General features: G+C 48.2%; 1 protein-coding gene across 4 annotated transcripts; it reads left to right on the forward strand.

Annotated features, from left to right (window-relative positions):
- The first annotated feature begins 7790 nt into the window (after window positions 1-7790).
- Window positions 7791-43247, forward strand: CSNK1A1 (casein kinase 1 alpha 1). 4 transcript variants are annotated; one of them, XM_074916363.1, is made up of 11 exons: window positions 7792-8398; window positions 9280-9386; window positions 21771-21897; window positions 23667-23765; window positions 26182-26265; window positions 29574-29713; window positions 32960-33038; window positions 34039-34113; window positions 35364-35470; window positions 36336-36484; window positions 41733-43247. In XM_074916363.1, exons 1-11 carry the CDS (start codon window positions 8276-8278, stop codon window positions 41738-41740), a joined length of 1098 nt encoding a protein of 365 aa, XP_074772464.1. In that variant the 5' UTR covers window positions 7792-8275; the 3' UTR covers window positions 41741-43247. The 4 variants fall into 4 exon arrangements, with proteins under 4 accessions (XP_074772465.1, XP_074772464.1, XP_074772466.1 ...); XM_074916365.1 differs by having other exon boundaries at window positions 36336-36448; XM_074916364.1 differs by lacking the exon at window positions 41733-43247 and having other exon boundaries at window positions 7791-8398; window positions 36336-36489.
- The last annotated feature ends 27448 nt before the right edge of the window (window positions 43248-70695 follow it).

Genomic DNA, 70695 nt, shown 5'->3' on the forward strand with positions numbered 1-70695 from the left:
TGATGGGGACCCCTCAGGGACAGACTGTGCTTAGCTGGCTCCTGCCACTGGCAAGCAGCAGTGTCCACCCAGCACAGCCAAAAGCCTGCACTGAGCAGACAGGACTGAGCTGGCCACATCCTGCACTTCAGGCTCTTGCTCCGCTGCTGCAACAGACACTCTGCACCACCTGCTTTTGTTCCTTTTATTCTTGCTGGCATCCAAAACCACAGCACATGCCATGTATAAAACCCATGTTCCCTAAAATGGTTCAAGAAATTATACTTAAGGGGGGGCATATTTACTCCCAGGTGTATAAGCTGTCATCCACAAGCTGAGTTATTTTGCATTAGGGGAGACTCACCTCAGTGATCTGAACCCGACTGATTTAAGCAGTCTCACAGCGGAAATGTGCCTTAGGTGCCAAATACCAGCACTCTGCACTAGCAAGGTAATTAATTCAAAAGCACGGGAGAAACTGCTGCTGAAGACTTATCCATAGCACTTGACATGCAGTGAATCAGCTGTGCTGCCATTTGCATATTTTTTTTGCCCAAGACTTCTTCAGAGTCTCTCACCTCACCTCCCAGTGCATCTGCTTAAGTACCTGAAGCAATTTCAAGTCTGACATCACTGGAAAATTTAGACCTCAGGTTCACCCCGTTCAGCGAATTGTCCCTAATGGTTGTGCCAAAGGAAAAGCGATGCAGTTTCTATATCCACCTTACAAACACTTCTGGAGCTGCACAGTTCCTGCACTGGGTTAGGGAAGGAACCTGCTTTTGGAAATCTCATGGCCTTTCAGAGAATGAAGGCAAGGTAAAACAAGGTATCCCAAAGGAAATCAGATGAGCTCCATCGAGAAAGAAACTTTTAGGGATCTCATATCTCTGAACCTTTTTGCCTGGGTGGATAGTCTGAGCTCTGCAGCAGAGCTGGGGCAATCCAAGCAGCCTGTGACGCTGCTGCTTGGCACTTATACGTTCACTAGAGAAACTCTTCAGGAAAGATTCCCAGGGAACAAGTTCACTGGTAGAGCTTCAGCTGTGCACTAACGGCATTTCCTATGAATCATCTAAATTACTTGAAAATCCCCCTTTTCCTGCAGTACCTAAAAAACCCCTCTCTCCAAACAGCCAAGAACGTCACTGACTGCACAATTCCCCTCCAGCTTCTTGTAAGGTGCTGTTAGCTCATGGGCACCTTCTCCCCAGACCCAGATTCAAGCACTGCAAGAATGAGATTTGTCCCAGCCCTGTCCCAGGCTCTGCCTGGCCGGCCAGAGCCATGCACCAGCTCCACAGCCCTCCGTGTCCTTTCCCTGCTGGAGAGTGAGCAAGGCACAATGCTACATCCACGCTGTCATGGCTGTGGTTGATGGGGTCTGTCTGGAGACCCTTGTCCCACAGCAGTGCTGGAGACGAAATCGCAGGCTCAGTGTCAGACATGGCACGGCTGCTTTTATCTTTTCTGATACAATAAGGCATTGCTTGTGCTGGCTGTAACCCTGGATTACAAGGGATGACAACTTTCTGAGGGTTATGTGTGAACACTTAAAGCAGACACCCTTGCCAAAAATAATGGTGCTTCTTGCCTTGTGCCAGCACTGGCATTGAAGCTTTGCACTGAGAGCCAGCCTGGCAAATACATCTGGTGTCAGACTGCTCCAGAAAAATAGAGTTATTTTCAACCTGGACTAATTCCCTGGGCTGGCTCCCCACAGCCCTGTGCCTGGACCTGCCAGCGCAGAGGAGGGCGAGGCAGGAGGGCAGGGACAAGTGGCCCTGGCAGGGGTGGCTAGCAGCACCTCTTTGGTGCCTGTGGATGCCCTTGGCATGGGTGGGTGTCAGACAGGACATTGCCCAAAGAATGCGGAGGGACTGGATCCCTCCTGCCCCACTGCAATGCCCTGGTGAGCTCTGCCAGAGGCACCTGTGGGGGGAGCAGGATTTGGCCAGATGAGTGTCAAAGCCACTCTGTGAGGTATCCTTGGCACGCAGACAGGACTGTCCAGAGGTGAGCTACCTCACGTGGGGTCCCAGCACAAGCCTGGTTTGGTTCCTACTGGCATAAGCTGCTCCTCTCCAGCCATTTTCCCAACTGCTGTAAGCTCTGTTAAAACAGCTGAATGGAGAATCAGCTAAAGTCAGCACAAAGCCAAAGCCCGGATGCTCAGGAGGGTGGGCAAAGGCCCCTGTGCAAAGGGCACACTGCTGGTGTAATGGTGTGAGCAGGGGGAGTGTGAGGAGATGCTAGAGCAGAATGGGTGTCCCCAGACAAGCAACCTGCTGTGTCTACAAACTTGCAACCCAGATCTAATTTAAAACACAAATCCTTTAACTATGCCAGAAGCTCACTTGCCCCTCCTGCCAAAGAGTGAAGAAATACTGAGATGACTTTGGCTGCCCAGGACTCAGTGAAATGCATTCATTGGTGGTGTCTCAGTTTGTTCATCTGCAACTGAGTTTTTCCCACTTACAGAGAAAATTGGAGGCAAAACTGCCTTGGCTTCTCTGTCTCTCTGAGACAATAAACACTTCAGAGAGTAGATTGAACCTCAGGCTGAAGATATGGACCTTGTTTTTTCTTGGCTACACAGGGTACTCAGGGTGAATATGCCCTTCTGGAGAGGGACCAATGCTAGGTGGCTGGAGGGACAAGTCAAAAGAAAGAACAACACAGTTTTATTTCTAAAGATCTTGGTCTTCTGCTGATCCCACTCTTCTTTTTCCTTTGCATCAGCTCCAGCTTTGTTGGACATTGCCATGAGACAATTTGATTCCTGAAACCATCAGAAAACTAGCCTGGCAAAACAAGGGAATTGTCTCCTGCCAGACTGGGAAGTACATCAGCTTGTCTCGGGACTGGGCTGCTGGAGCGGCTGGCCAGGAGTGAGCAGGACTCTGCTGCTGGGCTGGGGATGGGATCTGTCAGCTCAGCTCATCTGTGGCACATAACTTTGCGCTTTGCAGTCTGTATTGCAGAAGCACTCAAGGATGTCCATCCCTGGTGCTCCTACGTCCTATCCACAGCAGCAGGAGGAAAGTCCTGGAAGATGGCAGCTCCACGCTGGAGAGGCTCTGAAATTATAACCTGACCTGAACGTGAGCTGACTGCCCTGGAGCAGAGACTCTGAATGCCCTTTGACTTTTTCAGTCATGACTTTGTTTAGCTTGTCATTTCACTGTTCCTCCCTCCCCAGCAGCCTTTAGACAGGAGCCTGGGATATCCCTGCTGCCCAGGAGGATGATCCATTTTCTCCTGCTCCAACTTCATTGCTGCTCATATTTGCTGACATGGTTACAAGTATGCAAAGAGGATGCTGCTCCATCAGTTTTGCATCAAGCAGTTGCTTTATTACACTGAAAACACTCCTCTCCTTTGCTGGGATCAAATTAAGAGGTTTGGGGATGTTCAGTTGCAAAGCAGGCACAAAGGATAAGCAATGCTGGGATCAAGTAGGGCCAGCCACACTGGAGGCTTGGTCATGCAGCAAGCCTTCTGGCCTGTCTTCTAAAAAGAGAAGAGAGGGGATTTATTCCTTTCACTTTATCAAGTAATGCAGCTATAGACATACTTTCATCATCTCAGTGTCCCTAAAATATGTGAAAAATAATAATAAACAGGAGCTAAAGAACAGATTGCAGATGCTCTAGCTGTTCAGTTCACCCCATTCTCTTTGGTGGTGGTGCTGAGGCTGGTGTTCTTCCTTTTAGCGATGAGTTCAGTGATTCTCATGTTCTCCCCTGGGTGTCTGCAGAGCACCTTTCCCTGGTTTTTCCCTGCTCTGATTTCCCATCTGACTGCTTCCAACTGATGTTTTGGCTGATGGCATGGCACTGCCAACAGAGAACAAGCCTTGCCCTGTCCCCTGGAGCTCCTCAAGCCATTTGAGTCACTAGTCTGGCAGAACATTAATCTAGAGAAAACACCAAGAGGAACCATTCAGACAATTTTCTGTGGGCTTGGAGAGCTGAACTGACCACAGAAGGTCTGACGAGCCACCAGAACTGGGCACTGGGAGCAGAGTGAGTAGGAAGGGAGAAGGATGCAGAAATGAGACCACCCTGTATAAGCAGCAGTGAGTCCTTAGATCAGGCCAGCTGCTGTGAAACCACAGCCTAAAATTCCCTCCCAAGTTACATTTTCAGTGCTTTTATTTGATACAATTTTAAACTTAATCAGTATCTCCGTGGGTTTTATGTTTGTACAGATCTTGGTATTGTTCATGTTTGTCTTCACTGACTTCTGTGTTTTCCTAAAGACTCAGGACACAAATCCCAAGGTAGAGGCTAAAGCCAGGGCTGCTTTCAGACTGTTGGCATCTTCACTGCTCAGCAAGGCAAACCCCAAACACGTGCCATAGGATGGGGTTTTCTACAAGGGGCTAGGAGGGGAATTTTCTTGCACTGTGGCAGGAAGACAGAACAGATCCATGGGCCAAAATAAAAAACAGCAAAAGCTCTTGCAGAGGCGGGCTTCATCCTGACACAGGAGGGAACAACACACCAAGTAAGACCCTTGTCCAGATCTTCTGGACATCTAGGATCCATCAGGTTATGAGTCCTCTCCAACCCCATGCTCTGAATAGTGCTGTTTGTTCACTGGGTTAAATTCTGAGTACCCAGAAATACACATGCACCTTCCTTCTTCTTCTCTGAAACTGAACAAAGCTCCCCTTGCTACTGCGGAGATGTAAACAGAGCCCCGGAGTGGCAGAGATGTAAATCTGAAAGGCATGTTCCAACATGGTGTCCCAAGCCCAAAACCAGATGTAGTCTGCAACCACAGGAGTGAGGAAATGGGAAACAGGTTGAGGTCATTCATCTTGACATGGCACACGGTGGGATGCTGGCACATGAGGCTCTCGAGCTCTTCCTTCATGGAGCAGCCAGAGTTGGAGATACGGTGGAGGTTTTCCCCACACTCCTGGTCCCAGCACAGGAGGGTGTTCACAGGTATCCTCACTGTTCCTGGCCAGGGGTGACGGAGCTGCAGCTGTGCTGGTGGGTCTTTCTTCTCTTCTGTGTCCCGGTTTTAGCCTGGTTTATACTGGCTGACTTCTGCCATCTCTCTGCTATCCTCCAGCCTGTCCTGCATCGTGTAGGCTGATCCTCCTTTGAATCTCCCCATTCCCACCCCTCCTGCAGGACCATTAGTGAATGCGTATTAAAAATAACTAAGACAAAAAATACCAAAACCTAATTGATGGTTATCTTTTTGCACAACACCCAACCAGACCGCTGACATTTTGGGGAAGATGCGTGCCTGGGTGCGTTTGCACTGGGCTCGGCTCGGCCAGTTCCTGTCCCGTGTGATACTCCCCTGGTCCAAGGCACCGGCAGTGTCCCCCGGACACAGAGATGTCCCCCGGCAGGCAGGAGGTGGCAGCATTGCATAGCCCAGGAGATCCTGCTCTCCTGCATACCCATGCATGGTCTATTTACTGGCCAGGAGCTGCAGACCTGTTTTTCCAGCTCTTCCAAGGATACGTGACTCAAGCCAAACGCCTCCAAACTGCTCAAATCCCATCCAGAGCAACCATTAAAAACAACTAAACCCCAAAGGCCGCTAAGTGCACATCAGTCCTAAGATGTCTGCAAATCACCATTAACAGCAATGTGAGGGCAACTGAGGACGCAGGGGCTCTGCATTTAGAAATGAGCATGATGTTTAAAGATACCTCATTTGCCCTTGAAACTCCAGCCCCCTTAACTAGTGAGCGATGTATCTGAGCTCCTCCGCACAAGATCCACATTCCCTTTGAGTGACAAGAGTGCAGATATTCTTGCTTGCGCAAATGCTCCTTGACAGAACCGAGGTGGGAATGAGTTGGAGGCTAGCTTGCTCTCAGAGCATCATATTCATTCTGGTGCATCTGGCACAGTCCAAGCTGATTTTGGATCTTTCACATTTTATTTTTATTAGAGACATGGAGAGACCTGTAGTAAAACCTTGGATCTAAAACTCCCTGAAACACAAGAGGAACTTGGAGCTCATCTGTGCAGTTCAGGGCATTGATGGCTGCCAGTCTTCCCTCTCCATTCCTCCTGGTCTCTCACTATGGAATCATCCTGGAGCGGACTGAGTCCACCACAGGAAGAAACACAGGCAAATCAGACTTCCCTTGCTGCCCAACAGCCAGATGGACACAAGCCAGGACTTTTTTGCACTTGTGGAGACAGAAAGTGTTTGTAACACACTGCCTTTACCAAGCTAGAAAGCAACATGGTGAATGCAATAAAAGCCTCTATCACCGTGTGGATGCTGTTCTGTTAAGAGGACTCCTCCACTTTTGTATGAAAAACTTCCTACCAATATAGCAGTGTCCTAACCTGGACCTCTAAATCTCACTTTTCTCTAAATAGTTAGCTATTCAAAAAGATCTGTACATAGACCAGTCTTAAAATCAAACTTTTTTATTGTTCTCATAGTTTTGGGTGCACCAGGCAAACTGGAAAGCAGTTTTTCCTGATTGCCCCTCTTAAAAGCAGACACCATAGTAGGCTTTCCTTCTACATACATGAGCTACATTACTGTAAGAGCTTGCTTTCTCCTGCAGACTGAATCATTTCCCAAATGTAGGCTTGCACAGCAGAAGACGCCACTCTGACAGGGAGCGATGATGAGTCACTGGGAATTCACAGTTTTGTGTTCCTGCAAAGGAAAAACTCACAGCGCTGAGCGAGGGGGCAACAGAGGAGATCTCGGGTTTGACAGACAGCAAGAAACAGCTCCTGGAGCACGAGCTGCTGGGTCAAAGCAATCTGGGGAAAGAGAGGAGCCGAATGTAATGGCAATGTGAAGGCTGAGATGTGGCCATGACAGGTGGCTCTGCCCATGGTGTTGTCCTTGTGAGGGGGCCACAGCCTCCTCCCGAATCCTCACCTGGATTGAAAAACTCCTGGCAGAAATGCCTGCGGCCCATCCAGGGTATGTAGTGCTGTGCACTGCAATCCCAGGAGGCCAAGGCTCAAGGTTGGAGGATTAAATCAGATGTGTCAGGCCGAGCAGGGAAGGGTAATGAAGCAGATGTTGTGTGTGCACAGGAGCGGGGAAGGCACCACTGGTCTCTCAGCTCAGCCCTACAACCCACTGGGCTGCAGATACCACAGGGCCTTGGCGCCGCAGGAGGACAGGAGACAGGTTGTTGTGGATTCATTTGTTTACAAACCCAGACCATTAACATACATGCAGATTGGGCTTTGGGATTTGATAAGAACCTTGAAACAGTGCCAGCAGCCCTGTCACAACCCCACATAAAAGAGGCGTGAAGCGTGCATCATGGTGGTGACTCTGACCCCACCTGACCTCCAGTTCCCCAGCCCCACAGCCACCTCGCAGCCAGCGAGGGCAAACGTCAGGCTGCATCCCCACTGCCTGAGGGACACGAGGGCAGTGGGGTAGAGCAGACACTCAGGAGACTCAGCAGGAGCCTTGCGGTTTCGACGCCCCCTGCTCTCAGCCCCAAGTAGAGCAGCGCCCGCAGCAGGCCCAGGCAAGGCCCGCGAGGCAGGGGGGCTGGGACGCCTGTCCCTTTAAGAGCGGGTGAGGGCACGTATGCTTCTCTCCTTCCACTTCCGCCCGGGCACGGGTTCGAGGGATGCGCATGCACGTATATACCACGTGACAAGCCGCTGGGACTAAGCCCGGTGAAGAGCGACGCCGGTCATTGGCTTTGAGGGCGGGCGGTGTGTGCGCATGCGCAGAGGACACGACACCGCCTTCGCCCCTCCCTCCTCCCCGCCCGCGCGGCTCCGCGCGCAGGCGCGCTGCGGGAAGGGGAGCGGCCTTTCCCCGGCGCACGCGCGCTTGCCGCCCCGCCCCGCTCCCAGCGTGCCCCGCGCGGTGAAGAAGCGGCGGCTGCAGGCTGGGGGCATTTTGTGTCCGCGATAGCAGCGATTGAGAGACAAGATGGCGGCGGCGGCCGAGTGAGGGGCCGGCGGCGGCCGGGACCCGGCGGAGCCAGCAGGCTTCGCGTTTCCCTTCCCCTCCCCCCCTCTCCCCTACCCTACCCTCACAGCACCTCGGCGGCCGCCTCTTGTCTTTCTGGAGAGCGCCGAGAGCCGGGCGCCGCCTGGCCGGGGAGCGGGACAGAGCCGCGGAGGGGAACCCCCGCCGGAGGGGCCTGGCTGGAGCTGAGCAGCGGGGATCAGCCTTCCTTGTTCTGCGTCCCCCCCCCTCCCTTCCCCTCTTCCCTCCCCTGCCCCTTTCCCCTCCTCTGGGGCGGCGGTAGAGGCCTCTTTCTTCCCCCGAGTCTCTCAGCGCCGGGAGGGCCCCGCAGCCGCCCCTCGCCATGGCGAGTAGCAGCGGCTCCAAGGCCGAGTTCATTGTCGGAGGCAAATACAAGCTGGTGCGGAAGATCGGGTCGGGCTCCTTTGGGGACATCTATTTGGCGATCAACATCACCAACGGGGAGGTAAGGGCGGCTCGCACTCCCTCACTTCCTTGGGCCCATCGGCGCGGTCCCTTCCGCACCTCGAGGGGAACGGGAGACCGACGATAACCTTTCCGAGGCCGGCTTGAAGCCTGGTTTTGCCCCCCCTTGTCCCCGCTATCGCTGCCTCAGAGGCACCGGCCGGCCCCGTCTCGCCAGGGTGGCTGAGCCGCCCTCCGCGAGGTGGGGGAGTTGGAGGTGTGTACCCCGGGGTTGAGGGGCTTCCCCTGTTTGACGGCCTTCTTCGCTAGTGGGGTGGCACTGCCTTTTCCGACGGCAGAGCCGTGCGGTCGTGGTTTCTCCCACCCAGCAGTTGCATAGCTCGCTTGTGAGTGTTAGAGAGAGGAGACCACCATTGTGGGAAAACATATTTTGTCTTTTATGAGCAGCCGAAGTCGTCCCTCTACTGCCAGTTATCTATCTCCTCTCTCTCAGCTGGGGAATACTTTCTCTCATTTTCATCAACAGTTATAGAAACAAAGAAGATCCCCTGTTTCTTAAGCTGCTTTTTTTCCTTGTTTTTTTCTTTTTTCTTCCTCCCCCTCACGGCTCTGAGCTGTAAAGAAGAAACACCCACATATGTTCTTCCTCACTTATATGGATCTGAAGACTTTACATCTCCAGTTCAATTTCATGACCTGGGATGGATATTTATTGTACAGATCATCACGATATGGATTTTATTTGAAGATGCAACAAAATGCAGGACGCTGAGCACCGAGAGCTTAAAAAAAAAGTATACTTCAAAGCATTTACAGCAGGGGTGTGTGGGGCATATTGAAGTACTGTGCTCCTTAAACCTCAGTGACAAGTCTGTGCTTGGTGGACACTCTGCTCTGACTCCTTGTTCCCTCTCACTGTAGGAAGTTGCTGTAAAGTTGGAGTCTCAGAAGGCTAGACATCCCCAGCTGCTGTATGAAAGCAAACTATACAAGATTCTGCAGGGAGGAGTTGGCATCCCACATATACGGTAGGAATCACTTATGTATGGCAGTACAGTGACTTTTCTTTAATGTTAGCCTGAGGCAGGACACCACCATTTAAGAGATTTATCTGGGAGGATTTGGGCTGTTGCAGGGAAAATGCTCCGTTCCAAGCTTCACAACTAGTTGGGTATCCTCACCACCGTCCCGCAGTCTTTTCTTATCCGTACATACAGTGCTTTGAAAGTGAGATCTAGAGCAGTTCCTGAGCTGTCAGAAATTCTTGCGATTAGAACAAAGTGTGAGACTGTTTTGGTGAGAGCCAGTGTTCTTGATGAGGTTAAGAGTTTGAAGCCGGTACTGGAAATGGCTGCTTTCTTTTGTTGCTTTCTTTTTTTTTTTTTTTTTTTTTTTTTTTTTTTGTTCCAACATGTCTTCCTCCTCCGCTCAGAAAATGGCGGATGGACGTGATTAACCCTCCCCCTTCTCGTGTTGGGACAAGGGACGTGCTTAGGCATGTATTTTTTCCTTTCATAGTTATGTGCTGCAAGGCTTGAGACTGCAGAAAACCTCAACCAGGAATGAAATGGCAGCCCCTTTCTGTTGCCCGTAACAGATGCGTCACTAGGATTTCCATACAGTTAAAGTGCCAAGATTAATCCCTCACAGTTGCTTGTTATGCAGCTTCCTTGTTCCATATTCTGTTTGAAACTTTCAATAGTGTTTAATAATTTACTGATCTGGAAGAAAATCACTGGTGCAGCAGACTCTAGGAGGAGTTATTTCTCTTCGGATTATTGAGGTATTGTACTGGGTTAGTTCCCAACTACTGAATTTATGCTTCAGAATAGATTACATGAAACTTCAGTTTTCTCCAGAAAGACTTTGTTCAAGAAGTTGTTCTTTTTTAAAACTTTGTTAATAGTTGTTTTTAAAGTTAGTATTTTTTATGTTTGCACGATGACATAAAGGACTTGTGTTCCTTGAGCTGCAGAAATTATTTCAATTTAGATATTGGGTCAAACTGTGGATGACATTTAATCTGTTAACTCTTTCCTGACTTTGTATGTGCACTTGTATCGATAGTGGCCTGTAGGGTCTATTGTAAGATCATAATGATGCTGTATTCTAAATCATGTATTAATTTTAGCAAAACCTAAACCAAATCTGCATTTCTGAGGTTCTCCCCTCCTCCCTCTTCCCCCGCCCCCCCCCCCCCCCCCCCCCGCAACACAACTGGCTGTAGTCCTGAATGTAAGCTGGAGCTATATAGCAGAGTTGTCTTGACCATCTGTCCTCATTCACTACAGCCTTTTGCAGGGATAGAAGGATAGAATAAACATACCCTGAATTCAACAGAAACTTGCAGCTTAAATGGAGTTGCTTATGTGAAAACAGATTTAGTCTTTATTTTAGACTACAGTTTCCTTCTTTTCTTCAAATGGGTGCATTTATTTCACAACTGAAAGAATAGAAATGGCATTTGGGAAAGCTATCACAGTGAAGTTATATGCTAAAACAGGGATAACTGGGAAAACAGCCAAAGTAAGTGGATAGTATCAGGTGTTTCATTGCAAAACTGGAAAAGCAGGCGTTCTTAAACTATTTTTTAAAAAAGTAAACGAATGTTTGGTGCTGTAGTGAGGCCTAAATTGCAAATTTTTCAACTTTTCCATGTAACAGGAGCAAACTAATGTTCAAATTCTTGGATTTGGGTAAACTGTCCCTGTGAGAGTGTTTTATTTATGGCTGAGCTACTGGGAGTAGTCTTGCATGTTGAGAAACTTGCTTCTATCTTCAATTACAGCAGTCATTACGTTTTATTTCCTTTATTTTTGATGTTCTTGTATCTGTACAATTACTTGTTTTCTGTAAAACCAGTGACTGTGGTTTAGAAGTCTCACCACCACAGGGGAACTACAGCCTCTCTTTAACACACAACTCCTCCCTCACCCTTCCCCCCACCCATAGTTACAAGAGCCTGAATAAGAACGGACAACTGAGGCAATACTCAAAACAACTTAAATTTATTTATAGACTTACTGTGCTGAAGGTGTGTGATCTATTTGATGTCAGTGAGTCTTGAAATTTTCACTTTCAGGTTCTCACAGCATTAATATTTGTAATATTTTTCTAGGAAATGGTCTTTCAGCATTTTTGGAAATAATTTTCTTCAGAAGCAGCATTAATTTTAAATCTGTTTGTATGTACCAGATGCTGCTTGACTTGTTCTTTGCCTAGGATTCTGTTACTAGTTGTTTTCTTGTTGTATGACATCTGGTGATGCTTGAAGAAATCCAAAATAGTATTTTTATGTTTATCTTCTTTAAGAGGAAGTTGAGCAGGGTACCCACCACAGTTCTTGTGACAAATGTTAAAATGTGATGTCTTTAGTAGAAGTAGAATCCATGGTACTCCGAATCTAAGGGGGAGGACTTGGCCTACCAAATGAGATGTATGGCTGAGGTGCTTAACAAGGATATGCCTTTGAATGGGTGATTACAAAGAGTAAGACCAAAGTGAAATAACTGTATATTGTTTCAGACAAGTCAGGCTTTTCTGACATGCTTTTTTGGCAGCAGCTAAGCTGAGAGAATGTATGACTTTGTACTTAGGTCACTTTGCATGTGTAATTGATAATACACGTTCTGCCATTGTTTTATAATGGTATGCTGTCAAGTTGAAATAAGCTGTTCTTGGCTCGGTATATTTAGAAGGATGAATCAAGTTGAAGGAAAATCTTTCAATACATTTGTTAAAATTTCTGTAATGTGACACCTTTAAACAACAGCACAAACAGAGCATTTGATAGAAAATTAAGGAATTGTTCTAAGCTTTTCCCATTTTCATGCTGTATAAGCTGGGCTCAGCAGCTTTTTTATCTCAGTGCTACACATCTGGGAAACAGGCACATAATCTTGTATTCCTTATTTAAGAATGAAGGACTTGTTCTCTTATTTTTCATCTACTTAAGTAATGCAGTGGCCAAGATCAACTTAGTAGAAGTTGCATTATGTGGCTTTGCCTTACTAAAGTGGTCTGCTGTGGTTCTTTGACTCACTAGGCTGAAATGATAGGTCAAGTATGGATTGGTCATTCATTTTGGACATCTGTTCTTAAAACTGAATTCTGCCCTTTAGATGTGGTTGCAGACTTTGTAATAAGAGCATATCTGGAGTGTTACTTAAATTGCTTGGTTCTAGGTAATTGTAGCCTTTAAGGTTGATTTGATGACCTTTTTAGATAATTGCAAGAAAGCTAATGAGTAAAATTTCAGTTTTGGAGTTAAAAGTTTTTTGATACTGCTTCTGTGGGATCGACTGTGAGCCTTCACTTGTCATGGGGGGTGAACAAGGAGCCTTGGTACTCCCACTGCAACAAAACGTGTTGTTTGCACGTAAAATAGCAAAAATTGAGATTGGAATGTCTTTATTCTCTGAATATTCTAAACCCTTTTAGACTAGCAAATCTTTGACTTTGCTGCTTATTGTTTCCTGGAAGAGCAGCAAAGTTTTTGAACTTGTCTCTGGAGTTTCACAAAACCTTATATAAATGTCCTACAAATTTTTAAGCTGTGGATTTTTCATGATATACAAATTTTGCTTAATTATTACCTTAATTTTTCACAAAAAGCACTTGAACTGAGCTTAACGTTTTAACTGCTAATTAATGATCTGCCTTTAGGACACAATGCAAAGTCGGCAGTATTCTGCTGGGTTTATTCTCATTGTTCTCAGCCATCAGCTGTCTTGTTCTTTTTTCCTCGCTTTTTCAGTGGCAAAGCATTTTTAGCTGTAATCTTGTTAACTGGGCACTGATCCTATTAGTTTGGACTATACCTTTATTCCCAAATTCTTGGTTCTGGCTTGGAGGAATGCAGCAGAGTTGTGATTTTTGCATTTTTTTGCTCAGTGTAACTCTGTTAATCAAAGTGCTCTTGACAGAAGTGATTGAATTATCAGTGACAGCCACTCTTGATTTTTCACCATTTATGTTGTTTATCAACTATTGTTCGTATCCTTTATGAAGACTACCTTTAGGTACTCTTTCAGATGTACTTTTGAAGGAAGAGTGGGCTTCAGATTTTTCTCCTGATAATATAATGGGATAACTTGGTTTTTTATCAGTTTCAAATGGAAAGCAGCTATGCTGGAACCAGCTGTGACTATTGGTGATTTATTAGAAGTGTTGGACTTAAGAGCAGGAAGAGAGCCTAGTGAATGTGAAACATATTGCGTGTATTGTTGTGTGGGCAAGGCCGAAGAGATACTGTACAGCATGTGAAGCTAATCAAGGTGATATTTAAATTCAGTCATTTGTAAGTTTAAAAACCAAAAGCTATTGACTTGGTGATTTTTTTCATCATTCTTTTGAAAATTGACCAAGTAAATCCTTACATTTACTCAATGCAGTAAGTTCTTGCAAAATTTTTGATGTAGAGAAATTCAATATTGACACCCATGTGTCACTATGCAATCTTATAAATAGTGAAGCATATTGTAAAGTATCTGGGGAAAAGAAGATCTATAAAAGTATCTACAGTTTTTGTTCTGCTTGCTTACTGCCATGTTGTTGGATCATCAATTAATAACAGACTGCCTGTATTCATCTTCACTAAGTAATGTAATGGAAAAATGTGGTCAAGTTTGGTAATCTTTGGGTTGTTCTCACAATGGATTTTTCCTTGAGCACTTCAAATTGATCTCTTTTAAGCAGTGCTTTAAAAATCTGTAAATACACCTCTGAAACACCTTCTCTAATGGTTTTCCTAATAACTTCCTGCAGCAGAACACCCCACCCCCACCAACCCAATAACAGCACTGGGAAAATACTTATCAAACCCACAAACAAAAAAACACACACCCCCATCCCCTAAAAGAAAACCCAAACCAAAACTAGTAGTCAGATAACATCTGAAAAGTTTTCTATCTTCTTTTCATCGGTAAGACGGATACTTTCATCTAGGTCTGCAAGTGAGAAGGAGGAAGGTTCTAGCAGTAGACCCTCCAATTAATTAACCTTCTGTTATTGTTAAGGCTGCATACTGGAGGGCAGAACCACTCGAGTAGATAAGAGGAAGCCTCTTGTTCTGGTAGCTCAAAGTAAAATTGAAAGCTAGTACATTAATACCTAAAATTTTCCTACTGAATGTCTTTAAACAAAGTCTATTTCATGTTGTGTAACAATCTAAACTTCTGTCTTAATTGGTCTTTGCGGACTCCTTAGAAGCATCCAAGAGAGACCACAGTTTGAAAACAAACGAAGCTGTCCTTTTCTGACTTTTTTTCTCCTTTCCTTAGCTCAGTCTTTACAGAAACAGCTGCAGAAATACACGGTTTCAGTGTTACTCTTGTTTGGAACAGGTGATTAGCAGAGGTACTAATGAAACCCTTTTCCTCAGCAATGTTTCCTTTATCTGCAAATTGAGAAGGTTAAGCCATCAACTGAACTACTGAACATTCTGACTTTTATGTAAGAAACTTGACTTAGGTTCTCCTCGCTTCCTACCAGGTGTTAACGTACCTCATTAAACAGCTAGCAAAACAGCAAGTCAACTTAGCTTAAAGTATGTATGCATCATAACACCAGGCGGATGAAATGACCTTACTGCTCAGGAGATGAGTTGCACCGACATACTTCACATTCATATTTCTCTCCTAACTGTACAAAAACTGATACAGAATTTTATTTATAGTCTATCTAACTTCACAGTGTAGGGTGTTCATTGCTGTTTCTTTATTTAGTACTTGGGTGGCCTAATTCATACTCACCATGGCAACTAATGTTAGATGACATCTGCTAAATATTCCACTTTAGTATTTCAGTCATGCCATATTATGTTAAGTTCATTTATATTACTCCTAGCTGGCTAACAGTTAAGAAGTGCTTTTCCAGATTCAGGGGAGATAAACTAGAAATATAAATGTGTCAATTTAGACATGAATCTTAGAATCTTGACTCTTATGTCTGTTGCTTCAGTATCTGTTAATACTCAAAGTAGTATATTTTTCCAGGCAGAACATACTTCCCAGTGTGTCTGAAACATCATTATTTGTCAGGAGATGTCTGTCCTGAGAGGTCTAGAACATGGGACCAGAAGGGACCACTTTGGTTCAAATCCAGCACCTGTTTTGGACAACATGCTGTTCTTTCTGTGAATCAGTCAGGTGCAATGTTAAAACTTTCTAGGCTGGCACGGCAGTGCTCATGATTCTGTTGTTAGAGAGAATGCTTCTGTGCCTAAAGATAAATGCTTGTACCCATAGGCAGTCAGCACCTATTTATTTCTTACTTGATTTTTTTTTTGTTAATAACCTTTTCCCTATTACAGTCCTCCTGTCTCTGTAAAGTTGCATATCTGTAATAACTCCATAGCTGCCTTTCTGAGCTGTTTGAATACATGATTAGAGAGGTCACCACCTGCCCATCTTTCTTGAAGTCTCTTTTCTGTCCCTGTTCTTATTCGGATTTCTTTTCCTGAATGTTGGTGACAGGGCTTGCACATCAGTGCCTTAGGCATTGATACTGATTGCTTCACAGTTTCTGTGTAGAATACCTGTACTTCTACTGATTAGGATTACTTACTATTTTTCAGTGATGCCTGATATTAGAGCTATATGATTACAGAAGGTCTGTTTTCTCTTTAGTCACATTATCTGACTAATGCCTAGTTTAGAAACTTTTGTATAAATGACTTAGTGCTTGCAGAAATGGAATACAGTTCCAGAGTGTTCATCAGTTCAGTGTCATTTGGTTTTCTGTAGGATGTCTGAACTCTTTGTGTTCATGAGACCTTCCAGACTTGCATATTCACCCTCATGTCCCTGCTGACTTGTCAAACTTAGTAATAATAAGGTGATCTCAGGTAATTCTAGTAGTAAGTTCTTTCCAGCTTGCTTGTTCATGGTACATTTTTTGTTTTAATAGGTTTTTTATCCACCTTAGTTCTTCTGACAATCTCCATTTTTGTCATGTGAACTCTTCCACTTGGTGTTTGAGAGCCCAAGTGATGGGGGACTAATTGCATAGGATTACACAGAGTAATCATAGGGTCACACGCTATGAATTATGAAAGTGACAGAATTTTATATAACATCAAAGAAGCCCAAATCAGCCTCTTTTTAATGTGACTATAAAGGTTTCTGGAAGTCTAAAGGTTTGAGTTTAGCTATTCAGGTTTTGTCACAGAAGCATTGTATTTCCTTGCAGTGAGGCACCAGGAGATATTTTTTTTGTCTGAAAAGCATGACCTTCTGCAGTTCTGTTTGTAATTCCAGGTTGCTGCAACCTCCACTGGAATAGTCAGCGATTGAATTGACAGAAGCCTTTAGCGGAGTATAAGTTACCTGGGAAAGCAGGTCTTGATTGAGGAGAGCTTTTATTAAGCTGGAACAAAATAGTCTTGTTATAGTTGCTCTGATACTGGGAACACTTTCTTGTGACGCTGAGCTGGTGTTCTGGTTTTGTAAGCTGTAGACAAAATGATGTGCCGTTTTGCTAATGGTAACACTGCCTTTATTGGCTTCATGGTTTCAGAATGGATGGGAGTTGGGGTTTCTTTACCACTGATTAACAGCTGTACAGTTTATTCAGTAATTTAATTCATTTGGATCTGAATTTGAGAATTTTTTTAATGTGAATCTTCTGAATCCTTTTCACTTACTCATCGTGTGACCAGCTAACACAGCTTTGGTAATCATGTTGGTTTTGTTAGCTTGTTGTTTTAATTACAAGTGCAGATGTAATGGATAAAACTGCTGGTTATCTACTAAAATTGTCTAAGTGGTACAATAGTCTGAAACTGGGCCTGTAATTTCATGGCCTGTGTCTGAATTCTGTTAGCCCTTCACCCCACCTCTTTGCTAGCTGACCTACCTCAATTTGACCCTTTCAAAGGAAGATACACTCGATGTAAAGAGAATATTATAATAACCAGATGAAATGTTTTGGTTGGGATTTTTTAAACAGAAAGCAAGCTATTGACAAACATTTGCTCAAACACTTCTTATGTCATTGACATTATTTACACAATATGCAGTTGATGAAGTAGACATACAATTTTTAAAAGATGCAGCTCTGAAAACAGGAAAGGATTTTAAGTTTAAATAGACATGACTACAGTATTTGCTTCTAAGTGTTAGATGTGCATCAATACTTCATTTGTCTCAAGGTTAGTCAAGGAAATGAAAAAGCCACCCCACATGAGTTCAAGTAAACATTCACTTTTGTGATCTGGCATCATACCAGTTTTACTGGTATGGGATTTGGAAACTGAGTTTGTTCAGCATAGAGCTACAAATATTGAAATTCAAGATGTTACAAAATTTTAGCTGTGTGAATGCACTGGGGCAATATATTGGGCTGCTAAACCACATGATTTTGAAACTTGTTGACGTGGTGAATCTTAGTCCTTCAAACTGGACAAGTCACTGAAGTCAAATTAAGGTCACTCTTGAATCTTCAACTGTGCTTTGATGGAAAGCTTCGTAAAGGATATTTACAGTACTCTAACTGATCTGTAGTAATTTCATCTGTAGCTTTAAACAGTTGAGGCAATGGAGAATGACTAAGCATTTTCATATATGTGTGAGCTTGGACACACCTTACAGCTTGCATATGGACTAGGGTTCTAACAGCTGTATCAGTTGTTACAGTGGTATGTTGCCAGTTCAGGGATAAATCTTAATATTGTCCTGTTAATGTTTTGTGCAGACTTCAATAAGATCCTCTACTACTGTTCTTCAGGAAAGCTGGTGATAATCCATATAATTCTCTCCTTAGGAATTATGTCCTAATGGGTCATACAAGACTGTGGGAATGAATTAGAGAAATAACGAGTTTTCCTAGTCTAGTAATTTAACTTTTATTTTTGAAATGATACATTATATATAACTATGGGTGGGTAACAGCTGCATAAAGTGTACAGTCAAGTACTTAAATCTCTTGCTCCTGTTTTCCACTTCTCTCCAAAACTCTTCCTGCTTAAAATCTATTGCTGCTGTTGCCTCCTCAGCTTTAGTAGGAGAGGGAGTACTTCAAGTGTGCTTAAAAAAAAGGTCTATGGAGCTCTAACAGATGTGGGACACTTGTGTTCCAAGACAGTGTAATCTAGTAGTTGCCCAGGGCTTTCTATGGATCATTCCTTCATATTAGTAGTTAACTCCAAGTTTCATTGGTGATGCAGTATTAGAACTTCTGAAGATTTCTCTTTGAGACACTAGCTTTTTTTTTTAAGAATTGTGCTGCGTTTGTTGCCGTATTGTTTTGCACTTCAGCCCAGTAGTGTTAAAACTTGCATGCCAAAGCGCTCCAAATTTGTGCTCATCCAAGATGTGTGCTTATGTGCCATTTTACACTGATTATGTGAATAGGGGAGTAAGGAGTACTTGCCAAGAACTTATGTATCATAATATCCAAGGTTTCCTAAGAAGAGCCAAGACTTCTAATGGTTTTTTACTCGGAGCTGCCAGTAGTAGCAGCTACTAGACTTTGAATGGACATAATGTAGCCTTACTTCTTAATCCCATTTTCCCTGGAAATGTTCCAAGGGAAATGGAAATTTACTTGCAGTGTTAGCAAAGTAAATAAAGCACAAGTTACTCCAAGACCCTAGCAGAGTTTTCAGTTGCTGGTAGTGAAATGAATAGATGTGGTAGTCTTCTGTGAGGAATAACAGGCAGGTAAACATGAAAATGAAATGCTAGGTGCTCCCATCTTATTTCTTTGTCTTGCAAAGTTGATTCTGCTTTCCACCAGTGCAAAATGGTCAGGAGACTTAAAATTTTCTTGTGCGTATGTAGAAGTAGGCCAAATGGAGGTTGTGCAGTCAACCTGAACTACTTCATTTACTAAGAAGCAAAGAGATCCCTATAGAGGAACCAAATGCTTTTTAAAATGTAGCTCCCAGGGTAGGCTTCCTTTTCATAAGCTTCATTTTTTCTGTGATGCTGTAACTAAATTTTCTTAGCTCAGCTGAAGACTGATCTTTGATCCTTTTCCCTTATACTGCAGTCTCTTGGGCACTGAACCATTACTGTACTGAACGGTTACACTCAGCATCTGAATTGGACTTCCATTTCTTGAATAAAAACACATTTTATCTAGATCTTGATTTACTCCTTATAATGCTTCAATTCAGCTCATTATTCCTTAGACTTTTTTTACAACAAACCTAAATTTTATATGACCTTAATTAGTTGGGTCGTTTGGTCCAGTTTTCATTACTGTAGATGTTTCACTTTCAGCTGTGACCTATGGAGCTGTTTATAGAGCCTTGTCAAAATTACTCAGCTGTTTGCATAGGTGACTTCGGTAGGAACCAGGAAGTGGATGTACAGATACTAGTCAGTAATTCTTGAACTGAAGCTGGTTCGTAGTTCATTAAGAAGGTTTCTCAACAGCATCTCATTTTGTCTCTTTCTTGGTCTCTGCATAGCATAGCATTTTTTTTAAATACTCTTCTTAGTTGCTCTTGCAGTTGAAACTGATCGCTCCTTAAAAGGGCCTAGCTAGGCAGGTCTCTTTAAAATGTCTGCCTTTCATGGCTTGGTGTCAGATTGCAGTGTGAATATTAACCTTTTCATAAATTACAGATTTTTATCAAATAATACCATCATCATGCTTTCCTAGTTGAGTCACTTGCAAGCTTTTTTTGTACATCATAGTACGTTCAATGACTTTTCAGAAGGCAAAACCTGATATTATGACCCTTAATATGTTGGGGGAAAACTGTTTTGTTGATAGTTCATTTAAATGACTACTTTCAAAATGCATATTTTCTGCATCCCCTCTTGATGTAGGGAATGAATAAAGGTCCTAAACAGACCTGTAAAACAATGAGTCTGATCATACATATTGTCTATATATAACTTTTATCAAATTTATAACAATACATTACAAAGTACATAGTTTCTGCTAGATTCCTGACAGGGGAATATGCAGGCCAGAAGTTCCTGAAACAAATCCAAATACAGAATCTTTTCTCTGGGGTTTTGTAAACATTTTACTTTACTACCCTGGCTAAGCTTGGAATCCTGTCAGTACCAAGGAATTTGTCGGCTTTATCAGTGGTAACTATTTTCCAGACAACTGTGCTTTAGTCTCCTGGAGTCATTGCCTAAAGTGGAAATAAAATGTCTATGCAGATCTTTTAAGCCCTAGTTACTACTGTGTTCGTGCTGAATCTTCATTTTTTTCTTGTTGGTTTTTTTTTTAAATCTGAATGCTTTTATTATGGGTATCTTGTCTGCACCACTGTTGTTGGAAACTTCAAGACTCCTCCAGGATAGAATTGGTCAGTGCCTTATGCATTGACTGCTGATAGTAGGTCCTTCTTGTAAGGACTAGGTGCCTGGGAAAGGCAAAACACAGCCTTCTGATCAATAAGGTGTTGAATCTTTACAGTGGTGCACTAGTACTCGGTGTAGCCTCATGAACAATTTTTTACACACACCTCTCACTTCACTGTAGGTATCTTGAGTGTGCAAAAGGACTGTAGAGAAGAATATTCAGGTTCTGTCTTTCAGTGTCCATTGAAAGTATGGAAATTCACAGCTGAGATTTGCAGAAGTGAAGGGTGTGACTCCAGGTCTTCTCAGGCAGCTTAGGTGGTGAAATGCTATCCCCCACTTGCAGATAATGTTAAAAAGCAGCAGTGTGGTGGAAATGCTAGACATGGATTGGAAGGAAAAATATACATGGGAGGCTGCCTGCTTGTCCTCACAGCATTGGTAACGTATTTTGTGCCCCAAATTGATATATTGGACACTTAAGGGTGGATATCACAGTCTGCTTGGCTACAATTGATAATTTGCTACAACTGTATTTTTGCTTTTATGACGAGTGTTTTTTCCCTTTATGATGAAAACCTGATAAAGAGCTGTTATCTTCTACTTAATAGGACAGTAGAATTTGATTGTTATTTGTTAATTTCAGGTGAATGAATGAAGAGGTAGTATATGAGTTAACTGCATGAGCTGCTTTGGTCTATTGCAGAGAAGTCATACCAAACAAAGCCTTAAAGCATGTAAAGATGTTTCTGTGAAGTTAAATATCGCAGGAAATAATGATGGGAGTGTAAGGTGTCCTGCAGATGAGTTTCAGTTCAGACTTTTTACACACACCTCAGCACATGTAATGGCTTCTGCTTTGATCGCATTTTGATTTTGGTGCTTGGTATTTAAATGCTGCTAAAGTGTAGTAGTGTTTCCTCTTAAGGGAAAATAAAATGTGTGTACACACTTTCCAACTTGTGTGTTGTTTTGTCCTCAGACTTTGTTTCCAGGAAAAGTAATACACTACTAGCCTCAGTTTTTAGTTAGCTTTCAAGACTGAACATTAGTCATCAGTGTGCCCCCGCAGCCAAGAGGACAAATGGTACCTTGAGCTGCACTAGGATTTCTGCTAATGCTGAATAATTTTCTTTGTTGCAGGTGGTATGGTCAAGAAAAGGACTACAACGTTCTAGTTATGGATCTTCTTGGTCCCAGCCTTGAAGACCTATTCAACTTCTGTTCTCGCAGGTTTACGATGAAAACAGTACTTATGTTAGCAGACCAGGTATGTACAAATCTCTGGGGAAGTTAAAACTCCTAAAATACTTTGTGCAACGTGGTTCTCTTGAAGTGAGTTAAATACTGTTATGCAGTCTCATATATAGCTAAGTGAGCACTTGACCTATACAGGAACAAAGTAATGGTGGCTTCTGTGTGCTGTGGCCTGCAAAATGACTGTAAGCCTGTAGCACAAGGGCAGCACAGATCCAGCTCCTTGACGCTGCAGATCTAAGAAGTGCAACTTCAATAAAGTATTGAGATTAATATGGGTGGATTAACTCCTGATAGCAGCCATGGAAGTGGTGTTAGAAAGTCTGAATCAGTCTCCAGTTACGGTTGATATGAATCAGTGGGAACCTGTTACGTGTTGGCCAGCTGCAGTGACAGGTGAGCAACATGCAGGTCTATGGGTCTGATCTTACTGAATGTCACTATGCCCTCCCAATGTCCTGTAACTTCTAGTACGAGACCATGGGCTAATAAATACCGTTTTGCTTGTTGTGGTGCTTAAAGACAGTTCTTAAAGCTGTTAGTGGAGATGCCACTCTACCTCAGGCTTAATCAAGGACACTAAAACTGAGGTCTGTTAAATCTTTTTCTAGCAATTGGTATTTTTCAACATGGTCATGGAAATGGCCATCATTTGCAATGGCCAGCCATATTTTTTTCTTGCTATTTAACAAATAACTTGATTGTGCTGTCTTCAGCTACTTGAAAGGCAGTAATGGCTTCTCGAATTGAATTTTCAGTGGTAGTTTAAATTTCATCTAATATTACGTAATTGATGTTTGTTAGTACCAAGTTGTCACTTAGCCAGATGCTCGTAGAATCCCAGGCTCTTGGCCAAGGAAGCTCACTGCATTTGTATGGAGACAAGGTCAGCTGTCCCTCTTTTCAGCTGCTTTGAGTGGTATGCTTGCTTTTAGAGAGCCATTTGCCTGCTCAGTTAGCTAGAGTCTGGGTGTTACAGCGTCTCCAGGGAATCCGCATGGGTTTTCTGCAGTATCGCTTTGGATGATAAACATTAATTAGTTGTCATCTGGGAAGCATAGACAGGATGTATGATATCAGTGCACGGAACTGGCTTTTAGGGCATAGTCCAGTAGAACAGCTGTCAAGGGTATGATACTGTAACAATTCAACTTGCTACAGACAGTGTGAAGACTGTTTTAGTAGCTGGAAAGCTGAACCACATAAATGCATGTGCCGTGATCTCGCGCACAGGAAACGCATGACTGTATATGATGATACAGATGTGCCATAGTTTCTCTGAGTCTTTAGTGATGACTCTTATTCCTTGATCACCGTAGCCTAGATATGACAGTATGGGCCACAGTCAGGTTATTACTTGCTCTATGAAAACTGTTACCCCGAAAAGTGACATTTGATGATGAATGAATAACTGGGACAGAGGGAGGGAATGAGCTTTAAAATTGTCTTGTGGTACATAAATAAAACCTTTATTTGAAGTAAGAAAAAAATTACTCCTTAATGGGACACTGTAGTTAGAACATGAACTTGAATGTATGGGAAATAGTTTCAGGTATTTAATTTACCATTGCCTGATCAAGATTGTGGAATTTTAACATACAAGAAAGATAAATTTATTTGAACAGCATAAAAAAAAAGAGACTTGGTTTTCATTAAGCAGATATATAAACTTAAGTTGCAGAAGAAGGCAACAGTAAAAATTAAATGTTCAGCGAAAGCATGAAGTGAATTGTATTGTGCTCATTGAAATCTTACCTGTTTTGTTGTTGCTGTTTTTTGCAGATGATCAGTAGAATTGAATATGTGCACACAAAGAATTTTATACACAGAGACATTAAACCAGATAACTTCCTAATGGGTATTGGGCGTCACTGTAATAAGGTTAGTCTAATACTCTTTGCTTAAAAGATCCGAAGGGAATGGCTGTGTTACTTGATTCAAGCTGCACAACCTTTTTAAAACTCACTGCGAAAACTGATGTTTTGGATGCTAAACCATGGTTCTTTGATGTGAGAGCTTGGATTTCTCAGTGTCTGCTTCTAAATGCAGTGGCATACACATGTGGGTCTGACTCACCCTGTGAGATGTGCTTGATTGCAAGATGATTTCTGGGCTTGCAACAAGACTATAAGCTAACCCTAGAGAATACTTAGTTACTTTTCTCAATGATGGAGTTTCATTATAGAGATGACTGTTTTAACAGCGTTTTTTTCCTCAATGATAAAGTCAAGTCTTATCTTTGGCTTTGGGGCTGACTTCCTGGGATGAAGAGAATTTGTGCCAACATGGGAACTGCTGACCTACCAGTCATCAGGGCATTAAGTCTTGAAATGACAGACTGGTAAAGAGAACTCTTCAGCCATCAGAACTGTGGATATGACTAATAGCCAACATGTAGATCAATTGCCTTTATAAATAAATTAAAAACTATGCAAATGTATTGATGGAAAATTTAAGTTGTAGAGTACCTGAATGTTGTACAACAAAAAACTGCTCTCAATTTACGTGGGGGGTGGGGGTGGGGGGGAAGCGCGGCGGGGGGTGGGTGGGCTGAGGTTGTTGCATTTGTTTGGATGGGTAATATAGTCAGAAGTGCATGTTTCCTGTTGAAAAGCTTACATAGAAGAAAACTTTTTTATTTTTAGTTCTCTTGAGTGAAATATACTTAATCCTGCAATTTGTATGTCGAGCTCGGGCAGACAGGCAGCATTGGCAATGCATTAAGCATGCTATTTAATAGAAATTAATTTCAGGACAAATGCACGTGATCAAGCTGTTTATTGGAAGCAAGATTCCCACTTATCTTCTCTATATGCCATCCAAGAATGTCTCCTCTCTTTAGGCACTACTAGTATTTAAAATGTTTACCTTTGTTTGCCTGTATGAATGCCAACTTCAGGGCCATGAACATTAGAAGGGGAAAGCTTGATTAACATGAGATAACAGCTCTTGTCTGAAGAGGTGCAGTGCACTGAATGTTCAGATACAACAATTGTTGGAAAAGCTTATAAGTCCAGCTGAAAGGCAGTCTTTATGTAATCCTGTTGCTGTTAAACTTTGCTTGTTCCCAAGTTTCATACTTTCACTCTGTAGAGCTCTATTTTTCTCTGCTGTGTCGAGCAGTTAGGCTCCTTAAATTTCTGGCATGACTTAGAGTATTACTTAAACTTTGTAATTTTTTTCCTAGTTTTAGTTTCTGATTTCCAGTTGTTCTTTTTGGGCCATTTTTCTGTACTTTTGCACAGTCATGCTAGGTTGGCATTGCTGCACTCTGTTTCATCTTGATGTGGATTAACGGCCTAGAAATTGCTGCTGTGCTTACTTTAGTGGAGGAACACATTAGATTTGCATCAGCTGAAATGAAAAACAAAATTGCCTTTACACCATTTTTATTTTTTTTTTCCCCATTAATAGACTAGTTAGGGCGCCACGCGATGAATGGTGGTAAACACTGTCTGTGGGCATGGGTTTCATTACTGTTGCAGGGTTTTAGACATTAGGGAGGTAGTTCTTGCTGGAAGTGCAAATCAGTAGGTTTACATGAGAAAAGTGAGGAATGGGTTGCTTCAGTTTGGAACCAGATGTTTTATCTAGGGAACGTTTGCCACCATACAGTATTTACTCTGTTTCTTTTTGTAACTAAGTGTAGCTCTGGGTGTTTTAGAGATGACTATACACCGTTTAAAGAAAATCAGCCACAAAGACTAGAATAACATGGTAATCTTGTTCCAGTAGCTTCCTGTCAGTTATATTTAAAAAAAAGAAAAGATTTTTTCAAATTTGAATTTGGTGATTGGGAGAAATTTTGCTCCCACCTTAAAAGATGAATTTTCAGCTCTGCTAGAAATAAGCCCTGCATGCTTATGAAAGTAAACTTTAAGGTGACTAAATGCCTTCTACCTCTTCCTTACTGAAGATTTATTTTTTCTAAATGTCTTTTGGGGGAAGGGCAGTTTGTGGAACCAAAGGATGCTTTTGTAAGCAAAACATCAATTTCCTTTTTTAATAGAGCCAAATGTCACCATTGCTATCCCTGGTCAAGGCAGTGCCATTTTGGAGTGGCTCACAGTTGAAATTTACCTTGTCACATCTTACAAATTTTCACCTTAAAATAAAAATTAAAAAAGTATACAAACATACATAGTTTTTTGAAAAACTACAGTGCTTGATGGAAGAAGGATGGCATTTGGCTACCCTGTTCTTTCTTGAACGCCTCGGTGTTGCCTGTCTGCGCCGGCCATTGTTGCAATGTAAGCAATACTGTTTGATGCACTGCCACCCTCTATTGTTTGTTCAGTGTTTAGAATCTCCAGTGGGGAAGAGGAAAAGAAGCATGACTGTTAGTACTTCTCAGGACCCATCTTTCTCAGGATTAAACCAGGTCTGAACTGTCTCCTATTCCAACCTCAACCCCAAATTCATGTGCTTTATTTTTGTTTTGTTTTTGGTTTTGTTTTTCTGGAGAATGTAGACCTTGCAAAAGCACCTCTTATGTTGGCATTATTCAGACATACTTGGCAAACATGTAACATTACTAAGATGTTTCCCTGTGGCGCTTGTTTAAATTGTGGAATTATTTCTAAACTTCATATTAAAAGGGGCTAAATGTACGTGCTTCATTTCCAATGCAGAAGCAGGTTTTATTTTTGTCCTTTAAAACTCAAAAGCAATAGATTTATTGAATGTTTTGAAGGATAGACAACCACTCTAGTGAAATAGCAGGGCTTCTGCATAGGGCTGTTTGCTTGCTTTCCTGTAGGGTTCCTGCAGTGTCTTTGACTGCACATGGAGAGGTTCTGTTATCGCTTCAGCCAGACTCCTTCCCTTGCAGTTTTTGTTCAAAATCTCTCCAAATGTGTAATGAGGACTCCTGTATCTTCATTCATTGTGCTTATAAAACAAATTACTCCAGGAAGCTGTGTCTTGGAGAAGCATGAGTTTATCTTGTAGTGTTAAATGTAGTATTCCTGACTCTTTAAGAGAAGATGAATTTGAGAGAAATGAAGACATACACCAGTTTGTAGCAGGACAGCTGGAAATTGCTGAATATGAATCATAGTGCAGGAGTTTGGCCATAGAATCAGTCCGTAGCTTTCCACAATGATAGTCTTCATGTATTAAATCTGAGGCAGCTAGCTGCTGTACGCAAGCTGGCAGGCTTCTGCTGTCTGCTGAAACTTCCTTATCAGTTGAGGCAGAGACTTTGATCTACTTCTCTAGTTGCTCTTGGCAAAAATCTTGCCCTATTTCTCCAGTTTCCTGCTGATTGTGCAACAAACAGAATTAAGGTGGTATGAGGTTATCTGTGGGAATACATCTGTGTTCCTGCTGGCTGGCATCGGTACATTCTGTGCTCATCCAAATCAGGCTGTATCTTCCAACTTAACTCTTTGCAAGATGGACTTCCTCCTTTGCCTTACACCTATCTGGAATGGGAAATACAGAATGAGTGGAAGCTAGGGAACAGAGTAAACTTCCCCAGAGAAATCAGTGCTGTAAAATAATATCCAGTTAATCAACTAGTGTAAAACAGGTCTGTGTTGCTGAATTTTTTTTTTTTAAGAGGTTCTGCTCATACCTCTTGAGAGAAGGCAGAATTACTTTGTTCAGGTCTAATATTGAGAGCTTACAGCAGCTGTGGAAGAGGCAGAGCCATGATTTACTTTTAGAATTCTTTTGAAGAATGCAGTCTTACCATGTCTGTGCTAAACAGGACTAGACACCAGCTATTTATGTACTAGAGGGACACTTCCAGTGTTAACTATTTTGATTCATGAACTGTGACTTTGTCCCTTCATACCATTAATTAAGGGCAAGATCCCCAGGATTACAGAAAGAACGTGAAGATTTTGAATTGTTTAAAGTGTTTGTAACTAAATGTGCAGTGAAAATATTCTGACTGCATGTAGTATTTGGTTTTCCTTCCTTCTCAAGGCATAATATTTTGCTTAAATTAATGGGCAAAGGCCCTGCAAAAGTAGCTATTGCAAACTATGCATTAGAGGCTGTTGTCAGATCAGAAAGCTTTAATCAGAAAATAAGGGATTGCATTTGAGCTCAGGCTTTGCTTCCAGGATAGTTGCATTTGCAGTATAGTAATCACATAAAAGCTTTGCACTATCTGCTTTAGGAGTTTAGTATCAAAATCACTGATTTCCTGGTAGCTGGAGACCATGTCCGTGCTCACTAAGTGAATAACTACCTCTAGTGGTGGCTGTGGCGGGTGCAACAAACACAAAGACCCCCACTTTTCTGAACTGTCTGACCTGTGGAGTTGATTTTAAAACTTGGTTTTGTCCTCTTCCTCAAAGCATTCTGGGCTTTCAGGGTGATTTTTCACTAGAACAGCAAATGTAGAACTGCTATGCTTTGTGGTTGTGTATAAATCATTGCAAGACTTAAGGTTTTTTGCTCTGACACCTGTAGTTTAAGAGGTTTTAAGCATTGTTTTTTTCCTCTCTAGACTACTATAGTTAGAAAATCTTCTTCAACCAGAATTCTAAAACATACCTACCATGCAATTCAGAAACTTTGTCGTTCAGTATCTTTGATACTTCTTGAGTGTCACTTCGTAATTCACAGCACTTCCAGTGTGCCAGAGTGATATGCAAGTATACCTGCATCCAAGACTGAAACAAAGGGTCAGTCTCCCATACTTGTCTGCATTTAAAGCTGCATCTTCTGTGCTGGAGTCACCTTTAAGGTGATACTGTCTTCTTTCCATCATCTCCTTCCTTCACCCAAGTTAGTTTTGCAGTATTCATTAATCTGTAGGGGTTGTAGTCCCTGATACTGCAGTATTAATCCAGTGTTGGAATCGGGAGCTCAGCCTGATGTTTTGTAGCTTGAAGACTGATTGCTAGAATTTGAAATGTTCCTTCCATACTTCTGCCTCAGCTTTTTTTTTGCCTAGTCCCAAAATCTTGTCACAAGGTACAGTCTGTATTAACCTTTGTAGATAGGTTGGCTGTTAGCACACTAATTAGCACGCACTCAGTTGTTGCTAAATATCAAATCACTGGGCAAGCTTGGTTATTAGAAACCTAAATTGGATTCCATGTACTAGGCTCTAGCTTCCTGGCTGTATTAATATCATCAGCAAGTGTGTCATGCTGCTGTGATAGTAGTCTGGTAGTCTTGAAATGAGCATACGATTGAAAGCAAGATGCCTTGTTCGCTGTTGAAGGTTTTGGCCTTATGCTCTGCAGAATGGTCAGTGTTCTTTGAGGGTTAGAGAACACTACAGGATATACCATCATTTGCATTAAGCTGCTGAGCTGCCATTAACTATCTGTATGTGTAAACTGCTCTAGTGTGAGTGGGTTTGTAAGTGTACTTTAGCACATGCTAGTTTCCTTCCTAAATAGTGCAATGCAGTTATGGAGCTAATGTGATACAAACTACAATAGTAACATAAAATAGTCGTAGAACTAAACTAGAGATACTGAGCAGCACAATCTAATCTATTCTGCTGGATTGAGAAAAGGCTTGAACTAATTCACTATTAAGTATTTGAATTGACTAGTTAACGCTAGTTGCAACTCTGCACTGTTACTTTGCTTCCTCTTAACTGTAGACTATTACATTTTTGTGGATGGATATCTTTAAAATGTAGCTAATGCCTAGTGAAAGAGATGGGGGATTCTTTGCCTCATGTAGGAATATAATCTATTTTCATTTTTCTTTAAGTTATTCCTTATTGACTTTGGTTTGGCCAAAAAGTACCGGGACAACAGGACAAGGCAACACATACCATACAGAGAAGACAAAAATCTCACTGGCACAGCTCGATATGCCAGTATCAATGCACATCTTGGCATTGAGCAGAGGTGAGTTCAAGGAGATTACTGCTGTGCTTTTGGAGGCTGGAAGATGATCTTATTTGTAAGCTTCCAAAGTGTCTGATCTAATTTTATGTGAATAAGTGCGTATATATTCCTTTGCAGGTACTTTTCTTTTTGGCTGCCTATGCAAGGGTAGGGGGGGGAAAAATCCAGGCACCTCATTTGCTTCTTGAAGAGAGTCTAAGTCTTGCAGCATGGGGTGGATGGTTCTGCATACTCTTCTGGTTTTGTTTTTTTTTTTTTAAAGGATAAGCTATACTTCCATGTTGGATCTATCAGAGCCCCTTCACAAATAAAATGGTGCACTTTCTTGTTTGTGTTTGGTACCTGTTAACGCCACTGCTGACTGGCTTAAGATGTGGTTGCGTAACCAGAAAGAGTATTCTAAAGCTAGTGTCTGTGTCCTGTTTTCTCACTCTCCCTTCAAGTTAGTAAACTGTTGTTTATCCTTTTGCCTGCAAGAAAGACCTAAGATTGTCAACTTCACTCATGCTATATTTTGGTTTCTGGTATACACAACCATAGTTGTGGCTGTGTATGTGTGTACACATGTATGTGTGTGTATACATATTTATATGTTGAAGCTTTGCTTAATCAACAAACATATGTTTATCATCTGGATCAAAAGCATATTGCCACTAGATATCCTAGCAGTGGTCCAGTGGAGATAGCACTTCAGGCTGTTTGGAAGTGTACGTTACGTACTCAAGAGATATGGAGTGATGACTCTCTTCTCTTCCTTACCTATATGCTTAGATATTGTAATGTATAAGTGCAGAGTGTAGCTTTACCATGAGATGCTGAGGTTGATCAGACATAGTTAAAACTTTAATGAATGTCTGTGCCTCAGACCTTCAATTTAATCAAGATGGGAATGACAGGATTTCTATTGCTCAACTTCAACGGAGTGTGTAAGTTACAAATATTTTGCTTTAAAATGCTCCATGTTTCTTTTCTTGTAATTTCCTTAAGTGCATTTTATTGTCTGTCAAGTGTCATTACTTAAGCCTACTTGGCAGTGTGGGTCGAGTAAGGTAAATGACAGGTGTCATTTCTGAAATACATTTTATAGAAACCAAGCCGTTCTTGTAAGGGACTAGCTGTGCTAACACCTTACAGTGAGGGGAGGGAACTGCAAAAAAACTTGCTTTTGAATTTATTTGGAGGTCTTGTACCATCTGCTGGTAATGAAAATTCTAATATAATTAGAAATGTAGTTTGGTGCATGCTAAAAGCTATTAAACTGTCTAGTTCAAGTCAACAGTGGGGCAAACAAGTAATATATTCCTGCGATCAAGAGAAACCAGTCCTGAAGTTTGTAGCAGAATTTTTCAACTGTTACTGCTGTACTTTAACTGTTACAGTGCATGTTTTCCTATATGTAATGATAGCTGTTTGCAAGGAGCTGTCTGCAATGTAATCCACTGTTTGTTTTAGTAATAGAGAGTATTGTCCTGTTTTTCAAAGCCTGCAAATCACTTTTATCAGTATGTGCTCACATGTAATATATCTATTACAGATTTACAGAACTAAATGTTTCCTACAAAATCATGACATTAAACATTAAAACAATGAACTGGATGGGGGATGGAAACTATTAATCCCTTTATTGCTTCTGAATTTACCACTGCCTTCTCAGAAAATGTAATTTTGTCTGGTGGTTCTCTGGATTGTATTGATGATTAAAATCTGCAATTCTAATAGAATTAGCAAGTTTTGTAGGCTGGAGTTTGTGGTCTTAGTATCATTTTATCTGTCTTTGACTGTGGTTTCATGTTACAGCTGAGATGATTTCAGAGCTAGTTGCTGTCAAGAGGAGTGAACCAGTCTTCTCTTCCCTGAACCTTGGGTACAGCTAGTGTATTTTTGGCCTTGTGGTGAAATGGTTTAGAGAGCCAAACTGTCTTTGTTCTGGGATAGCTCCCAGAGGGTTAGAGAGATGGAACATCAGTTGAGGGGGTGACAGGAGGCCATTCTGGGGATTATTAGTGGTTATATTGAGTTGGCTGTAACATAAAGCTTCACATACATCTTCTTCCCTCTCATACCAAGATCTGAAGGTAGATCTGTCCAGGTTCTTAGAGATTGTTCTCACTTTAAAGGGAGCTGTTTTACCCTCACCCATATGTATAACTCTGCAATACCACTCTCAGCCTTTTGCTCCCTTCTAGGGGTAGTAGGTGTGTAGTCATTCCTGTCACCATTTAAATGCTTTTCTTGCAGATGTCTTGCTGCTGCTTTGCCACCCAGGCACCTGTCAGGCTCTTTTGGTGAAGGAGCTGGGAGGAGGAAAAATCAGTGTTTTTTTCTGTCTCATGTAAAATAAATGTCAGCTGCAGAGGGGCAGTCAGAGGAAAAATCTGATTCTACCACAACTGGGAAGAGGCAACTTTGCCAAGAGAAGAAAAATCATGGAATGTTTTTTTCCAGTTCAGTGAACTGTACTAGCTTTAGTAATCATGAAAGCTGTGTAGCAAAGTATGATGGTGTTCATATGGCTGAAGAGTGGATCTGGAGCATATGCAGTACAGAAAACTTATGAAGCGTCTTAGATGAGAGTTTGCGTGCAAATTCTCAGTCAAGTCTATGGGTGGATAACTTTGGAGTTCTCTAGCTGCCTTGAAACAGACTTCTTGTGGGAAGAAAGCAGAGGGATATCTCATGCATTCACCTTTCTTAATACTGCTTGTCTTTTTAAAAGTCACAGAGACAATTTAGGGTGTTCTAACAGAATTGAAGAAAGAAAATATGCCCTTTTGGGGTTAGATGTTCAGATTGGTCCCAGACAGAGGTAATGTTCAGGGAAAAATGTTCTTAATGAAGTTAAGACTCATGTCCTGTATCTCCCCTACAATGCATTCCATGGTTCCTACAGGTAAAACTTTAGTTTCTATCCAAGCTACTTAACTAAATGGGAAAGATATTTAATGTATCATTTTTTATTTTCCAAAGATGTAACTGCAGATGGAAATATACCACACACAATACCTGACTAAAGAAATGAATAGGATCTCCTTCCTGCTTGTGAAGACTTGTTACATCTGTAATCTTCTGAATCCTGAACATCTAGATATCTTAGCTGTATTAGAAAGAGACCTTCCTTTGCATCAAAGCTTAGGTTTTATTCCTTAATTATTTAAAAAAAAAAAAAATTTGGAATGCTTGCACTTTTTGGAATAAAGTATGAAATGCCAAAGTTTGTAATTCATTGTGTTCTTTCTCTTTCTCCAGTCGTCGGGATGACATGGAGTCTCTAGGCTATGTATTGATGTACTTTAACAGAACCAGTCTGCCTTGGCAAGGATTAAAGGTACGTTATGTTGCCTTGTTTTTTTCACCCCTCACCCTTCCTTTTATTTATCACATTTGGGTATTGTGCTTCTGCCTGCTGGTCTGGATAAGTGGTTGTATATAATGTTAGCTTCAGTTATGCAAAGTGGATTCTCCTAAGACATGATACTTAAAGAATGTAGAAGAAAGGTTCTTTCTGCTTCTTGTGCAGCAGCAAAATGTGTATTGTTTGGCTGTAGTAAAATTTATGCTAAAGAATAGCTTACGTCATCTCTGCAAATTATTATTGTCCTGTTGTGGGCTGAGGCCCTTTTTGGGAAGTAGAAAATAACACTGTTAGTGGCTTTTTGAACTGCTGTAGAGAGCATGAAAATAATCTCTTGCCTAACAAGTTCAGTTTTAGTGGTATCTTCAGTCCAGTTTATGGCACAACTGAATAATTCTTAGCTGCAACAGTTTCAAGTATTTTAATGTATGGTAGCCAGGTATAAGCATGGCAAATATTTCTTATTTTTGTTATCTAGACTTCAGTGATTTGTTTTCGTGTTTTAATTTTCTTCCTCCATATGAGTTGTGTAACTCAAATGGTGTTGCAGCTGCAAGTCTTCTAAAAAGGCAAGCAGCTTGTGAAACACTAGAACTCTTCAGCTGCAAATGAATGTAATGGCTGCTTACTGAAACACGCAGCAGCCCTTGAATGGGGTACTGAGTGGGAATTAATAGAACTTTGGCAAATGTAAATGCAAGTCTGGTCTGTTTAATGGACAAAAGCAGCAGCTAGAACTACACGAGCTGTGCCATGTGATGGAAGCATTAGACTGCGACAAATGGTATTAAACTGTGTCCAAATCTTAATACCAGATTGACCTTCATTCTCTTTGCAGTAAGTGTGTGGGACTTGAAGATTTCACATAAAATACTTATGGTTGACCAAAGGATTTTTGTCATTTTTTCGCTACTGTCCTTATTAATCCAGTGTTGCACAGTATCTCTTATATTGTGACCTACATGTTCCACAGGCTGCAACAAAGAAGCAAAAGTATGAAAAGATTAGTGAAAAGAAAATGTCCACTCCTGTTGAGGTTTTGTGTAAGGTAAGAGTTTCCAAATGATGTCATACTGTGAAATGAAAGTTCTTTTCTTCCTTGTTTTTTAAAAACTAGAGCCGACATATTAGGTAGCAGCAAATGCCATGTGAGACTGAATAATACTCCTCTGGCAGTCATGGGTGCTGTGTGTTTGGCCACCCAGCAAGATTATGAATGTATATAACAGGGCAGGCATTTGCTGCTATTTTTTGGTGTAGTTCATGCCACCATCATTCTAGTTCTTGGTGATTATCGGCTGTGCAAGCTCTCCAGCTCTTATGTGAGGCCTGTTCATTTCCTCAGCTTCTACAGTGAAGGTTCTATATGTGCCCTTTTGGATAAATAAAACCAAGGGAGAGCTGTATAGCTTACCCATATATGCTTGGTTTTGTCTCTTTCAGGTTGTTCATACTGTCTTTCTCTCAGATAGGGACTGTAGTAGAGTTGAATGTCAAGTGATCTTTAAAACCATGTTGCAGAATGATATTCTTCCAGTGCTGTACTTTGGGTCTTAAGACTTCTCTTGAACCTCTTGAACTGCGGCAGCCACATGCTTAGTAACAAAGCTCACTGAGAACACACAGTAGTTTTTGCACATCAAACAGCAGCACCAAGGATTGCACTTTCTAGTCAGGCACATTTACACACCCTTACAGTCTGACAGCATCTTCCAAACTGCTCAAGTGTTATACGCTGTGTTGGTTTTTTTCTTGTAGTACAGCTGTATGCTATTACCTATTTACATGTAGGGTTTAATATAGCCTTAAATTTATAAATATGTAAAGCAGGGAATATTTGAAACAAGTTTTCATGGTTTAAGTCTGCACACCTAATAGTGGTAACTGATCTTGCCTCTAGTATGCTCAAGGAAACATGAGTGGATTCCTCTAAGAGGCAATTACTACTTATTTTGGAGACCTAGTTAATAACAACTAGGTTTAATTAGGGTGAATGAAGTGCTTTAAATATGTTGTCTGCTACCAAAACCTTCAACATACAACTTGTAATTGCAAAACATGCATCAGGTAACAATTCTGGGGAAGGAATGTGAACCTGGTAACTTGCTGATCAAATCCACTTTCTGAAATACATAATAAATTAATAATGAGAGACAAAGAGGAATTTAGACTTTGGGAATCTTCAGCCAGTTTGTCTCTGCCATCATAGACAGAAATACAGCTTTTTGCCGTCTTATAGAAAGTTGTTAGAAGCTTTTTGCTGCAAGCCGTGGCTTGATTAACACTGTTGATTTACAGGGATTCCCTGCAGAATTTGCCATGTATCTGAACTACTGTCGTGGCCTGCGCTTTGAAGAGGCACCAGATTACATGTATCTGAGGCAATTATTCCGTATTCTTTTCAGGTCAGTCTCAAAGTGGAAAAGTACAGAAATTTCAGTGCTTTACCAGTTGGTAACTGCTCTGTGGGACTTGCGCTGCAGAAAGCTGCTCTGTATATTGTAGGGAGTTCTTCTGGGACTTTCTTTCATTTTAAAGTTTGAAAAGCTGTTTAAAGGACCTGAAAAATATTGTTCAGTGTTAAACATGAAGGAAAAGATTCTCTTGTTTTTGCATTGCATGATCTGACCACCAATGCTAGAGGGTTGAGCCCATGCTTCAAGTTCTTTTGCAAGTAGCTTAAGAAATTGACTCCTCAGTAGAAGTGTTTGAAGCTTGATGTTTGGAGGTTGGTGATGGGACTAGCAGTGGTGCCTGAGAGATGGATTTCAATGGTGGGGAATAGTGCAGTTTCATTGAGCTTGTTAGAGAAACCAGAACATAAACTCAGCCTTGTGGAGTGAACAGCATCTGTCAAAAGAAGAACTGGTACTGCTCCCTCAAGAGTCTCCCTCCAGGTTTCTGGAACTGAAAGCAATTTTTATTCTATGATCTACAGTGCTGCAGTCTCTGCTTAAAACTGCATATATTAAAAAAAACCCAACCTGAGAACCTCAGTGCAAACAAATGGGTAAGCGGAGTCTTGAGAAAGTGCTTCTTTACAAATGCAAACTCTTGCATAAACAATGAAGAAAATGCTGCTTGATGGTATATGGGCTTACTTCAAGAATCCCTTTAAGTTAGTAATACTTAACATTTATATCCCATTCATAATCTCCAAAGCATCTTACAAGAAGAGTTAACCTGTAGTTCTGGGTTTTCAGCAAAAACTTGGTATTAGCAGTAAGGAAGTTATGATGTGTTATTGTAAAGTATTTTACTCTTTTCTAGGACCTTGAACCACCAATATGACTACACATTCGACTGGACAATGTTAAAGCAGAAAGCAGCACAGCAGGCAGCCTCTTCCAGTGGGCAGGGGCAGCAGGCCCAAACCCCCACAGGCAAGCAAACTGACAAATCCAAGAGTAACATGAAAGGTTAGTAGCCAAGAACCAAGTGACGTTACAGGAAAAAAATTTACACTAATTTGGACAATGTCAGCAATTTAAGTGTTAGATCAAGGAGGTGGTTTAAAAAATATATTTGGCTGTTAATTTAAAAAGCAAAAACAAAAGACGTCCTTGGAGAATTTGACTACTAACTTTATACCAAAATGTCCTTGTTCTTCATATCATTTCTTCTGGGGATGTTGGGTCATTTTAACCACTGCATCTTTTGCTCCCGCATTAACCACTTTCCAAAAACAAGAAACTGACTTGGTGTTGGGAATGTGACATTTTTATTTATTTTTATCTATATATATACATCTATATATATTTATATATATATAAATATATAATACAATCCAAAATCCTAGACCTAACACTTCTTAAGGGATAATTCTCATTAACTAGGCAAGGATCTAGAGACTTTGGGTTCTACTGTGTTCCAGCTGGTATAGTGCTGTGGGTTTGCTTCTGTTCTATATGCCTCAAACATTGGAGACAGAAAATTGTGAATGATCTGGCTTCCTCCAGTGGGTTTACACTGAGACATTTGGTCCAGAGTTAAAGGAAAGGACCAGTGAGCTCAAAATGTCTTGGGTAAACCAAGGAGTAACCCTGAACTGCTGTGGACTGCCAAGTCACAATTTTCTGAAGTATCTGGATGCTCTGGGTGGGGCTTCAGGTTTCTTGGTTATTTTTCATGTTTGTAGGTTATGGTTTCAGAGGGAAATGTTGTGAAATGTTCAAGGTGTAATTGTAAAAACTGACAACTGAGTTCTGAAAAGGCACATATGACTTTTTTAAACATTCTAGAAGCTTTTTAAATTTTTTTGGTGATGTAAATCTGACTGTGTTAGTCTAGTGTGTTACTAGCATGAAACTGCTACAGCTGGTGACTTACAGCCAGTCTTATAATGAAACTGATTGCTCAAGATGAGCTGTGGATAAACTTGAAGCTAATGAGGTTGTTCAAGTGAGAATAGAGAAGCTAGGTTTAAGTTATGTACTGAGATATTGCTAGTACTTGCTATTCTTCAGTACATTCTTGTCTTGACTATCACTTTTATATGTATAAAACTATATATTAAGCTAACATGATAGACTTGGAAGTCAAAGAAATGCAGGAGTATTTACAATAAACTTATCAAAACATTGTTTTTCATGTATTGTGGCAGCATTCAAACATTGCCAGGTGGCTTTAGTCAAAATAGCTATCCAAAAATACAACACTTCATCCAGAAAAAAACGAAGAACTAAAATACCTGCTGGTCTTCCCAAGACTCAATCTGAAATGATTTCTTAAAGAAAAAAAATTTCCATAGGATGCCATTAAATGTCAGATTCTTTGTGGCATAAAAAGTCCAACTTACTTTGCTGGAGCTGACATGTTAAAACATTGAAGGCTGTAAACCAGTTCCTTCAGCTGAAACACTGGTACATAGCAGACTCGGTAATTAAGCACCAGGCTTAGCTTGCTTCCTGAAATACAGAAGCTCTGACAAGTTCAGAAGCCACTACTGAACCTGATGTCAGAATGTGGAGGGGATGGCTGTTAGAGCAGAAGGAAATAACGTAGATAAAAATGCAGCTTCTTACAACGGCTCATGCTTAAAGTCAAGGTCTTACAGGAGGTCTAACGGGTGGGATGATCTGTAAATGGATGCTGCCCTGAAAAATCAAGTTGTATGTGTTTGAAATACTGTTGTGCTGGTGAAGTATTCTGAGGTTTAATGTGGTACTCTCCTGGCTCAGGCAGTCTCTGACCGAGTGCTATACAGTAAGTAAAGGAAAGGTCATTATAGTGATTATCTGTCTCCACCTTCTAGTGATGATGCAGTGACAGAGTACAAAGCTGCAGCTGACTGAGCAGCACGAGTAACAGGGAAGCTGTCTTATTTGAACCTTATAGACCATTTCTGTTTCTTGGACATTCCTCATTGCACTGTTCTTTGGTAACAAGGCACATTGCTATAGCTGTAGAGAAGTTGCTTGCTCTTTTTTTTTTTCCTAGCAGAATTTCAGTGGCTCTCGCACAGAGTAACAGTCTTTTGGAGAAATTAATCCCTCCTCTGCCCTCCCCATCATGAAGAAAAGGCTTGTGACCTTTGGATCAGTCAAGCTGTAATGTCAGCAAAGCATTAAAGTAGTGCTTGTCAAACATCTGAAGACTTCCTCAGCTTCCTAAAATAGTTAATTTAGTCTCTTCAGCAAAGTAACAATTCCAGATTTCTAAAATCCTACATGCCTTTTTGTGGGAAATATTGCCTGTTAATGAAGATTTTCTGAAACCAGCTAAGTTCAGGCAGGAGGCTGTATGGCTTATATGTTGCTCTGACATTGAAGATGAATGAAATACCTGGTTATTTTTTCCAGAGTTCAGTTAAATTCTCATGTAGTTGCTGTAGCAAAGCCTATGCTAAAGTGGCTTAAAAGCTTTCATGGTATCAAATTATACCCCCCTGGTAACTGTATCCAGTTTAAGAGTACTGGAAATAGGAATTTACAGGTGCATTTACTGGTTAAAATCATACAGTACACCATATAAAGTGCAGCTACTACTGAAGGTGTGCATCTGAGGAGGGCGGTAAAGTCTTAATTCTTTCAAACAGTGTCCAGAGACTTACATTACTTAAATTGTTTGGACAGTGTGCTCCTTTATAGATATTCTGGCTATCTTAACTCAGATCCATATTAAACCATCTCACTGAATCCTATAGGTTATTCAGGCTGAATATTCTGTTTGGTTCCAGGGAAGCCTGTTCTGTCAATGGCCTTTTTTTCTCTTTTATTTTTTTCCTGTCCCTCTCTGGAACCCTGTGCAGTATCTTTTATAACGGCAAGATCAGCTGGTTTTGAACTTGGGAGAGGTGAACTGTTTCAACAGACAGGGCTTCTCTGCTGACTCTGGGAAGTTTAGCTCTCAATCTCTTGACACTGCAGTAGTTGTTCAGGTGTGATTTGTAACAATGCTTACAGTCAGCTTCCCTCAGTCATAAAATGACTCAAGCAGTCAATCTCCGGGATAAAGTCTATCCATTCCCTTTGCGAGAGGTGTTTTTAATTCGCTTCAATGTAGAGTTCTGGAAGCCTGTCAGCAGTTCATTAGCATTTGCTAGATGCCTATGGTTGTGGCAGTATTTCTCAGAACAGACTTAATAGTTCACTGCTTGAGATTTAGCCAATTGATAACTAAATAGTTTTCACTGCTTGTCTCTGCAGCTACTTAATAGAGAAAAAGTTTGACTGTTTTCAAGTAGAGGTGCTTCCTAGAGTATGACAGTACAGTTACCGTTCCTCTGTTGATAGATCTGCAGCTATAGAAATAATAAAGCAATTTGAGTATCTCTCACATAGCATTGAGATTATCAGAGTTTTGAGTAACACTGTGGAGGGACAAGGAGTGATGAATGTGCAGATTTGGGCTGGCCATCTACATAGTGAAGATTTGTTAGAGAGATGTGAGCATCAGCTCTTCAGCACGTTCTTCCTACTGGCAAAGTCTCGCGTGTTACATGAATGTCTCAGCGTCTCATTTGACAGCTGTGATTGGGCTGTGTTTGGGAACACTTCCATGTAGTCTTAATAGGACTTGCAGGGGATGTCGTGGGTTGAATCCGGTTCCCTATTGCTTTTGGTAGAATTGGGCATTCTCTTGCCCATAATACCTTGGATTTGAGCTATTCTAACAAATAGCAGCGTATCATTCGTTCACTTGGCCTTTCTTCTCAGGTTCAGGATCCCATTTTCATTTGAAACATCCAGGCCACTAAAGCAATGAGTTGATCTGTTTCTTCCCACATGGGGAGCACACTCCTCCTTTGCTGACTTCGTTTTGGCTGCTTTGATGGAGAAAGTGGTTCAAATTATGAATCAGCGTTCATTGCTGAACATACTAAGTGGAAAAACAGTGTAACTGTTGTGTACATCAAGTAAGGGTTATGGACAACTTCATGCCAGTGGAACTAAGGAATCACTGGGGTTTCTGTGAGAATTTGCACTGATGTTGCAGTGACTGTCTTAATGCTGGTGTGGAAATACTACTTTTTTTAGATTTTTCTAGTACTGGATAAAGAGATTGTCCTTCTGTGCATTAATTTGGCTCAGAGCTATCAGATCTTTTCTAAATCACCTGTAGCCTATTCTGGAATAGTTAAAGATGTCTTCTGGGTACTATCCAGATACACTTTTGATTGAATGTCAGGCTGTGTTTAAGACTTGTTTGCACTTTCTTGTCTCTGGATGACAGCACAAGATATAGCTGAGGTCAGCTTTGTCTGTATTTCACTGGGAAGAGATTTCTGTTGCAGAAACTGAGCTGTGGCTCAGATTAATTCATACATCAACAGAATACCATTGTGTTTGGAGGGCATCCAGGATGGAAACTTGCTTGGCAAAGTAGTCTTTGAGACTCCTGTTACCTGTTTAAAGCACAGTGCTACTTACCTGAGTCACCAGAAATGAGTGTATAAGCAGTCACATGAAGAGAAGTCTGACTTGGCTTGCAGTAACCGGTTCGTTGAGATCTGTGTAGGTATTCTTTTACTCTCCCTTTTCCACGATGTCTTGAGCTTGTTGTTTGGAGTACTGAACTTTAAAAGAATTGTTCTTGACGCCCCACCTCCCCTGTCACATGAGTTGTTTCACTTGTCCTTCCAAGGACAGAAGGGATGCTGGTTCCTAGCCAATGTCAAAGGTTCTCACTTCTGTTCTGGTTGCCCAGAGTGTCGTATATGTGAGCGTGTAGTGAACACCAGTTACTGTAAGGTAAGTTATTCCCGTTCCTTTTCCTTCTGTCTGTGTGACACTGCCATACTGCGTCTCTGAGGAGTACCACTGCAATCAGCTGACAGTTTGACATTCAAAGATATAAACATGAGACATTGCAGACAAGTAGAAAACAATCCTATGAAATTACATCCTGCTTCCTAGTGGCAATAACACAACTTGTTTTCAAACTGTTGGTCTGAATTCCTATTTGAGGCATGTGGCATCCAGCTGGTGTGTAAGCCTGTTTTCCAGTGCATTGGTAGGTGTGAGTGAGAGGTGTGTGTGTTTGAGCTAAAGGGCGGTGGCAAATGCTGGTTAGCTTTGGAAATGGACACCAGGAACTCTGCAGTTCTGAGATGGAGCAGCATTTTCCCCTTTGAATGACCATAACTGATGTTTTATTCTCCTACTGTGAAGGTTGTTTCTCATTTTCATCACGTATCAGTAAGTTGCCCTTGTGTTTATCTTGCAGGTTTCTGAGCATGGCGAGGATGGGACAAAGCAGAGCAGATCGGAGCAGGACTTGTCACTCCCCAAATCCTAGAAATTTTAGTTCATACGTACACTTGCCAGTGGCTGTGGGCAACCATTTACTTGGTGTAAAGAACTTAATATCGGTATAAACTGGCTCTGGGCAGTGTCAATGATGCTGCACTTTTGAGTTGTAGCAGCTGTAATTGTGAATATTACTGAGATAGTGAAACATGGTGTCCAGTTTTCTATTGCATTTTTTTCAAGTGGAAAAGTTAACTAATGGTTGACACACAAGTGGAGAAAATTGTGCATATGCCAATTTTTGTTACCTTTTTACTTTGAACTACACTGCTTATGAGATCTCATTGTTTTGGAAGAATGGCATGAACAGTCTTCGGCAACAGTTGTGATAATTGTAAATGCTCACAATTGTGCACTCTTTTCTGGTTATTCCTCCCTGGGTTTTGAAAGTTGTACACTTAAAACATTCTTAAAGTTGTTGGCTTCTATGTGCAACATACCAAGCCAGCTGACATGGTAGTAACCAAAGATTCCAGTTTTTAAGCATATGAAAGACTCTGCCTGCTTACCTGTGCTAGAAATAACAGCATCTAAAGTGAAGACTTAAGAGAAACTTAGCGACTACTAGATAATCTTTAGGACTCTGCATTAACTCTATAATGTTCTTGGTATAAAAGGAAAAACAGCATATTTGTCACGAAATTTAGTTAACATCTTACAACTGAACCTGTATGTAAGTTGCTTAGATAAATGTAATCACTGTAAACATCTATATGATCTGGGATTTTGTTTTTATTTTGAAGCGGGAGCTTTTTTGTTTACAAGTTCATTAAAAACTAAAAACTTTCTGTAAGGAAATGAGATTTTTTTTTTTTAATTTGCCTTGTTAATTCAGTTTAAGAAATCTACATTACCCTGTTTCTAAACCAAGTTTCGAGGCCATTTGTTAAGCAAAAGAAGTCATATTTCTTTCTAAATCATTTTAGATTTAGTGTTGTAACTCTTCCTCATTTTGTTTTTAAATAAATTTTGTATTTTTTCCTTGAGGGGGAAGGGGCAGTCTTGCATTTTTATAACTTGTTGTTTGAGACCAGCCCTCTATACTAAGATTGGATTTTTTTAAAATGAGATGGCATCTTTTGCAGACCCGGTATTGGCAGCCTTCGAGCATTGCCATGTCATGCATCGGCTGGACTGACTTGTGATTGCTAGTTTTGAGAAAAATTTGAACGGAGCATTTGGATGGTTTTAAACCAAGGCATTTTCTTTCAAGTTCTTGTGGATATGACCAGATTTACTCTTGTTCTTGGGGACAGCCTCACACCATGCAGAGTTCACATTGGTTACTGCCCCAGGCTGTCTTCCTTCTCACTCCTATTCTAGCCCAGCTGAAAGAAAGAAGTACTTTTATTGCTGGTAATTCTTTAACAGTGTAATTTATTCCTTTATAGCATGTCAGAATAAATTAAAAAAATGTCTGAAAATGCTGCCAGATGCCTATTGTGTAAATGTTGTTTGTATGTTAGCTTTTTAGACAGTTTCCATGCATGTAGCAGAGTTCCTGCTCACAGTTCATATTTTTACTGTTTGAAAAGGTCTTTCATTTTGAAAACTGTTTCTTCAAGATCATAATACTTACACTGTGCACTCTTTGTCATCATGGAGTGGTAATCTGGATCAAGGCCGCACTCCCCTGCGGTCACTATGCATACTCTCTTCATGAGAAGGATCTGCTCTGAGAAGATGATAAACTTTAGCTGGAGAACATTGTGTGCTAATAAACATTTGTATAGATAATCTGGGAGTACAGGGAGGCAAAAAGTCTGCCTGGCTTCAGAGATACCAGTGCACATTTGGAAACTTCTAAGTCAGAGCGGTCTCTCTGTTACCTGGAAGGTGGAAGAAGAAATGTAGCTCATTCTTCTGGCTAGGATGTTTTTCTAGACTCTGAGCATTGCCTCATCCAAATAAGGATGCTTTACAAGCAATGCTTCGTATGAAAACTGGTATGTTTCTAAGAACTGGTATTTAAAATACTATGTTATGTCCTTATATATGATTTCTACTGTCTAGGCAATGCATCTGACAACATGCATTGACAGAAGGGAAAGAAGGATCAGTGAAATGCCTTCTTGTCAGCTGTTTTCAGAGTGGCTGCTTAGAATAGTTTTGGCACCACTTTTCTTGCTTTGACATGAAGAAATCATTTGGTTTCAGGAGAAGTTATTTCATCTGTCCATTAAATTTACTCATGACTTTGAGGAGGGTTGTCAGATTTTAGAAACAACTGCCCTTGATAAGCAAGAACAGTTCATATGCTTGGAGTGTCAAAATGCATTGATTTGTAGTTCTTAGAACTGCAAGCCTTGTCCTGTGGAGGAGCATGAATCCAGTTAGTTGTTCAGACATAGAGTTTACTTCTGCACAGAAGTGTGAGCTTAAACTGTCAGCTCTGTCATGCTGCTTTGCAGAAAACCAGTCTACACCAGACATGCTGAACAACGAGCAAGATGGCAACCTTCCTTAAAGAGATGCTGTGATACTGAACACTCATTTACTGTGTAATCTATTTGGTTTGTAACAAAGATTTAAAACTGAAAGCATTAAAAACTATGTGGATCTTGACTCCTGGTTGCAGCTCTGCAAAGGTTTTGTGTTGGGAGGTTTGCTCTTACCTGCTGTCCTGATGCAAAGTCAAAAACTTCTGCAAGCAAGCCCAGGCCCTTTACAAGTAATTACTATAACAGAGGCTGTACAGCGCAAGAACTACAACCTCATGCTCCCTGGAAAGTGCTAGAATTCAGGTAATGACATAAGGCTGTAACAACAGGTTCTTAGTTGTCTTACTAAGCTGTGTACAGGGTTTCAAAGCAATTTATTAACCTCCTTACAACAACTGAGAGGCTTCCTAAGGCCACCTTTCAAAGGATTGCTTAATTTTGAGTATGGAGTGCTCATGTGCAGCATACTGGTTCATTATTTTTAACCTATTTAAGCCATTCCTTGTTAGAAGCAATTGAGAGCATTTTTCTCTTCTCCCATAAAAGGCTCTGAAAGGAGGAGAGACTGCTCAAGGTCTCAGTTATTAGTAACATTAGTAACGTCGCTCTCACTGTCTTGCCTACTGTTACACGTGGTGTTGGTAATAAGTGATGAATTCAAACCCTGGTTATGTTGAAAACACTGTCAGTCTCTGGAAGCTAGGTATGTTTCTCGTAGGTGTGTCAAACCTGTCCAGTACCTGCTATCCTAATTGGCTTTTGCTAATTGCTATCGAATTCTATATGGAGGTTATTTTTCAAGCTTACGTGTTGACTTGCTCTGCTACTGCATTGTTCTGCCTGTTCTCTCAGTTGGCTTTTCCAGGTGCAGTGCGTACAACTTGCAGGAACTTGTGTGTGCTTTGTGTGCTGTGCTTTTCCTAAAGCAGACTGCGGCAGAGGCGACGGTGCCCAGGCTGTAGCTGTGCTGCTTGGAGCAGGAGCCTGAGCTAGATGCCTCCCTGCAGTCCCTTCCAGCTGGAATTTTTTTGTGATCCCAAGTTGGCTTTTTGCATAAGGCTTTAATTTTTCTCGACAGCATTCTCCAATTTAGAAGATTTGTTGCTTAGCCAGCTCTGAGAGTCCCATCTGCTCCTTAATTGCAGTGAAATCATCATGATTTCATATCAGCTTGATGTCATAATACAAGTTTATGAGTATGGCAGGCTCCAGACGAAAAGGAAAAGTGGGCTGGGAGGAAGAGCTGTCTGCTCCGAGCACTAATTCCTCTGGAAACATGAGGCGAGGGATGACACAGAGGAAGTGCCCACCCTCCTAATGGGGCCTGAGTGGAAGGACTGCGTTCATGTTGTGTTCTAATGTGGAAATGGCTCTTTAATATAATCTTTGTTATCCAGGGCAAAACAGGAAGGGGGGAGGGTGGTACCAGGTCTGTAGGCAAAGAATTGAGATTGACTGTTACGCTAGGACACAAGGATGTTCATCGTTCTTGGCTTCATTAACAAAGCTTTTCAGAATAGACCCAGGACTGCGTTGTCCTTAACCATGAAGGAAACATGGTGTGTTAAGGGAAGGCTGTGTCCTAAACACAGGACTGGGTTTTAAGGGAACCACAGTGTGCTCAGCTGCTATGCAAAGCTCAGTGCTAGAAGTGTGAAATCTTTTTTGATTAAGATGCTGACTTGACTTTTTGCATCCATGTGAGATGTTCCTAGATATGACTCTGCTAGTGCTGAATTCAGGTAGCTGGAAATAGGGAGAAGCTAGGGAACATTCTCACACCAGGCTTGAGTAATCAGGTTTCCCAGTATTTTTGCCTGTAAAATAACTGAAGCTGATGTAGCTCCTTTTTCAGAGACCAGCTTGGCATTTTGATATCAGGGACTGCTGGTGAAAGTATCTGAGCACACTCAGTCCTCTTTTCCCTCCCCAGGAGCCTTTTGTTCCTGTTGATAATGTGGATTGGGTTTTTGAAACGCAGCTGGTTTTAACTTCATTTCTGTCTGAGTTTGAAGGATAACATCAATATGTGTAGCTGGTGGAGAAGCTCTTTCAGAGCTGCTGTGTGCACTGGTTGTATCCTGAAGAGCAGGCTTGCGGCTCCCTGCGGGGCTCCCTGTTCTCCACCACCCTTGAAATAATAGTGATCCTTGAGCTACTTTGCAGTTGACAGACTCTGGACCTTTGGTTTTTTCAAATGAAAGCAATTAGAGATAATTGGAAGACCTTGAAGGGAGTGTACATGTCTTACAGGGTAGACTGGCTTTTGAGCTTTCCTTGTTGCAGTCAAAGCCCCTGTGTGTAATGATAAATCTGGGCCTTATCCTTTACAGCCCTGTAAATACACAGGGCAGGTGCTTGACCTGCCACAATTCAGATAACTGGCAGAGGTGGGGCAGCAGCACTTGTGTGACTCAACTGTGCTTTGTGGGACCTCGTGGTCCACCAGACCATGGGTAGGATGAACAAATCTTCCCTTTCCCTGTCTCGTACCTTGGATGAGTCCCCTGTGTGTTGCCGTGGCACATACTGATGCCAAAGCAGCACAGTGGGACTTTTCCAAATGAGCCATCAGATGTGTTTAACTGAGAACCCCTGGGGTTTAAGGCTGGTCTTGGCACAGCTTACCCTGATGTCTGTCTGGCTCACCCTCCCTGCTGTACATGCTTCTCTTGTGGTTTTTGTACACCAACTGGAATCTCCACTTCTTAGCAGCGTGGGTAATTTTAAAGATCCTTGAGCCCATCTCTATACAACTACAAGGACTAATGTTTCACAAATTCTGCTGTGCCCTGGTGGGTACAGTGGGCTCACCCCAGGACCAGCTTGAGGCCTGCAGCTGGCTCCAGTGCTGGACTGAGATGGCTGGCTGGCCTCTGCTGATAGGATTTGCCTGACTTTTATCAGGTGGCAGCTGTAGGTTGGGTTTTTCCCAGGTCAGGCAGAGAGGAGTAAAGAATTGTTTGCCTGACTTGGTGTAGAGGCAGGTATAGTTGGGCAGGGGGGAGGAGAGCAGAGAGGGAAAGCTGAAAACTGGTGCAAGTCTTTTGAGCTGAGAAAAATTACTTGGGCAGCAAATACATTCGTTCTTGTCTGCCAGAGGCTTCCCCCTGGCACAGCTCTGACTTGTGCTGAGCTTGTCCTCCTGCTGTATGCCCGGTGGCATGGCAGCACCTGGTGTTGGGCCAGGACTGTTGGCAGCAGACATGTCTGGGTCGGGGTTACCTGGTGGGGCGAAGCCTGTAAACAGCATCAGGAGTGTTTGCATGGTAGAATATGTGTTTGTGTTCCTTTGGCGCTGGCACACGGCAGCAGGGCCTCAGGTAACTCCTGCTGCATGGCACTGTATGAACAGCAGGTATGGCCAGAAATTCCGGCTGACTCACATCCTGGAAGAGTTTGTCTTCCTTCCCGAGACCCCTTTCTTTTGGGGGAGGAAAGGCAAGGAACCCAGCTGTGGCCATTCTTCCCTTGGGCTGCCCAGGAAGTATTAATTGATGGCTTTTATTAGATGGGCTCATGCCACGATGGCCCTGCTGCGCTGCTTGTGTCTGGGTAACCGAGGAGCATCAATAAACCCTGTTTGCGTTGCACCCCTGGCGTGGGAAGGTGCTGCTGTGCTCAAGCTGAGCTGACGTGGTCGCAGCAATTTCCTGGCTGGCTAGCCTGAAGCTGTTAACAAATCCCATAAACTGATTATGGGTGTTAAGTCACTGCTCGGTGACCTTTCTCCCTCTCACCGACAGCTTTTTACATTGTACCTCTTGACCTTCCCTGTACCTGCTGGTGGGAGCTCCCAGCCACGGGGCAGCGCGGGGGGGATGTGAGCTGGGCACGGAGCCGTGCTCTGCCAGTGCCGGCCAGGGCTGGCTAGTGTGCCAGCAGGCAGCGGGCTCTGCCAGAGTCTGGCGGCGCGTTCCCAGGAGGCAAAGCCTGGGCTTGGGAACTTGATGCTGATTGGAAGTGGCTTGTTTTTGCTTCCCAACATGCAAACAGCTCGCGGGGTCTGATCTGTGCTGCGCTCAGCCTTTCCTAGTGAAAGACTGTTGGGGTTTGCCAGCCCGCCGCTCCCTCTCCTGTCCTGTGTCTCCCCAGCCCCCACCGCAGGCAGGGGTAGCTGTGTGGGCAGGATCCCTTCCGTGGCCGCAGAGAGGTGCAATCACGGCACTGGACAGACTGGCTTGGTTGTGGCTGGGCAGCTCTTTCTGGACTGGCTTTTCCAAGGAAGGAGTTGAACATGGGTGACAAAGGACACCTGGGCATCTGCGGGACACGCGGTGCAGGGTGTGTTTAAATGTATTTATGGCCCTTCACAGGGTGGGGAGCAGGGGGAGGAAGCAGTTGTGCTAACACAAGCCGGCTCCCCGTGCCAAGATCGTGCAGGCAGCTGCCTGCTCCTCTTTCTTGGAGGACTCTGGTATGTCCCCTGCCTCGGGAAGTCCTGAGGGGGCTTCCCGGTCCCCAGACAAGTGCTGCCTGTCCTGTCCCTATCTGCTGGCAAGGGAAAGCCTGGTACCACCTGCTTGCTGGCCTCCTGCCTTGCTGTTTGGGGGGTGCAGCAGCCAGGCAGGCCAGCCATGAAAGCAGAGCGGGTGCTGCTCTCCTCGGCGGGGTTGCTGGGTGACTGGTAAACACAGCAAAGGCAGCAGCGGGGGGGCTGGCTGCCCTTTGCCCCCCCTTCCTAGAATCGGGACCCAGGGGTGCCCAGCCGAGCCCGGCAGCTGGGGGGGCAGCGAGGTGCCCAGCTTGTGGGCATGGAGAGCCCCAGCCGGCGGGTGCGAGCAGCCCTCTGCACCAGCCAGGCGCATGGCATGTGCTGGTGACCCTCTGCAAGGCTCCGTGCCCAAGCCCAGGGGGCTGTTGGCTGCAAAGGTGGCTTGTTTCTTACCCCAGCATTCGGTTTGGCTGCCCAAAGGAGCTCTGCTGCACTCAGTTCACAGCAGCTTCCCTGTAACCTCTAGGAAGAAATTAAAATACAAGATACTGGAGCAAGTGGGGCACAGACAAACCTATTGCGTGCTTGGCTCTTCCTAGCTGTGACATGGTGGCTCGCATGGAGCGTGGTGGCAAGCCTGTGAGGTTCCAGCACATGCAATGGGGGTGGAATTGGTTCCAGCACAACAGTGGGGCTGTCACCTCCAGTGCTGGCAGGCCATGCCTCTGGCAGCTAATGGGAGCGGAAAGCGGTGCTGGGAGCAATCCTGCTACTCTAAATAGCTTGCCAGCTGCTGATGTTTGTTAACATGGCTGAGCTGTGGTCCTGTGGGAATGTGGGGTACTCAGTATCAGTGTTGCCAGGGGAGCTCTGTGGGATGGGAAGGAATCCCAAACCCCAGGGAACTTTCCAGGAAACAAGTGCTTGTGCCCAAATCCCATTTCTAGAATGAGGCTGCCCTGCCCTGCTGTCTTTATTCTCACTGTAATTTAGAGCTGGGGCTGAAGTCCTGATCTCAGCCTCTCTGCTAACATGCTGGGAGCTAAAGGCTGAACCAGCTCCACATCAGCGCTCTTGTCAGCTCTCCACCTGCCCTAGAGCTGACTACCGGTGTCTTGAGGGTGTTGCCCTGGTCTGGAGCCCTGCATGTCTCCCTGGAGTGGGTTCAAAAGTGTTGGCCCAGCCCAGAGCTTGGTCCCATCTGCACCTCTCTGCCCTGGCAGGGTCCTTGCCCTGGCTGGGTCCTCACCCTGGTGCCAGGGAGCAGCTGTGGGCACCCCAGCTGTATGGGGGCAGCTGCTGTGGAGATGGTACTGAAACTGCTGTGGCAGCTCTGTCTGCTCCCAGCCTGCATGTCAGCATGCCTGGGGGACAGGGAAGCTGGGGATGTCCTCAGCAGGGCTGGCTCTGCAGAGCTTGCCCTGCCGTCCTTGGACCTGTAGCTGCATGCCAGCTGCCTCTTTGAGAAAAGCCCTGATTCTGCTAAACCCCCTATGGATGATCATAGGTGAACACAAAGCCACTGAAGCCATAAGATCATCCTTGTGCCTGGCTGTCAGGCCTGTGACAGTCCATGGAGCTGTGCCCCAAGTGGAACGATTGCTCGGGGACCTGCCATATCCTTTTCTCCCCCAAGGAAAGGGTTTTTTGCAGCACTTTGAGTGTGGAGGGTGGTTTGGAAGTGCTGCTGTGCCAGGCTAGCAATGATGCTGGAAGCGGGCTGAAGTGTTTTAACAGTTCCACTGCAAGAGCCTGTAAAGGACACACGAGGTGGTCTGGCAACACGGGCAGAGCCTGGCAGAGCTGGGTCAGGGCTTGCTGCTCTGGGTCTGCTGGATCAGCTGTGTCTTGCCTGCTTGGCTAACCTGCTGCTGCCTGTGGGGGCATAGGCAAACCTCTGTGGTGCTTTGCACGTGGGTTCAGAATGAAGTATTGAAAGAGACCATTTTATATCTGCCACATAGCACAGCTCAGTCTGGCTGCCCTCTCAAACCCACCCACCCAGTTCCTAGGTCCCCACAGTTCAGCTCAAGAAATAACACTGCTTTTCTTTCAGATAGAGAATAAGCTGTTCATTGCTTCAGCTTGCATCAGGAGAAGCATCGTAAATCCCTAGTGTCTAGTCTGGCTTTGCCCGATAGCTGGAGTATGGAGGTGTTGCTGATGGAAAGCTGAGCACAGCGTGGGAAGTGCTTTGGCTTAAAATGTGTGAGCTGCCACCTAGTCTTCTTCCTGCAGCAAGGCCCCCAGGTGCGGTGTCTGCTCCTGCTGGGGTTTGTCCGGGGCAGTTGGCGTTCTCAGGCTCTGGAGCAGGAGGGGAGGCTGCCAGCTCAGGGCAGCGCCGTCTCTAGGAGAGATACGCATCTGACTGGCACGTCCTGTTAGATAAGCACTTCTCCTTTTAACACCCTTGCTGGGTAGGACCAACGCCTACCTTTCAAAGCTGCCATCAAGTTGAAACACCGCTCCCACTGTCGCCAGGATTTCATCTGGCAAGCACGCTGGCTCTTCTACTCACTGAGGACCGACTGCTCATGCACTGTGAGGGAGCTCCAGCCCTCTGCTCCCACCTCCCAGCTGAGCACATCACTGTGGCCCCTGGCAGGAGAGGAGGCTAGAGCCTCCCTACGGCAGCTGTCCTGTCTCCACCCTACGCCTCTCTCCTGGTCACTCCTCCTGCTTTTGAGGCACCAGGGCTGGCTGAGCCCTGGCTGGTCGCAGGGGATGTCCCCCTTGCTGGTGGGCTTAGGAAGGAGGGAGCACCATGAGGTGGTTTCCAGACTTGGGTTTCTCTTCCCCAGATATAAAACTTGTAGGGCATTTCTTAAAATGCTCTGAACTGGCTTCCCTATCCTGGACAAATCTGGAGCTCCCCTGCTCAGCCTGTTTTGTGCCATGCCCCCCCTAAGCAGCCAGCTCCAGCTCCTTCATCCCACTTAGCCCAGATTTTCTTCTAAATAGGTCAGTCTTTAATTGAGGACAAGTACAAAGTTGCTCTGTTTCTCCTAGGCTGGACAGACCCACTTCAGGAGCTGCGAGACCAGGGACGAGGCTGAATGACTAAATCCTCGTCGGCTGCTGCAGCTCTGGCTGGATTCTCCAGCTCCAGGACTTTGGCTGCTGGTGTGTGAAGCTGGGGAGGGCAGGTTGGGGCTGACTCTTTTGCAACAGCCCTGCAAAAGCCTGACCCTTGTTCGTTTGCAGGAAGAAGATAGTAAAAGGAGGAATCTGGGTTGTGGCTGTTGTGAGAGGAGTGCTGGTCTGGTGGGATGGGGTTCTGTACCTCCATGGGCCTGTGTCCCTGCCCTTGGAAACTGCTCAGCATGGGGACGCTGGTGCCAGGCCAGCTGGAGGAGGTGACAGCGGGGGTGCAGGCCCCAGCATGGCCTCAGTGCTGGGGAGAGGGGATGGAGTGAGCTTTGCTATTCACCTCCCTTGTGGCACATTGTCGTGGTGCTGGGCAGACCCCACAGGTGCCCCAGCTGTAAGGGGATCCAGGGGCAGCTGGGCACCACAAGCTGGGCAGCCTGCGGGGCCCAGCTGCCTGCTCCTGCCCCGTGCAGGCTCTGACTCCCAGCCTCTCTGTGCCTGTGTTTATCTTTCCCAGCTTGTTTCCATGCAAACGAGGGTGGATGGAGGGAGCCAGCTGCAGCCCCTTGTTCCCAGCTCCACGGACCGAAGTCCAGCTAGGAGCACAGCCACAGCCAGCTTGTGGCTGTGTGACCTTTTGCTGCCCAGGGAAGGGTCTGCTGGAGCAGGACCAGCCATGGCTCCTGTCCTGCCACCCTGGTTATGGCATTGCCCTGCTCCTGGATGGTTTGGGGTGGCTGAAGCAGCCCTGGGTTGTTTTATCCTGCAGAGAAGCTGATTCCTAGCCCCAGGGTAGGGGTTAATGCAGCCTTGGGATGCAGTGCAAGGGCTTGGGCTGCTTCCCCAGAGGAGGAGACCAGATAAAGCCAGAGCCTGGCCCATGGCACCGAGGACGAGGTGCAACTTGAATCAATACTAGTTTGCAACAGCCCGTGGGCGACTGTGACTAGGGGTGCGGGGCAGACAGCTGCTGCCTGCCTGCCCTCTGGGGCTGAGCCTGTGCAGCGAGCTGTGCCCGGTCTCTGCTCTCAGGGCAGGGCCAGACAGAGGAGGATCAAAGCCAATCCTTCTTCCAGGCCCCAAGGGGACTCAGGGTGGAGGGAAAGGCGGTGGGAAACTGCCCTGTTGGCAATCAGCTTGCACCGCCTCGTCCCTCCCTAGGTGCCTTTTGCTTTCCCAGGCTGCCAGGGGGGAGCGGGGCAGGGCGAGCCGGCCCCACCTGGGCGCTGTGTTGTGCTGAGCAGGTTTGGAGCTGCTGGGCCTGCTCGCCGGGGCAGGGAGGGCTGGGAGCTGCTGACGGAGGGGCTTTTGGGCGGTGCGTCGGTCTGGGGTGAGCGTGCAGGGCCGTGCCTCCTGCCCTAGGGACAGGCTGGGCACGGCTCTGGGCGCCGGTGGGTCTGCTGCCCGGGCTGGCGGGGCTGTGCTAAGGGGGGCTCCCACCGACACCCCCTGTGCTGCCCCCACCACGGCCGAGCGGGGCTGCGCAGGGGCTGGCCGTGCGGGTGCTGGCAGAGCCCTGCCTGCCTGTGCTTTGCTCCGCCAGGACAGGGCCGCCGCGCTCCTGCCCTGCCGGGTTTGGCGCTGCAGGCGTTGGGGCGCGCCGGGCAGGCCTGGCAAGCGCCGGCTGCCGACACAACCTTCCCGGGTGCTGACTCAGCAGGGTGCGTGGCTGCGAGCCCAGTCTGGGAGCTGGGGCAGCCACGGGTGCCGGGCAGGCTGAGCCCTTCAGTGCGCACGGGCACCCGCATCCCCCAGCCCTGCGCATGGGCTGACAGCCACCCCCACGCTTGCACCCTCCCCCGTGACTCCCGCACGCCCGGACTCCTCGGGGGGGGCATGTCTGCCCCTTCCCTCCCCCCCTCCAGCTTCCCACGCACACACTAATCCAGTCCTGCTGCCGCAGCGAGAGCCGCTCAGCCCAGGGGGGGCTGGGTTTGCAGGCACAGCTCCTGAGCTGGGGACCTGCGGTGCTGTGAGCACCCCAGGATCTGATGGACACTATCCTGCCTGGATCGAGCTGCCCAAACCCAGATCCCTGTGTTTCCAGCATGGCCCCGGGGTGCTGGGGGGCTGCTCTCTGGAGCAAGGCTGGTGGCTGGTGTGGGGTAGGGGGATGTGTCGAGAAGGGCCCCTGGAGCAGAGCGGGCAGGACCGGGGTGCATGGGAGGGCTCTGCATGGGCTCCGCTGCGCCTCTTCCCTCACTGGGAATGGATGTGGATGTGCATGTGTGTGCCTGTGCACGCACCCTCGCCTCTGTCCCAGCCCTGCTGAGCTCTTTGAAAATCTACATATGCAAAAAGCCCTAACCTCTCCAGCCTTCGAAGAGCTCAGGGGATGTCTTGCCCTTGGCAGCAGATAAGCTGGGGCACTCCATACCACCTTGGGGCCAAGCGCTGAAGCACAGTGGTACAGTGCTTCAAGGGCCAGGGCCACGATGCCAAGTGTGCTGGGACTCAGGGCTGGCACCAGGGCATGTTCATGCCATGCCAGCCTGTGGGAGCTCGGAGAAGGGCAAGGGGATGCCCTGCTGCGGGTGCTGGTGAGAGCTGACAGGGTGTAGGTACACGGATGCCAGCAGCCATCCAAGGGCTACCAATACCCACCACCTCCTTGCTTAAAATCACCCTGTTTCCCTTCAGGCCCTGGCAGCGGGTGGCATGGCCCAGCCCTCGCAGAGGCCCTGTGCCCGAGGCCAGCCCAGAACATGAGAATTAGTTTTAAGCCGATTGCTGCTGCCTGTTAGGGAAGCACTGAGATACTCGGCGGTAGTTCTCCGGAGGCTAGTGGGTCACGGGGGGGGGGATGGCCACTGCAGAGCTGGCACCGCACCTCAGTGGGGCAGGTTGAGATTTTGTCCCTTTCCCAAGTTATTTGGTTTTGCCACCACAGCTTATAAGGGCTTATCACTCCAATGGTCTCTAGGAGTGAGGGTGACCGGCCCCTGTCCTGCCCCAGCTCAGCGGCCTGGTGGGACACTCATAGCACCCTCCTGCACCCACGGGGACAAGCGTCCCTGTGCAGGGGCGGGGATGGCTATGGGCACTGGGGTTTGGCTTCCAGCACGGTGCTTCTTCTCTCTCTAGCAAAGCAGTAGGAGAACCCCAATATTTTTTTTGAGGGATGTGACACACCACACATGGCTCTGGGAGGAGATGGATAGGAGACAGGGAAGCATAAGAGGGCAGTCCCTGCAGACAGAGAAGAATTTATGGCTGCTGAGTTTCTGCAAAGACAGTAACTGTGCAGGACTCTTGGAGGGTGTGGAGGGGGAAAAACTGCCCAAAAAAGGGAGTGTGGCAGCTCAGTCTCCCTATCTGGGTGCTTTCCAGAGAGCAGGGAACATGGGGGACTCATCCTGCCAGGAACAAGAGAGGAATGATCATGACTGCCTGCAAGCCTGGGGGAAGCACCCTGCTCTGCCATTGCTGCCATGTCCCAGCTTCCCCCACCACGCTCGGGCATGTGGCTGTGCCAGCGGGTCTGCTCCCAGGTGGTGCCGGCTCTGCCAGCTGAGTCAGGGCAACACCCTTCCTGGCATGGGCGGCCTTGCTGCGGCAGTGACTCCATGCCAACGCTGTCTCACCAGTGGGGAAACTGAGGCTGGGAGCATGCAACACTCTGACTGATGCCAGGGTGGCACCTTGCCTGGGGCAGTTTGACTCCCCTTGCTGTCCTTGGCACAGAGTGGCATGGCTGCGCAGCCCACTCCAGCCCTGGGCTCTGGCTGCCCCACACCCTGTCTGCAAAGCCTGGTGCTGCCCAGAGGCCCCGGCTGAGGCCTTGCTCCCCCATCCCATGGCCCCGGCTTTGCTCCCCCATCCCATGAGGCCCGGCCATCTTTCCCCTGGCCATCCTCCCTCCAGCCATCCTCCCCTTGGCCATCCTGGGGTGCGTAGCAAAGCCCTGGCCATGTTCTTCTCAGGGCAAGGGACAGGCAGACATGTGCCTCAGTTGCTCTATCAGGTAGATGGGTCAGTGCTCCAGGCTTTGTGCCCAGAGCTGCTGGAGCCACTGGTAACTCATGTGCAGGGGGCTCGGGGAGGCACCCAGCAAGTCCCAAGGGGGACATTTGCCGAGCACGGGGTCTCTGCTGTCCCCCCACAGCTGCTGTGCCCGTGCTGCCGTCCAGGTGGGCTCTGCAACTGCCTGGCTGAAGCTGATAGTGAGAGATGGGAGCTGAGCCCCAGCCCTGCTTCAGTGACAGGGAGGAGACTGGTGCTTCCCTGCAGTGGCTGGGGCAGCTGGCTCAGGGGTAGGCTGGGGGCAGGTTGGGAATTCTTCAGTTAAAGGGCTTTGTTTGGTCAGAAATTACCAGTATTGTCCAAACCTAAATTTTTCTCAGGAACAGAGTCAGCCTTGATAAATTTTCTGGCTGAAAAAAATGGGGAAAAAGAAAGAAGGAAACAATCAAAGCTCTCTGAGTTGGCATTTCCTGAACTAAGTGCCGTATTTTTTTAATTTGGGTATGTGTGAGAGAGACATGGCTTTCCATCCTGCACCAACATGTCCTATAACTCCCCACCCACCCCCACCCACCCCCAACAACCAAAATCAAAACAAACTGCTTGGAAAGGGTTGAAACGGAGCGGTTGGAGCCACAGCAAACCAACAGTGCTGTTATTGGGGGGGGAGGTTGGTTTGGGTTTTGGCTTGTCATCTCCAGAGAGTTTTGCGATTTCCACTTTTCCTTCTCATGTGGGACAGAAAGGACTTTCCTCATCCCTGCCCTCTCCCGGCTAGGTTTTGGGGTGGCCCCTCTGGGTGGGATCTCCTTGCCCTCCCAGCCCTGTCCCACGGATCTGCCAGGCACCCCAAACTCCAGTGGGAGCCCCAGGAAATCAAGCAGCAACAGCCCGGTGCCCCTTCCTGCTGCCCGAAGGGGCTGCCAACCTCTGGGTCCCGGCAGAGCGGGCAGCGAGCACCGCAGGCAGCACCAGCTGTGCGCAGGCATGGTTCACCCGGCTCTTCCCTGCCAGCCGTGGGGGGATGCAGGCACGCGTGGGAAGGTGCCCGCGGGGAGGTGCCGGGCACGGGGAGCGCAGGCGATGCACGGCCCTGCGTCAGCAGCGAGCCCCACCGGGGTGGGCTGGGTGCTGCCGGCTGCGCCCTGCTGAGTCAGCGGGCCGGGGTGGAGGCGGTTACCCCTGTGGCACTTTGGCACAGGCTGGGGAGCCGGGAATGGGCCGGGTGGGAACAGGGCTGCGTGACGTGCAGGGTGCACCATGCCAACGGCACAACGGCTGTGTTGGGGGTCATGTCCGTGATGGGTGTCTCTGTCCACCTTGCGGTGGATGGGTCTGGCTGCATTTGGGGTGGGGATGGCTGGAGGATCAGCGCCTCTCGCCTGTTCTGGCCGGGAGATGCGGACCAGCCTGGCCACCCCACGGTGTCCCCTGGCACCCAGTGTTGCCTCTCGCCCCGCACTGTTCTTACAGCCGTGGGGGGGCTCATACAGTGCTCAGCCGTGAACAGCAACGGGGGGGGGCAACTGGGGTTCCTGTCCCCACAGCACCCACCCGGGACAGGCCTCAAAGCTCCCGCATCCAAGTCTGGCATCAGGGCAGGCAGGGCATGAGCTGGAGAGGGGACAGGGGGACAGCTGAGCGTGGGGAAGGAGGGGACACTTGGCTGCTTCTCCGGTGATGTGGTTCTGCTGCTGCGGGGGTGAGGGTGCCCGGGGGGGGCCAGGCAGCCCCAGCCCCCGCGGGGCCTGCCCGGGGTAGGCAGGGCTGGCAGAGCAGGCAGGAACGGGCAGGACTGGCAGGTGGGCAGCCCAGCCTGCCTGCTCCGGCCTAGGCAGCACTGCCACCTGCCGTCCGCCCTGCCCTCCCTGCCCAGCCACGCTGCCTGCGCTGCCTGCACCTGGCTGCATCTTCTGCCTCCATCCTGCGCCTGCCTGTACCTGTCCCCGGGCCGGCAGGCAGGGGCCCGTCAGGCTGCAGGGCGGCAGCCCCCCCTCCCCACCGCCTGCAACTCCTGGGGTGGCACCACGGGTCTCGTTACTCTCAGGTGGGGGTCAGGGCAGGCCAGCGACCCGGGGGCTCCAGTGCTGGCAGGGATGTGATTGGCGTGGGGTGGACGTGAGTGCCCGGGAGGCGGCAGGAGAGATGCCAGCTCCCAGCCGAGGCAGCCGCTGCCCGAGATGCTCATGATGCCCAGCAGCAGCAGGGACAGGGACGGGCCAGCAGTTCCCTTTGCAGGAGCACGGCAGGGCCAGGAGCTGGGCAGGACGTTGAGGGGGGACATCTCAGGAGGGAGAGAGTAGCCCCCCGGGGCTATGATCCACGGGTGGCTCTTGTCTCTCCTTTCTGCCCCAAACTGTGCTGGCACCACACCGTAGGCTCCCACCCTGCTCCCAGCCCCAAAGGACCGGCCAGGACAGAGTCACTGAGGAGTCAAGACCTTTATTGACCCCAGGGTGACTAGGTGGCATGGGCAGGGCAGGCCATTTGCCCACCAGCTTCATCCCCATCACCACGGGGATGCCAGGGGGCTCCCCCTCCCGCTTTCAGCCCTTGTAATGGCCCCGTACCTTGGTCGTTGGCTCTTCCGCAGGCTGTGGCTCCCTGTGGGATGGGCTGTCTCTAGCCGCTGAGCCGTGGCCCCAAGAACAGTATTTCCAGGAATCCCCAACGTATCGCCTAAGGGATTCCTGGGAAAACTGGACCCTGAGGGCACGGCGACCTGGGCTCTCTGCCAGCCCCACTTGTCCTCGCCGCCAGCTGGGCTCCACATGTGGCTGATTGGGGGTGCTGCTGCCGCATCCCTGATGTTCCCCCACTGCACAAGGCTCCCACATTTCTGTGTGACCCCTCCCGCTGGTGCCCAGTGCCCGGCAGGGGGTCTCACGCAGACACACGGGTCCCTCTGCTGCAAGGAGAAACCTCCCCACCCTCCTCTCACCCCTTGCTCTTTGCAGGGATCTGGAGCTTTGGGGTGAGCCCTTTCCCATAGCCAGGGGTCAGCTCTCCTTGCGTCACTCATTCCAGCAGGTGCGGGGTCCCAGAGGTCCCCAGGGTGCGCAGTTCCTCCCTTCCCGAGCTACAGTGCTTCATCTCAGACTCCCAATTGACCAGAGATGCAGCACTGCACCTTGGGCTGGGAGACATGGAGGAGCCCACAGTCACCCTTGCTGTGGCTGGCGTGTGTCCATGGGTCATGTCATAGCCAGGCTGTGTGTCTGTCTGCCCAGCTGGGTGCAGGCAAAGAGGTCTCCCCCCCCATCCAGAGCTGTGCGTCTGCGTCCTGCAGCCCAGACCCAACATGATGGCAGGGCAGACCTGTGCTTGGTAGCTCAGCCTGGCCGCAGCTCTGCAGGGACAGATGAGGGGGTGTCTGCCTCCAGATCTGTGTACTCTCACTGAGAGCTAGTGCAGAGCTGGGCGAGAGAGTGAGGGTGACGGGAGCCCTTCCAGGGCTGCCACCCAGCAGGGCCAGGACACCCCAGGACAATGTGGGGCCATGGGTATCATACAGCATCCCTCCCTGTCCTTTGCCCTTTCCCGACCCCAGGGAATGAGGAGTGTGTGAAAGCTCCTGCTGTCCCTCCCCACCCTTGTCCCTCTCCCAGTCCCCATCAGAAGAGAGCCTGCAGCTGGCCGGCGAGGATCTGGGGGCGGGGGAGGGAAGAACAGGAGGAGAGGGATGATGGAGGGAGTGGCAAAGCTCAAAAATGTCTTTCGCAGGCGAACACTAACATCCTGAGCAGAGCCGAAACGTGATAAACAGACCATCTATCACAACCGCGTTCCGCTGCCGGGCCCCGGCAGCTGCAGTGCTCCCAGCAGCCTGACGAGAAGCAGATGGTGCATCTGTGGCGTGAGTCCCTGCATCCAGCACTGGCCCTCCTGGCCAGGAGCGCCCAGCTGGGAACCAGGGCAGAAACCACTCTGTGCAATGTGCTGGGCTTCCCTGTCTGCTGCCCTCAGTTCTTGGTAGGAAAGAGTGGGGAGAAAAGCCCCTTGGTGCCTCAAGCTTGAAGCATCCGTCAGTCAGGAAGGAGGTTTGGGAGCAGACTTGGCCAGCGCAGGGTTATCTCCATACCAGCCACGGCCAGGCCAGCCCTGAACTCTGGCCTAGTGTGGGAACAGCCACAGGGACCCAGAGCCAGGAAAGGTGCCTTAGGGACCCTCCTGCCACCCTACACATTTGCAGAGCCTCTGCCCCACTGCTGGCCCCACTGGGCAGTGCCCCAGCCCTGTGCAGACGCCCAGGAAGGGGCCACGGCGCTTTCAGCAAGGAGCGATGTGCGGCTCTGCAGTGTGCGCTGGGAGGCAGCCCCACCTTTGCAAGTCTGGGCAGTGGGGAACGGGGGCAGATTTGCCCACAGCGTGCAGCTGCCTGTGCCCAGGGAAAGGGCACGCAGTGGTGCCCACGCTGGCAGCGTGCTGGCATGCCGGCTCTGCCTGTCTCTCGCCGCTGGCCATGTTTCTGGGGCTGTACAGTCATCACGTGCCTTCGGCAGCTTCGATGTCCCAAGGGACTCCCACAGCTGACAAGTCTGTAAGACACAGAGGATGGCAGTCAGCGTGGTCTGGTGGGGAGCCGTAAGCTCTTGAGTCCCTTTCTGGGCACCTCTGTGGGCCCCCCTTGGGCCCAGCACCCCACAGAACTGAGGACAGCGATTCCAACAGCTCTGCACACAAAAACCCCTACGATAGCCAAAGGCCTCCCTTTTATTGCTCAAAGCCATGTGTACCCAAAGCCTGAGGATATGGGACACATTCCCCCCTCCCGGTGGTGACTGTCAGGTCCCCAGGTACACAGGGAGCCCTGCAGTGGGGCCTGGGGATGGCCCCTGTCCTCCCCTGCTACCGTCCCATCCTGGATGGGAAAAGATGGGATGGAGTCTTCTCTGCCCCCACGGCACAGGACTGGGAGACCTCATCCCCGGGAGGTGGTGGCGGGGGAAGAAATGCCGAGAAAGACTGCAGGAATGTGCCGGGCTGCGCATCCCGCCAGCTTGGAGGCAAAACATCTGTCGAGGCTTGCCCGACCCTGCCCAAGGAGAGGTCTTGGAGAGAGAGAGAAGCACCCCCATCCTCCCTCCAATGTCCCCATCGTGTGTCCCCAAGATGGGGCAAAAGAGCCAGAGCTGCAGGGCCTGCCTTTCCTCCTTGTCTCCACTCTTGGTTTTGCCTCAGTTTCCTGAGGAAAGAATTCTGTCACCAGCGTGACAAACGGCTGCCACCCTCTGCTCCCCAGCACTCACACTGCTGCCAGGGGACCTCCATGCCCAGGGACACCAGTGTCCCCCAAGCAGTGCCTGCCAGGAGGAGAGCTGTGGCCCCAGGTTGCTTGTCCCCTCACTCGTGTGGGTGCAAACACGCCACTTGGCTTCAGAAGAGGAAACAAGAATAACAAATGGCTGGACCCATGGTCCTGCCGACGCTGGAGGGACCACCATCCACCACCACATTCCCCAGCCAAGGCTTTCCGGAGCGTGCCCAGGGCACAGTGTGCACACCCAGGACCATCCCCCGGCTCCCTCCTTGGTCACACCAGCACTGCCTGGCACTGCCCTTGCTCCTGCCCACTGCTCACCTCCAGCCTTCACCTCTGCTGAGCCGCTTCCCCTGCTCGCCCGCCCTGCTGCCGCCGGTGGGTGCTGGGAGGATGGGAGCTGGTGGGCGAACGCTTGGTGCCTGCGAGCTGACTCCCCGGCGGCGCTGGGCTGAGTCAGAGCTCGGCCCTCCCCGCGGTTACAACACAGCGCCCTTTCCCCTCTCCAGGCAGGCCGCTGCTGCAGGAAATGTCCTTTTTTAATAGCAGTTGGGATTTGTTTCCTCCTTGAAATTCCCCAGCCTTGCGAGGCCAGCCATGAGGCCAGACCTGGGCTTTTGAAGGAAGCCTGAACCCCCCGGCCAGGAGGGCTCTGCCGTGAGTGTCTCTGGGCTGCCCCACTCTCTCGAGGGGGGCCGAAGGCACCGGGCAATGCTCAGCCCCACACAGGCACCCTTTCCCCTCCTCCTGGCCCCCAAAAGCCTGATCTCTACTACCAACGGGGCTCCATCCCTGCCCCAGCCGAGCTCTGATCCAGCTCTGGCCATCAGCTACCCAAGCAGCCCTGATGCCACCTCTCACTGGCTGAGGGACTCATTGCTGGATGATACCAGGCAAGGTAAATCCTGTCCCAGGACCCTCCCAGGTGCCACCCTCCCAGGTGTTAAGGGCCGGGATGATGGAGGGAAACGTGCTCTTACTGGAAGAAGGACTCACTCAACTCTACAGAAATTTAAGGGACTGACCCCATGACAGCTTCCGCTGCCTGTTGGGTGTCCCTCGCACAGGAATGCTGCTTGCTGTCACTTTGCAGCACAAGCTGGTGGAAGGACAGCTCCAACATTCCTTCCCGCCAGGGCCTTCCAGCTTCCCAGCATCTCTATCCGTCTCCCAGCATCTCCATCCCATCCCCCAGCATCTCCATCCCCTTCCCCACAGACCATGGTGGCTGCCACAGAGGAGAGGTGCCTCCTCTCTCCCTTCCTTCCTCCTTCCCTCCCTCCCTCACCAGCACTGGTATTAAATCAAAGGTTTATGAGAAAATGGAGGGGCCAAGGGAGATCCTAATCTGGTCGTGGGCTGATTAACCCTGAGTTCAGGCTGAGGTCCTGATGCTCAGCTATAAATAGCTCTGCCTTCCCTTTCCCATCCTCCTGCCGGGGCTGCGGCGTGCCTGCCCTTTTATGGTCAAAAAGGCAGATTTGGAGACCGAGCGGCCCCCATCTCCCATGTTGGGGGCGAGCCAAGGGGGCCCAGGGGGATGCTGCTCTTTCTCGCTGGATTTTGCTGGGATAAATTATAATGCCAAGAACAAAGGAGCAGGTCTGGTGGGCTGAGAGCAGGGGATGGGTGCAGAAGGAAGTGCGCATCTGGTTTGTGCTCCTTCCTCCCAGGCAGGCAGCCCCTCTCATGGTGCCAGAGAAAGGGAGAAATCACCTAATTTGGTGTCTCTGTGGAGAGCCAGGGTCCTCCTCACCCAACTTGAGGCGCAGGGTGGTGGTACGGTGAGGACTGCCGGAGAGAGCCCAGGGACAGATGAGGCCTCTGACACCTCCAGGTTGCAATCACAAGCTGACATCTCCCTGTTTATCACCTCGGGGCAGGAGACCAAGCCCACTGTACCTGCCTGGCCACCACTGCCCAGTTCTGTGCTGCTATACAGAACCCACTGGTGCAAAGTCACCAGTGCCAGCTGCTGTGGTGAGGGGCTGAAACCCTCCAGCAACACTAGAGCTTGGCTTGGGGATGAGAAAGAGCCTCCAGAGGGGCAGGAGCAGCAGGAAGGGGCTTTGTGGCTGGAAGAAGCATAGCTAAGGAAGAGTCAAGGCACACAGCAGCCCGGTCATCACCTTTCTCATGGCCTCAGCTCCTCCCTGCTGCCCCCATCCCACTGAACACCATCTCCCCATCCTTAGCTGGTTTCCTCCTCCCAGAGCTGCCTCCCCCTCCATGGGGTAGCAGAGCCCTGGGCCCCCTCCCCAGTCCACTGCTGGAAGGTGTTTTGGGGGTGCGGGGAGCCCACCAGCAAGGGCTGACGCCTGGTGTCCCTGGTGCTGGCCCTGGGGCACACGGAGCGTGGGAGCGGGTGCCGGCATCAGCCCTCCTGCTCTGTTTACACGTCACATTCCCTGTCCAGAGGAAGCGGTGCAGGGGTGAAGTCCCAGCGGGGACAGGCCATCACGTCACTGGCCTCCAGCCCTTGCTGGGAAGGGCTGGTGGGAACCCAGAGCGCCGTGGGGAGAGCTCCGGGCTGACAGGGTTCCCAAGCAGTGCGGGGCGGCTGCTCCAGCATCCTCCTTGCTCCCTGGGCTCTGCTCCTCACCCTGCTCTTGCATGGCTCCCAGGCGGAGCTGGCTGGAGGAGCTGGCAGAAGGGATGCTCCTTGGCATGGTGGGCATGCAGGAACTCACATGAGGCCAGCAAAGAGCCTGAAGCTGGGGCGGGCAGGGGAACAGTAAGGTTCCCTCTCCTCTCACAGAGGCACAGCCACAGTGTGGCTGGAGCTCATTAAACTGCCAGTGCTCTTGGCTGCTTATCTGGGCTTTTTCATCTTATCTCTGCTCCAGCAAAGCAGAGGGGGAGTAAGGGTGTGTGTGCAGCATCGCCTGGACATGAGAGGAGCCCAGCTAGTAAATCACTGCCCCCGCAGGCCCCAGCTTTCCCAGCCCTGTCTGCTGCCAACCCAGCTGAGCAGTAAAAGACGCTAAAAGAAAATGCCCTAAATGGGTTGAGCTCCCGGCAAGCAGGAGATGAGATGTGGAAAAAAGGTTGAGCACAAGAGTTACACCAGCACTGATACTCAGGTGCCATGTCCCTGCAGTGCCCGTGGAGACAGGATCCCCAGGCCGGCAGATCCCCGGGCAGGGCTGGCCAGGGAGCGCCTGGAGTGGGGGTGAGCAGTGCAGCTCCTCTGCTTGGATGTGGCAGTGCTCATGGGGGATGGAGGTGGGGAATAATAAAAATGAAATTTAAAAAGTAAAGTTAAAAGGGAAAGAAAATTCTGTGATGAGGGATCCCAGTTAAGAAGGCCAAGCTGGAAGAGAGAGATGTTGCCCTATGTACCAGCAACCATGGAGCCGGTTCCACAGTGAGCACCAGGGTGACCTGTTGGCCACCACAGAGCATCTGCCCCACACGCCACAGGGGGGTCCCACAGCCCCGAACACAAGCCCTGTCTGCTGCTGTCCCTTGTCCAAGGGAAGCTGCTCATCTGCCTCCTAGCAGAGCTCGGTCCAGGGAGAGGCAGTGCCATCCTTCACCTCCCAGCCCTGTGTTGCCCACAGAGCAGAGCAGGGGAGATGTGCTCCCTTGCAGCGGTTTCAGAGCAAAGAACTGGCTGCCTGCCCACCACTGGCCAGCACCCACAGACCCCCTTGCCCCAGGGTGGGAAGCCTCCAGCATTGCCAGCACGTCCCCCCTCCCTGCAGCCACTGGAAAAGGGGCTTAACAGAGCTGTCGCACCTCCATCCCAACACAGCCACAGACAGGGCCGAGCCCCCCGACATTCACAGGGGGCAGACTGCTGGGGCAGGTGGCACTGCCTGCTGTCCAGAGCAGGACAGTGTCCCGCAGGGCTGGCTGTGCCCCGGGCAGCCCCACCGGCACACCGCCTCCCGGCACGCCAACCATCTCCTGTGGCTCCGGCATGCACGGCACCGTGCTTCCCTGCCTCAGCCACAACGGGACAGGGAAGATGTTGGTGCTCAGCACCTTCTACCTCAGTGTCTCACACCTGGCTGCCTCTCGCCCAGTCCGACCACACATGTGTCTCTTCACCTGCCCAGCTGACAGCTGCACAGAGCGTGAACCTAATGCGAGCACAGGGCTGGCTCTGGGGGCTTGCTGACCCTCCAGAACCCCCCTCCCCATCCCTCAGGCAGTGTGACCATCCCCAGCAGGTCCATCAGCATGAAGCAGCCTAGTCCCTCACCTCCACCCAGCCGCAGAAAGATGCTCGCTCACAGCAGCCTGGCCCTGGTGCATCAGCACTGCAATGGGCTCCCGCTGTGCTGCTCTGCAGTGACCAGCTCTGCCCCAGCGCTGCTGCTTCTCCCTGTCCCAGGACAGCACTGGCATGGCCTTGCATGGCCACATCAGCTCTAAGCTCAGCTCTGCTGCCTGCAGGGGCTCAGTGTGCAGCAGGGATATGGCTCCTGCTGCCAGGAAGGGTCCCTGTCCATCCCTGGGGCAGCCCAGGGCACCCACCAGGCCCTTTCCCTGCCCAGGCTGGTGTCACTGGGGTGTGGGACAGAAAATCTCAGTTCCCCTCAGGTAACCATGTCCCTGGCTCTGCATGCAGTCTGACTCCAGCCTCTGCCCTTTGTCTCCATGACCATGCCAGAGGAGCCTGGCCCCACATCTGCTGTTCCCGCCCTGAGTCAAAGGGATGGGGTACCCCAAGAGGCTGGGGGAGCACTAGCACCTCACAGCCCACTGGCTGGTAGGGGAGGAGGATGAGGCTCTGCACCTGAGCCCTCCCTGAGCCCAGCTGGTGGGTGCTGCCAGCGGACAGACACTGCCCCCACTCCCCAGGACATCCCCAGAGGAGGGCAGGCAGCACATCCCCACCGCCCCGGGGAGGCCAGAGCCAGGTATGGAGGCAGGGCTGAGACGAGCCCTGTGAAAGCACACGGCCCCAGGCAGGCAAAGGGGTTCGGGGTTCAGGACCAGTGAGTGCTCCCCCAGCAACCGCTGGCCTGCAGCCATGGGACGTGTGCTGAGCTTCATCCTCCCCGGCTGGAGCCTCCCCCCGAGCAGGATCTGCTCCGCTTGCCTCTTCTGTGTGCTCCCAGCCAAGGTCAAAGGATGGTGAAATGACTCCAGAGCTCAGATTTCCAGACTCTTGCCTCATTATTTGCTGCTTAACTCTGGCTTACTCATGAAGACAAGCTTTTGCTGCTTCTGCCCAACACAGGTTAAGGTGCTGGGGCCGCCCTGGGCAGTGTGCTGGTGTCCCCAGCCCAGCACTCAGCCCCCTGTACTGCCAGCGCTCCTGCCTGCAGGCTGCCTGTGCCACACCACTGCCCACCACCTTTCCCAGGCATGGGGGTGACCAGTTGAGCACAGTGCCCACACGCCTGCCCACTGTGGGTGGGAGCCCTCACCTGCCAGGAGGCAAAGCATGCTGAGGGCTGACGGTATGGCTCATTGTGGCCCCGTTCACCAGGAGCTGTGGCAGGCTGCACCGCCGAGCCCCGGGCACTGCCTGTCCCCAGCTCAGCCCCAGGAGAGGAAGACCAGCGAGATGCCGGGGATGAGCAAAGGCAGGTTTCGCTGGGGGTGTGGAGGAACAAGCCTCGGAAAAGCTTGGTCAGGAACAAGGCTGGTTCTTGGATAGAAAAGGAGACCGAGAAAAGGAAAAAATAAAAGCTCTTAATCATCTCCAGACTGCCTCTTGACAAGCGTGGAGGGAAATGCCACTCTATCCAGCAGCCACCCAGAGCTACAGCCTGTCTAGACACAGCCTTCCCTGAATTCCTGCTGATAACTGCTTGGGAAATCTTTGGCGGAGGCATCTGCCTGTATGTGTTGGAAATTAACTCCTCTCCCATCGGCCAGTGGCCACAAATGGCATTGCCCTTTAGCAGGGCACACTGGCCAGTGCATGGAGGCCGGGGAGCTGGGGCTGGCACAGGCAGGATAGCCCAATACTGGGGACACCACCGCTGGGACGGGGACGCAGGCCATGTCACACCAGTGGCTCCCTCTCCCCATGTGCAGCATCCCAGTGTCGAGATGCCACAACTTCACTGGGAGCAGCCAGCAACAGCGGGAAGCCCTTGAGGCACAGCAGGATGGGAACAGACTGGACCATGGTGGCCATGGTTGCCCTAAGAGGTTACAGTGCCCTTGTTACTGTCACCATCCCTTTGCAGAGGGACACAGAGCCCCTGTGGGAGCTTGCACCCCCAGGGATGGCATTGCACCCTGTCTGGGCCCGCTGTTCTCGTGCTGGACCCGAGTGACAGCTGGTGGTTGTCCCTGTGGCAGTGGGAGCCGCCCTGCAGAGGAAGGAGGCGGGGGGACATGGCAGCTTGCTGCCACATGCCTGCCAGGCAGTGTCCCCAGGTGACCCGCTGGGAGAGGACAGCCACTGCTGGTGCCCCGGGAGTGGAGGAACGGCATGGGGCCAGCCATAATCCAGGCAAAGGCAGCACTGCATCCTGCGAGGGACAAGGCAGGGAGGAGGCACGAAACAGAGAGCCTCAGGGAGCCTTTGCAAGGCCTAAGATCAAGGCTGTCTAGGAACAAACCGTGTCCGTCCTCTCACGCCATAGGGGCCGGCAGCCCTGCCATTGCCTGCTGCACACCCCGTGCCCTCCCCACCAGCCTCGTGGCCAGGCCAGGGCTCAGCCGCTGCCTCCCACAGGGTGACCACGCTCAGCAGCTGCTGCTGCAACTCCAGAGGGTTGCAGATGCAGCACCCGTTCACCCTGTGAGTGATGGAGCCGGGGAAACGCTGGCAGCTGGGACCACGCTAGGTGTTGCTGGCTAGGGGCTGCGGCCAGGGAGGCAGAGCAAGGCAGCAGCACAGGCTGGGCTGGCATCGGGGTCCCAAGAGCTGTGGGTCACAGGATGCTCTCTGACAGCACGAGTGACGGGTAGGGTGGCTTCAGCACTCTGCAAACTTTCTGTGGTGCAACACAGCCCCATCCCCTCCTCCCTCAGCCTGTTTTCTCCAAAAAGCGTCAGCAGAACAGCCAGCCAGAGGAGCTGAGTGAGCGGTCCATGGCTGCTGCTGCACTGGGAGCCCACCGCCTGGGCTTGCCTTCAGTTTCCTATTTTTTCCATCCTAAACATATACAGAGCAGAAAACAATTCCTCCCCCAGCCCTGGGAGGGCCCTTCCCTGCCTCCAAAAATCTTGGTGAGCCCCAGCAAGCCCCTCTCCTGGGGCCAGGACTGAGCTCTAGGGACAAATTTTGGGGAATCTCTTTGCTCAGGACCACCTCATCCCAAGGTGGCTCTGGCCATTCCTCGCCAGCTCTGTGCCCAGCTGGATTCCCTGCCAGTTCCCCACGACTGTCCTCCACTCACCTCCCTTCCTCCTTGGGCACAGCATTGCACCTGGGGTGGGGGTACCCCTGCCCGCCTCCCTGCAGCCGGCTGGGCTGATCATCCTGTGGCTGGCAGAGGGGGTGCTGGGGGGAGACACGCTTTCCCTTGCCTCCTGCCTGCCTGCCCCTGCCCATGCCTGGGGTGGGCACCGGACAGAACAGGAGCACTCACGCTGCCAGGGAGTCTCAGCACCAATCCCCCAGTCCCCAGCGCCCCATGCAGCCAACCGCCCCACTCACCCAGCGCGCCTGCCCATGCGCCCGCCTGCTCCCTCCATCCGCGGGCACCTACCTGCCACCTCACACCTGCGGTGGGGCACCGTGGGGACATGGGCACACGCCTGCCACCTCCTCTCGGCACGTTATAACCCACCACTGGGACCCCAGCACTGCCAGCTGGGGTTTTTTAAGTGGCTGGCATGGGAGCCCTCAGCAAAAAACTCCTTCCAGGCTGCTCAGAAGCTGGAAAACCTTTTTCTTTTTACCTTATATGAGCTGCAAGAGGAGGCCAGGCTGCCGACGGGTACCGCTGTCAGGGGCGCCGAGGGGATCCATTGGCTGGGGTGCCGTCACGTGGCCCTGCCGCCACGACCCGCCGCCGCGCAGCCCAGTGTTGCTTTTACCCCCTAAGGAAGGGCTGCTTGACAATTTTCATATTTCTTCTAAATTTGGAGATTTCAGACAATGCTGGAGGCTTGGCTCGGGATGCCAGAGGCCCATGTGGAAGTCATTAAGTCGGAGAGGGGGAGCGAGGGAAGGACGGCTGGGGGGAGCAGGGGGGAGGAGAGCGGCCAGGGCCGCGCCGACTGCCAGCGACGCGCCTGGGAACCCAGGCCATCCCGCCCGGAGAAAGTTGTTTGCAATAACTGACTTCCTCTCGGCCCTGGGACCACGCACGGGGGGGACATGCATCCCACCGGTGGGGCGGGGGTCTGGTGGGGCAGGCTGGCCGCAGGGCCGGGGAGCAAGGGCTGGCGCCTGTCCCACCAGCTGGGGGAAGGAAGCGGAGATGCTCCCTGGCCCGGCTGGAGGTGGCTTGTGATTCCCATTACTTTGAAAAGCTCCATCTGGCCTGGGAAAAAAGACGTTTCAGCGGCCGCGGGGCTCTCTTCAGTCTGTCCATGTGTGCAGGGTGAGATCCTTGAGTGCCAGTGGGGTTGGGACCCCCGTGGGACCATGGTGGTGAGGCCAGGGCTGGATGTTTCCCCAAGCTTTAGCAGCACAGGGAGCCGGTGTGGGAGCTCCATCACTGTGGGGCTCTGTCAGCCCCAGCCCCTCCCTGCCCTGCGTGGACCATGAGACCATGTACGGCCTCCAGCCGGCACTGGGGCCCCCGTAACGAGCAGCCAGTTGGCAGCTTGGGAGGGAAACACCCAACACCAAAGTGCCTTCATCCTCCTGCAGCAGCCATCAGCCTCTGGCAGGGCAAGGGAGGGGGTCACCTCTGCTCTGGACACCGCTGCCCTGCCCCGAGTCCCTCAGGCAGTAGGGCTGTTTGCAGGGCTCTGCTGGGCTCCCCCCGGGCAGTGAAGCCAGCAGCGGAGTGTGGGGGCAGTGGAGCCAGCAGCGGAGCGCAGCTCCCGAAGGAGGAGGAAGCAGCTGCTGCAGGGTCCTCTGCAGCAAGCGATAACCGAGGGAGAGCTGGGGAGCAAGGGGGGAGCACCAACAGGTTCTGATATGGGTTTTCCAAGGTGGTGTCACTCCTGCGGTGAGCAAAGGGCTGGTCTCTGGGGTCTTGTGCCCTGAGAGGTCCCCCAGCTCGTGGGAAGGAGCTCGATCCTGAGTCATGCACAGGCACAGCGGCGGCTGCTGAGCACTCATGGTGCGTGGGGATTTGCATGCACTGCCCTAGCCTTGGTGGGGATAAACCTGGTGTCAGAGTCTGGTGGGACAGGACTTCCACCAGCAACACATTCCAGAGGGAACAGGAAAGAAGAGGGATCCCCAAGCCTGGGAGCTGGGGACAGCCTCAAAGCTAGGACCAAGGCCCCTCTGCCATCATGCCAGGCTTTGTACAGGCTGGGGAGTGCTTGGCGTCCCTCCTGCTCCCCCCAGATTTATGCACCACCTCAGCACTGAAGCGTCTGCTACAGGAGCTGAATGTCCCTGCAGCACCTCTGTGACCCCCCTAGGACATCCGTCCCACACTGAGGCCATGGCTGTCCACCAGTCCCCTCCCCACACTAGCCCCATGCCTCTGCAAACCAGGCAGCGCAGCACAGCTCTGGGTGGCTGTAGAGGGTCAGGGCTGGAAACGAAGCCCTCCTGCCTGCAGCTGGCAGGGAGATGGGTGCTCCAAGTCACCCAGCTCACCTGGGGGTGGTGAAAGAAAGCAAGCTGGCAAAGCCAGCTCTA

Source organism: Athene noctua, chromosome 12 (genome assembly GCF_965140245.1).
Source record: "Athene noctua chromosome 12, bAthNoc1.hap1.1, whole genome shotgun sequence".
In the NCBI taxonomy this organism is placed as follows: Eukaryota; Metazoa; Chordata; class Aves; order Strigiformes; family Strigidae; genus Athene; species Athene noctua.

Bases quoted from the DNA above. Each gene is read 5' to 3' on its own strand.
- CSNK1A1 (XM_074916363.1), top strand. From the start codon at position 8,276: ATGGCGAGTAGCAGCGGCTCCAAGGCCGAGTTCATTGTCGGAGGCAAA. The intron at 33,039-34,038 runs GTACGTTATGTT...CATGTTCCACAG, and splicing joins TGCCTTGGCAAGGATTAAAG to GCTGCAACAAAGAAGCAAAA. The intron at 35,471-36,335 runs GTCAGTCTCAAA...ACTCTTTTCTAG, and splicing joins TTATTCCGTATTCTTTTCAG to GACCTTGAACCACCAATATG.